Source organism: Oryctolagus cuniculus, chromosome 9 (genome assembly GCF_964237555.1).
Source record: "Oryctolagus cuniculus chromosome 9, mOryCun1.1, whole genome shotgun sequence".
Lineage (NCBI taxonomy): Eukaryota > Metazoa > Chordata > Mammalia > Lagomorpha > Leporidae > Oryctolagus > Oryctolagus cuniculus.
Window position 1 is genome coordinate 28,683,365 of NC_091440.1, and position 72,089 is coordinate 28,755,453.

Consider the following 72,089-nt stretch of genomic DNA (forward strand, 5'->3'; position numbering starts at 1 on the left):
AGATTCTGTCCCGGTTGCCCCTCTTTCAGGCCAGCTCTCTGCTGTGGCCAGGGAGTGCAGTGGAGGATGGTCCAAGTCCTTGGGCCCTGCACCCCATGGGAGACCAGAAGAAGCACCTGGCTCCTGCCATCAGATCAGCTCGGTGCGCCAGCCCGCGGCGGACATTGGAGGGTGAACCAGCAGCAAAAGGAAGACCTTTCTCTCTGTCTCTCTCTCTCACTGTACTCTGCCTGTCAAAAAAAGAAAATAATGTAATTGCAATGCTTCTGGCCATAGTCTAGAAATAAACTGTAGCCCTGATGCAAATATTAGCCATTCTCATTATCATCTGAACTGTTCTTTGTCTCTAGTTCCTGAGGTTATCCTTCATGAGATGTAAACCAATTGAAAAAGTTCACTTGCGCTCAAATACATAGAATAGAACTCTTTAAGAAGAATTAATGCCTGAAACACTCCCCTAAGGCATGAGAAGAGTTTAGATTGCATTTAAATCCCCATGCTTTTTTTTTTTTCCCACCCAAAATTTTCTGAGATACACAGTTAGACTTTTGGATTTTACTTTCTAGATTTTTTCTTAAATACATTTATTATAAAAATAATTATTTTAAGAATTATTGTAGCTCATTACAGAAGTTGCATATTCAGCAAACTATCTTTATACTTCACATGATATTTTTTAGTGGATATATTCATACAGGTCATATAACCTTAGTATTTTCTTCATGGGTTTAAGTTGTCCATCTGGGCCCTAAACCTAATGACCACACTTCTTTTCTAAGGATATGGAGATAATAAACTATTTGAAGAGGGTAGATGTAGAAAAATTTTACAATATGTCTAAATAGAAAAATATTGAATGCCAAATTTTTAATTTAATGCATTTGGTGCTTTGAGAAGAAAGATAACTTGGGTTTGGGAAGAAAGTTTAAAGGAAGGGAGAAAAGAATGACATCTGATCCACAATCACTGATTGCCTAACTGGTTTCTTTAAATCAACTTAAATATAACCTTTGAGTCTCTTCACAGTAATTCATTATTATATAAGTTGAAAAATAAAACAAGTAATCAATTAAGGTAAAAGTATGATTTTCGATGATTTTCATCAATATTTTCTTTCTAAAGAGACACCATTTTTCTGTGTTTCCCTTAGAATCTGGCTTATCACTATGAGTCACAAACACCATACAAGGCTTCCTTCCTTCCTCAGAGGGCTTCAGGGGCCAGGATGCCTAAGAGCTGATTCGTGTAACTTGCAAAGAAACAGAAACTCCTTCCATTCAGTTTCACTCCTCCAGCAAGTCTGCAGCTCTCAACTGCATAGCATTTCTTTAGTGAAATGTTATCAAATTGATTAAGCCCTTTGCCCTCTCTCTACATGTGGTAATGGGTCAAATTAAATATGAAAAGAATTGCTTCTGATGTATAATGAGCTGTCTGAAAATGTTCTCTCTCTCTCTCTCTCTCTCTCACACACACACACACACACATACTGAGCAGACCCTTCCTCCCCACTGCTCCTTCACCAAATGGTGCCACGGGAGGACGACAACATAACATTTGATTAAATGAAATATTAAATATACATTTGAATTTCTCTCCATCCAAGAATTCACTTGTGGATTCTGAAAAAAAAATATGTCTAGACCTTCCCTACCCTTAGGATTACCTCCCACCTCAGATTTTGTCCCCAAATTTTCACTTTTCATCTTCTCAAAATGTATGTAACCTTGAATATCTGATCATTTGTGCGAATTATTAGCAGGTTTGTAACAGCTGTCCAACTTTCCTAATACCTAATTAAATGAGAAAGTGGTGTAAATATATCATCTCTGCTTCGACTGAAGAAAGGGCCAGACAACAATTTATTAAAAAAAAAAAAAAAAAAAGTCTTGAAAATTCCAAACCCTGAAATGATCCACTGAATTTTTGGAAGGTAATGCTGGAAAACGTGTCGACTCTGATAAGAAAAGTAGGTAAAACATCCTGCAGTGAAGCAGTATTCTGACGTCTTCCCCCTCCCAGAAGCCTGTAGATCGTGATTCTTGGAGGCCCCAAGTTTGAAGAACCTGGAGATTCCCTGGCAGGGAAAAGCCTGAGCAGGGTGCCTCCCCTCATCAATGACCCAGCGAGCGTCTTCGAGAAGAGCCGCCCGCTACCTGCAAGACAGCCTTCGCGGGGCTCTTTAGAGACGCGAGATGTCTATCTCCTCTCAAAATGCAACTGGTTATTTACTTACCCTTATTTAAAATTGGTCCTAGCTTACGTGGAAACTTTGTGGGGTGTGTGTGAGGTGTGTGTAGTGTGTGTGTGTGTGTGTGTGTGTGTGTGTGCGCGCGCGCGCCTGCATGCTAGTGGGTTTTTAAGAGCGCTCACTACTGGGATTTTTCCCCCCTGCCCCCTCCCTCCTTTTCCGGTTCTCAGAGAAAGCTCTTGGGTCTGGAATCAAAGACGTAAGCATGCATTGTGTTTTCATCCTGCAGACTTAAATAACGTTCAAGAAACACGACCGAATTGACTAAAATTCTGTAACAAGTGTAAAAAAAAGTATATGCCTAAATTATATACTTTTCCACGGATAATTCATGCCCAATTATATTATGTAATATATATGTTCCGAGTCACCACTTTCCACATGCCAAAAAAAAAAAAATCAAACATCAAATAGCATAAAACACTGTACCGCAGAGAAGGAAGAAATGCATTTAAAGCACCGACGAAAATGGCGTGCTGTATAATTACCTCAAATTGCTGTTCGCTTGACACCCTGACACTAATTTTATTCAAGCCACTGGGAAATAAATGTTTTAAAAGCGCTGCTTTCCAAAAGCAGGAGCGAGTGGGGGCTGTGAGGTCGTTAGGGAAAGGGTAAAGTTTCCAACACGCACCAAATATTAAATAATCCATTTAAAACAGGAGTCTATGTAGATCGACAGCCTTTATTGCCCACGTTTTTAACGCTTGCCCTGTACGTGGATTGATTTTTTTTTCCTTCAGCATTCCCTCACCAGATGGATTTTTGCTACTGCAGATCAGCAGAGGGTGTCAGATCTTTCTGAGTGCACCAGGCTGGAACGCAGAGCTTCTTAGCAACTCTCTTCTCTGCCCCCTCCCCATTCTCGCGCTCTCTGCCTCGCTCAGACAACTCGCCCCCTTGCCTCCTCCCCCCTCCGCGTAAATCTGAAAGAGCAGAAGAAAGAGAAGGAGAACTAGAAAAGAAGAGCTAGTGAGCGAGAGTGAGAGCATAGGAAAAAAAAAGACTCAAGAGGACCGAAGGGGAGGAAGGAGAAGGATGGACAGCCACAACATGCAGCGATTGCGGAAATTTTCGAGCGCCATTGGCTGGGCAGCGTGAGTCCTCCGGTCGGGCGTGATTTCAGCACCGGGGGGACTGGACAGCACCTCGGGGGGACTTCTGGACAGCCCGCATCCGCAGCCAGAACTCCACCAGCAGCCTCCACATCAGAAGCCGCCGAAAACCCTGCTTTGTATCAGAGAGGCAAGGTCAGTCCGAAGCACAGCCATGCACAGGCAGTGCGCCTGTACTACGCTGCAAACCCTCTGCTTGTTTCTCTAACATGCACTTGCTTCTGATTACTAGCATTGTTTCTTTCCTGGTTAGCGAGGACTACCAGACAAGAGTCTGAAAGGGTGTATTTTTAATTTGTATGTACGTATTTAACTTAGTTTGGTTATTTCAAGGGGATTGAGGGGGAGTGGGGGTTATTACTTTTTTTTTCTTTTTCCCTTTTTTTCTCCTTTCTTTTTGCTTGCCTTGCACTACGTGCCTGGATAGTTTGTGAATATAATTATTGACTGGCGTCTGGGCTATTGCAGTGCGGGGGGGTTAGGGAGGAAGAAATCCACCCCCACCCCCCCAAACCCTTTGCTTCTCCTTCCCTGGGTTCGGACATTGGAGCACTAAATGAACTTGAATTGTGTCTGTGGCGAGCAGGATGGTTGCTGTTACTTTGTGATGAGATCGGGGATGAATTGCTCGCTTTAAAAATGCTGCTTTGGATTCTGTTGCTGGAGACGTCTCTTTGTTTTGCCGCTGGAAACGTTACAGGGGACGTTTGCAAAGAGAAGATCTGTTCCTGCAATGAGATAGAAGGGGACCTACACGTAGACTGTGAGAAAAAGGGCTTTACAAGTCTGCAGCGTTTCACCGCGCCGACTTCTCAGTTTTACCATTTATTTCTGCATGGCAATTCCCTCACTCGACTTTTCCCCAATGAGTTCGCTAACTTTTATAATGCGGTGAGTTTGCACATGGAAAACAATGGCTTGCACGAAATCGTGCCGGGGGCTTTCCTGGGTCTGCAGCTGGTGAAAAGGCTGCACATCAACAACAACAAGATCAAGTCTTTTCGAAAGCAGACTTTTCTGGGGCTGGACGATCTGGAATACCTCCAGGCTGATTTTAATTTATTACGGGATATAGACCCGGGGGCCTTCCAGGACTTGAACAAGCTGGAGGTACTCATTTTAAACGACAATCTCATCAGCACCCTACCTGCCAACGTGTTCCAGTATGTGCCCATCACCCACCTCGACCTCCGCGGAAACAGGCTGAAAACACTGCCCTACGAGGAGGTCTTGGAGCAAATCCCGGGCATTGCCGAGATCCTACTCGAGGATAACCCTTGGGACTGCACCTGCGATCTGCTCTCTCTGAAGGAATGGCTGGAGAACATTCCCAAAAATGCCCTGATCGGCCGAGTGGTCTGCGAAGCCCCCACCAGACTGCAGGGGAAAGACCTCAATGAAACCACCGAACAGGACTTGTGTCCTTTGAAAAACCGAGTGGATTCTAGTCTCCCGGCGCCCCCTGCCCAAGAGGAGACCTTCGCCCCTGGCCCCTTGCCAACTCCCTTCAAGACAAATGGGCAAGAGGATCATGCCACCCCAGGGTCTGCTCCGAACGGAGGCACAAAGATCCCAGGCAACTGGCAGATTAAAATTCGACCTACGGTAGTGACAGCGGCGGGGGGCGCCAAAAGCAAAGCCCCAGCCAACCGCCTGCCCTGCCCCGGGGGCTGCAGCTGCGACCACATCCCAGGGTCGGGTTTGAAGATGAACTGCAACAATCGGAACGTGAGCAGCTTGGCTGATTTGAAGCCCAAGCTCTCCAACGTGCAGGAGCTTTTTCTGCGAGACAATAAGATCCACAGCATCCGAAAATCTCACTTTGTGGATTACAAGAACCTCATCTTGTTGGACCTGGGCAACAATAACATCGCCACTGTAGAGAACAACACTTTCAAGAATCTCTTGGACCTCAGGTGGCTGTACATGGACAGCAACTACCTGGACACGCTGTCCCGGGAGAAATTCGCTGGACTGCAGAACCTGGAGTACCTGAACGTGGAGTACAACGCGATCCAGCTCATTCTCCCTGGCACTTTCAACGCCATGCCCAAACTGAGGATTCTCATTCTCAACAACAACTTGCTGAGGTCCCTACCCGTGGACGTGTTCGCTGGGGTCTCGCTGTCTAAGCTCAGCCTGCACAACAATTACTTCATGTACCTCCCGGTGGCAGGGGTGCTGGACCAGTTAACCTCCATCATCCAGATAGACCTCCACGGAAACCCCTGGGAGTGCTCCTGCACCATTGTGCCTTTCAAGCAATGGGCAGAACGCCTGGGCTCCGAAGTGCTGATGAGCGACCTCAAGTGTGAGACGCCGGTGAACTTCTTCAGGAAGGATTTCATGCTCCTCTCCAACGATGAGATCTGCCCGCAGCTGTACGCGAGGATCTCGCCCACGCTAACTTCGCACAGTAAAAACAGCACCGGGTTGGCGGAGACCGGGACGCACTCCAACTCCTACCTAGACACCAGCAGGGTGTCCATCTCCGTGTTGGTCCCGGGACTCCTGCTGGTTTTCGTCACCTCCGCCTTCACCGTGGTAGGCATGCTCGTGTTTATCCTGAGGAACCGAAAGCGGTCCAAGCGAAGGGATGCCAACTCCTCGGCGTCCGAAATCAACTCCCTACAGACAGTCTGTGACTCTTCCTACTGGCACAATGGGCCTTACAACGCCGATGGGGCCCACAGAGTGTACGACTGTGGCTCGCACTCGCTCTCAGACTGAGTCCCGGCCGGAAAAAGGGGAGGGCAGTGGGACACCGAAACAGGCACAGCCTCCTCCCCACCCCCCGCCGCACGCCTCCCAGAGGTCGGAGGGGCGTTGACCCAATTCCAGAGCGCCCCAAGCCCCACGGACAAAAGTCAATAAATAACCAGGAACTCGCCCAACCGAGAGGGTCTGACCCCTCCCCCAGCTCCCTTCTGCAAACAAAGAGCAGACTGTTGCGAGCTGGGAGAACACAGCTCCCTCGCTCTTTGCTCGGAGCCCACGTTGACAGAAAGCCCAGCGTGGGCCCTGCTGGAGGACTTGACGGTGGCCTCCCCCTGGGCTCAGAGGCCGTGGGAGGGGGGTGGCTACCGCAGTTCTACACACACACACACACACACACACACACACATATATATATATATATCCACATCTATATAGAGAAATAGAGATCTATTTTTCCCCTGTGGATTAGCCCCGTGATGGTTCCCTGTTGGCTACGCAGGGATGGGCAGTTGCACGAAGGCATGAATGTATTGTAAATAAATAACATTGACTTCTGACCAAGAAACAACAAAAAAAAGTGCTGCATGGCTCGCATGGAACCCACGCACTCCAGGGACTCTTCACGCCCCTGCGACTGGAGATGGCGTCTCATTCACAGCCCCTACCTTACCTGATAAGTCCCATCGTATCAAACTTTCTATAAACAAGATGCAGTATAATCAGAAAGTGCCATTTCGCCATTATTTGTGATCGGTAGGAAGTTCAGATCGTATGTTTACTGTGAAAAAAAATGTAAAGGTTTTATTTAAGACATTTGCATGGCTAGTCAACAGTCCATTTTATGAGTTCACAATGTATTTTGTTGAAGGAAATTTTTAGGGGTTGTTTTGGGTTCTTTTACTTTGATGGTGATGTTTTATTTTATTTTATTTTATTTTTTGAGGGGGAATATTTTTCTATACATATCCAATAATGCCTTCCATCTGAATGTAAAATAAGTACCCATGATTTATATTATAGTATCAGTGTAATTATTTAAAAACAGATTTTGAGGCAGTTAAGCATGACCAATTAATGTCACTCTAGTGCTTAGGCTGCGATTCTATGGTAGCAATTCTGTGCTGGTATAAATCTTACTTATAAAGTAGGAAAAAAGAACTGAGGAAGCACGTGAAACTTACTAATTCTATTTGAGGATTTTATAATGGCATATTTTTTCAGTATTAAAGTGAAAATGTTTTCAAATCTGGGTCCTTACATTTTTCCAGCTTCATATTTGCAACTGGTAAACTGGATTTGCGGTGGAAGGGATTTGGGGGAGGGGGAGGGGAACGCAGAGGGTGGATTGCTACTTGAGCTGCATTAAGGCTCTTTCTCTAATCGCCTTACTTAGCTTTTTACCCTTGTAGCTCCTCTTTTTCCACTCCCCCACCCGGCTCTGACTTTATCCGCTGTCCTTAAAGTAGGGTCTTCCACCAACACACTCCCCGCTCCCCAACCCCTTCTAATGCGGCAGTGAATCCCTTTATTAATACTGGAAATCCCCTGCCGCTGCTTTTGTTGGTGCGGCCCTCACTGCAGATATATTAAGCATGTTAAGAGAGATTTGATTTAATTGACTCTGCCTAGATCAGTCTCATTAAACAGAGTGGAGATTTCATTGGTCAGCACTCTTCAATGAAAGACAACCCTAATGACTGGTATTTGAGATGCTGCTGGCATTTCCAATTCAACATCTGCTGAAAAATGGTAGAACTAATTAGTGCCCACCCACCCTCCCCGCCCCAGCAACTGCACATGGAAATTTATTAAAACACCCTTCTTTATGGAAATCAATCATTATCCTAAACAAGTATTTCTCTCCCACCATCCGGATTTCTGGTTGGGGCTCAGTCGTTAACAAAAAAAGCAATGAACTGTTTGAATTTTATGAACCAGTGTTAACTCTGACCTGAGTCATATTCCTCTGGGGTTTTGAACCAAGACTCTTTGATTGTAGTTAGGTTGCAAAAAGCAAACAAAAATGTAATGGGGTCTATATTCTACCACATACACATCTTTCAGAAGTAGGTTGAGAAACTATAGACTACAGACATACATATGTATGATGTTAAAACAACTAATGAAAACCTTAGAAAACTCAGTAGATTGGCCATCTAGAACTCGTATTCTAAAGGGAAGTGATTCCCAAGAACAGTGATGTTCTGGAGGATGTATTACTTAACACTTTTAAAATAAAATCTTTATTATATACCACATTTATTTCAAAGGCCATTCATGATTTTCTTGCTTGATTATTTCATTTGGGGACTGTATTTCATGATGTAATATTGTACCCTATTCTCTGATAACTATTCTAGGTTATTGATTAATTTATTACACATGAAGGCTTGAATTATTTTCATGAAAAGTACAACCAGATTTTCAGCAAGCAAACAGTAGATTCATTTGTAACAGAAAATTTAGGTAAGAGAAGCCATATATCCAACAGTGTTGTGACCTTAAGAAGGAAAATGAAAATAGTACATGGAGAGACAATGTCTCTGGTGGAAGGTGACATTTGGTGAAAGATATTTAGTAAGACACAGAGTAATTGTTAAAGCTGGTATAGGTCAGGAAAACAGTCTTTGTCATAGGGGATGTGCACAAAAGCAAAAATTTTTCTTCATTCTAATTAAAAAGCAATTACAATAGAGGCCTTGTTAAGCATAAAATATTATTGTAAAAATGGTATCCTTAATAGTTTTTGAGTGATCAATGTGTGCCAGTATATGCTAAGTGTTTTATATAATTGTTTAGTTCATAGCCACATGGCAACTTAGTAACATATTTGGTATTTCCATTATATGAATCAGAAAATTGAAGCTGAGGAGGGTACACAATAACTCACATCATACATGGTGAATAGCGGAGAGGAAGCTAACCCAATTTTTTTATCCTCCAAGAACTCATTCTATGAATAATCATATGTTTTTAACTAATTAAAAGCTTAAGGGAGGCATCCATAAAAATACCAGTGTACATAACACAGCTGGATCTAGGATGTATTTTCTTAGTCAGGTATGTACTGGTAGCCCTTTATATGTCCAGTATCTTGCAACAAAAGAAATTCACCTTCAATTCAGTGAAGATAACTTTAGTGCTTTCTCCAAGAGTTTATAAAGGTACATAATGTATGAGAAAAAAAGTACTATATGAGTTTGTAAAACATAACATTCAAATTATTAAATGTAAACTATCCATATGTTGATTCTAAAATGATTAGGACTACAGGATTTTTTGAAAATAATAATAAATTTCTAAAATCCATGTAGAAAATATATCTAATGATAGCATATATAACAATATTTATTATTTAGAACAGCAATGATACTATATCTGTATCGTGATTATATCTACATAATATATATTTAGTGTATATTTGTTATTTTATACATACATAAAATATCTGTATGTATATATGCCTAGTTTGTAGAATACAAAATACTTACGGTCTCACCGTGTTATGTTATTTAGACGTGCTTACATGTTTTAACTTTCTTTACATAAAATATTCATGTAACTGTAGTTGGCATATGCATTAGTTGAGATAGCTTGTTTGCAGTTGACTCATTCTTCAGTTCATCAAAGAAAAAGAGAGTTGTGCCATTGGAAAAGCAGGGAAGAGCAAGATATCTTGTTTAATGACATTGCTCTAAAGAAAGTAGTAGCTTCTGTGTCTACTGCTGTGACTAAGAATATCTTAGAATTTAAGTTGTTGCCATAGAAATTTATTGTTTAACCATCTTTCTATGTTAGCCCAAAAGGAAACTGGAATAGCTAGTCTAGCATTAATGTAAGAAAATTATTTTCTCTTAAGTCAGTATTTACATTACATGTAATTAGAATTGAAAAGTATTTTAACATGTTAAAATTTCACTGGGATTCCAAAGATAGTTTGTTAATTTAGCTTTCTCAGTTGTTGAATGACTATTCTTCATATGTATGGAGAGGTGTATGGATTTAAAAGAATAAGCATGGAGGTATGGGTTTGTATGGAATATTAAATGTATGGATTTCTAATTCAGCATTTATGCTAATTTATAAATACTGTATTTATATGTTGCTCTAAGAAAAATTGAAATATAAAATTGCTAAATTCTTAATTTTAGCATGTATTATCTTTTAGTTCATTTAACCTCTTATCTGAATCTATTAAAAAGCAATATATTATTTATGTTTTTGAAAGGCAAGCACTGTGTGAACCATCGCATATTGTAGATGCATACTCAAATTTTTAAAGTTTGTGATTTGTTTTAATGTGGCCCTGAACCACAAAAAAGGGGCTAAATTAAAATATTTGGATCTGTATTGTGGCACAGAATGTTAAGCTTGTGCATCCTGGCATTCCATATTGGAGTGCTGGTTGGAGTTATGGCTGCTCTGCTTCCAATCCAACTCCCTAATAATGTGCCAAGAAGAGTAATAGATAATGGCCTAAGTGATTGGGCCCTGGACCACCCACATGGGAGACAAGAATGGAATTTTAGGCTCCTGGCTTAGGCTTGGCCCAGCCTTGGCCATTGTGGCCATTGGCGGAGTGAACCAGTAGGTGGATGATCTCTCTCTCTCTCTCTCTCTCTCCCTCTCTGTGTGTGTGTATGTATCCCTCTTCCCCCTCTATCTGTCTCTCTCCCCATCTACCACTTCTTCTCTGTCACATTGTCTTTGAAATAAATAAATATTTAGAAATAAATAAGTAGTTATTTTCATAGAATCCCCAAGCATTTTAATCAATAGTGATGAGAAATGTCATTTTAGAAACAACTGTATAGAACATGCAAGATTTTCTTCATGGTGTTGATATTTAAACACATGTCATTAAGTGACTCAAAAATACACAAACTACAGAAAAAACATGAAATATGAATCAATACTGACTCTGTTGTGATCTATCAAAGTTTGATTAGATTTCTAAAAAAAGTGAATAAAAAAGATAGTAACAGATTAAGGTATAAGAACTAAATTTTTTAAATGAAATGGACCACTGAAGAAATAATCTTTGAATATTAAAGCTCATGGTACCAATTTTGACTCAATTGACTATCAATTTAAGTTAATTGCATTAGATTTCAATTATGCAATTAATGACTGTTCCTCTATTTGCTAAACATATATTATGTTACACAATTGAAATATATTTATCATTATTTGTAATACTTGAATTTTATGCAAAGCAGTCTGGTGGAGAATTACCTAATAATTTGAAGAACTTGAATTTATTAGACTTATTAATAACACTTATTGGGAATTTGCTGCATGAAAAATAAAGTCCTCATTTCACAGGCACATGGGGACTGGTTCTGTATCACTGCAGATTCCAAAGTCCAAGGATGCTCAAGTTTTTTTTTTTTTTTTTTTTTTTTTTTTTTTTTGACAGGCAGAATGGACAGTGAGAGAGAGAGAGACAGAGAGAAAGGTCTTCCTTTTCCGTTGGTTCACCCCCAAATGTTCACTGTGGCCGGCGCACTGAGGCCTGCACACTGTGCTGATCAGAAGCCAGGAGCCAGGTGCTTCTCCTGGTCTCCCATGCGGGTGCAGGGCCCAAGCACTTGGGCCATCCTCCACTGCACTTCTGGGCCATAGCAGAGAGCTGGATTGGAAGAGGGGCAACTGGGACAGAATCTGGCACCCTGACCAGGACTAGAGCCCGGTGTGTAGGCGGCGCCGCAGGCGGAGGATTAGCCTATTGAGCCGCGGCGCCGGCCAACTGCTCAAGTTCCTTCTATAAAATGGACTAGTGCTCTTATTTTCATAGAACCTAAACCTGTTTTCCTATATTCCTTAAATCATCTCCAGATTATTCATAATACTTACTAAAATGAAAGTGATATGTAAACAGTCACTATGCTCTATTATTGAGGAAATAGTAACAAAAATAATGCAAACAATGTTGTTTTAAAATACTTTTGAGATCCCATTGGTTGGGTCCACAGATGTATTCTCGGTCCATTTGAAAGGTCCACTACATTATAAAAGGTCTCTTGAGAAAAAGAAAATACAGCAGTTCTAACTTCAAGTGGTCTGTAACCTACAAAGGTGAGATATATGTATATTACATGATTTTAATTATAAAATAATAGTGTATATTTGGTAGTGTTTATAGAATGCCACTAGAAGATTTTGTTCCTTTAAAAAACTCAGTCTTTTAGCCATTTGGACAAGTGCAATCATGACATCAGTTTTATGAATTATAATGCAAAGTTGACAGATTAAGATAGTCACAGAGTTTTAAATAAAAGATTTACTTTAATTTTCTTGTTAGTTTTATCTTCTTTTCTTTCTGTAAAATAGGAATAATGCCGGCAACATTACAATTTCATAAGTCTTCTTATTGATCATTCTAAAATGAATGATCAAACAAGTTTTGTGTATGATTAATAATTTTTCAATTTAGTTATTTTGAAAAGCAAGTATTAGTTTAGAAGATAGAATAAAATATCTTCAGAAATAAAAGATCATCAGAAGTTTAAAGGATAGAAGCAGCTGTCTCTGGGCACTTACCTTTGATTTGTGCCATTGCTGTGAAAAGAACTGTATTACAGAAGCCTCAATATAGTATATATACTTTTGTAATTTTACTATAAAGATAATAATTCCCTTGCTATTTCTTGTTTAGTAAAATTTTATATTCATTTGTTTAGTAGTAACATCTAGATGCATAAGTCCAAAGGCTTAATGAGAAGAGAGCAGTAAGTAAAGTCATCCATTTACTCACTTGGATGTCTTATTTCCTTTGCTTCTAACTCCATTTCTTACTTGGCAGAAGAATACAGGAAGGAAACATTCCCAGCTGCAGCATATCGATAGAAAAAGTCAATATATAGTGATAAATGAAAGTGCCTCAAACACAAATGATAAATGGCCACTCCACGGCACTATCAAAGATACAATATCTGCCTTCCAACAAAGGAGGACATGTGGAAATGGGCCACTATTACCATAAACAATAATGACTCTTACCAGATTCCATAACGTTTATTGTGCACTTTTCCTTTTTAAATCAATATCTTGCTTAACATTTCCAAGCTGCATACAAAATGAGAATGCACATTATAATCATAGTAATATGATTTGAATAATTTTATGTATACATACATAGAACTTATTGCCTGTTCCCTAAAATAATAGAATTGCAAAATAGAATTTAAAACTGTGCCATCGCCTATACATTATACTACAAACCACACATTTTTGGTAAAGGTATTTTTATTTATTAAGATAACTGTTTTATATAGTTAAATTATTGTATCTAAACTACTTTTCATGTGAGATATGAAATGGTACATACAATATAGCTACTAAAATTCATTTATGGGTTTTTTTTTGGTAAATTTTATAGATAATACGATTCAGCTATAAATCCAAATAACTGTAGGTCTTTGGAAATATTTAGGATCTGTGTTTTTTTTGGTATCTTATTCATCAAATTGTTGGGTATGGCTTTGTTACAACTGAGTCAGAAACTAGTGTTAGCGAACTTCTCAAAGTTCTTCAATAATGAATGTAAATCAGTTTAACTAGGTACCAGATGACTCCAAGGGACTGAAATCCTTAACACAGAGAATGATGGTGTTAATTCCTTTTGTTTACAGAATGACTGTCTCAATGGTTTTCACCATCTCAACATGTGCTTTTAATGGGAAAGATAACTCACAATATTTTTCTTGGTCAAAAAAAGTTTCATTTTTAATTTTTAACCAAAGCTTTGCTGGGGTAGCATTTGTCATTTTGACCATAACCATCAGTTCCAATAATCACATTTCATGTTGAAATAGTTATATATTCATACATAATAAACAGGATATTCCAGGTTAGTTTATATCTTGTAGTATAAATTATGAGAAACAAGTCCAGAAGCAAAGAAACTAACAGCTGGAAACAGCAACAATCCACATTTGAATTACATGGAATACCATATTAGTGTTACAATTTAAATTGTGTAACATTATATTTAGAAGAAAGTCAAATCTGAGCTCTTTTGATCATTATTTGTATGAGCATAACATCACTAATAGGCAGCCAAAAATACTTATATCAACAGCTTTATAAAATAGAGCATTTTTCAGCATTTTCATAAGAATGGCTAATATCATGCCTATTAAATTTCCATCACTGCAAGACTGATTATTCACTTAATGAGTAATTAAATATATAAACTTGAAACAGGCCTAGTTTGGTTTATAAATGATGTTACTTTAGATTGTAATATAATACACCAGTCTGATGTATTTGAAGAAGAGAAATTTCAATCCATATTTATGTTGTCTTTTAAATCGTGCTTGACACATTTTCACTACAACACTCACAAGAAAGAAGGTTCTTCAGTACTAATACAAGGGTCAGTGATACATGTACCACACAGCTAAAGGCATCTCAAGAATTTCACATAGCATTGTTTTCAGGCAGACACATCCTAACCATGCCAAATTCAGAAAATAAAAAAGGAAAGGAGACAAGGATAATGTTAGTAATTTTACCTTGATTGTTTCAATAAATATTTACTGATCACATACTGTATGTGAGACACTTATGCAGAGGTTCTAAAATTGCACAGAACAAACAGATTTCTGCTCATTTGAAGTTATACTTTGAAAGAAATTACAGAATGTGAAAAAACTAAACATGAATAATGAAGAGCTATGAATTAAATAAAATGAAGAAGGTAGTGCACAATTATAGAGAAACAGGTATTTGAAATGTGGAGCAAGAGAGATTCTGGGAAATGAATCACCCAGTTTAAAGCATTCTAACTTTTAAGTGAGTGTGAGATGGTTGAGGATTAGGAAGAAGGCCACAATGGCAAGGATCAGGCATGGGCAGGCTCAAAACTGGAGAAACTGAGTGAAGAAGCCAGATAGTGCTTCATAAACTATAGCAAAGAATTTAAATTTTTATTTCACATGTAACAAAGTTTTGAGGTGGTCACTGATATCATGTAGGCAGTATATCTAAAGAAAAATTTTGTCTTACTTACAAGGTAACTACAGAGAGAAAAAATAGTTTTGTCAGTTTATTTACTTATTTATTTTTGGCTTTATCAACCCATTTGATGGTGGTGTCTCTTATTGAGAAAAGAATGCTGGAGTGTACACGTTATAGATTATAGAGTTTAACATAATAAATCTGAGCTGTTTTTCATGTTCTGTTTAATTTGCTGAACATGGGAATATAGTTCTCTGGGAGAGCTTAAGAAATAAAACATAAACTTTGAATTCAATATATCCTTTTATGGATGGATGTATTTTATGGATTAAAAACTTGGTATTTGGATGAAGTATATGTTACCTTTAGGGCAAACTTATTGAAAATTGAATGTTAACATGTTAAACAAAATTGACATAGATGAGGTATGAAATATGTGTTATGTCTGTATTATCTGTAGTGTTCTTTCAAACCAGAAAGTTATAGTTAAAACCTAGTGAAATATTATTTTCTGAAAATCAATTAAAAACAGAATAAATGTATAACAATAATTTGAGGCAAGAAGGTACAATGTAAAGCTGAAACTGAAAGGTTTACACTGTTTTACTTAGCATATTTCTGAATTAGAATGAAGCAATTAATCTTATCCATTAAAACCAACAAAAGGCATATTTTTTCTAAGGAGAAAATATTTCTGGGAAAGGAAGGTTAACATTTACAATATATAATAAGACAATAATGAGTTTACAATATTTATTCAGTAAAGTAAAAGTTGGCATCTTCATTGGAAGTTTTTTGCAGCTTTTGTTTTTATTTGTTTTATCTTTGCTAGTAAACAATATTGTGGTCTATCTATTTACAACCCTACATCAAAATTTGGTATTTAATCCAACCATTGAGTAGACAGGGCAATTTTTTTTTAAATCACATTTTTTTTCATAGAACCATTTATCTGCACATACCATTCAGCTCACTGTCACTAATTGTCTCTAATCCTTAACAACTTAAGTATAATTGAGCTTAATCTTCTAAGTAAATTGTGATTACTGTTGCTTTTATCTTAGTACTGCTGTAATTCCAATATTAGTTTTTCGTATTGTACAAGGGTAGTTTTCCTGCTCATGAGGCTCTGAGTGCTTCTGTTATTTCTGCTGGGTATAATGTCACATTGTAAATACCCCAGTTATTTTTAAAAGGAAAGTTAAAAGCTGAATTAGAGCACTGATCTGGTTTACACAATATCCCTTAAGATGTTCTGGAGTTTTACGTTCTTGGGATCACTTAAAGGGGTCACAAAAATGAATATATAGTAAAAGGGTCTGGATTACATTCTTTACTAACTAGTTTTTTAGTCTTTTAGGCAAGGCTCTTAAATCTAATGAACTTCTAGTTTTCATATCTAAAGTGAGACTTTGGACTAGAACAAAGTTGTCAGAAAGCGTTTTTTTGTAAAGGGTCAGATAATAGCTATTTCAACTTTATGGGGTAAGATACAAAGTCTAGGACTTCAAACAGCCAGTAAGTATGAGAGCACTTCAAAAAGTTTGTTGGCAAAAAAAAAATTCAAAAAGTTTTTGTTGCAAGAATTTTTGAAATCAGTGCAAAAGTTTTTTCTAAATATGTGTTATCCATGAAGTTTTTGAAAACTACTTGAATATATGTATTTCTGTATTTTGTTTATTATACATAAGAGCTCAAATTGATGTATAAACATTTTATTGACAAATTTCCTAATTATATTGACATTGAAATTTGAATTTCATATAATTTTTATGTGACAAAATATTATTTTGGTAATTTTTCAAGCATTTCAAAACATAAGCATTCTCAGCTTAGAAGAGCATAAACTAAGGAGCAGAACTGAGCTGATCTGAGGGTAGGTAGATGCCAGTGCTTGCCATGGATCAACCCTAAGCTACTCTAATTTAACTCAAATTTAACTTTTATTGCATATTCCTTAAAGTATCTCCAAAATATTTTGCTTCTGAAAATCAAATAGAATCTTAAAAATTAAGTGGGGTATTTCTATAAGTCTTTTCCACTCAGTTTACAGACTTTTAGCAAATTATGCAGATTAATTTTACCAAAATATAATTATTATAAATATAAACAAAATAGACCAGGAATAAAATAATGCTTATGAAGAAAGTGATAATGATTAACCATGCTTGATCAAGAGTTATTATAGTGATTGAGTCCCATTCTCATTATCTAGACTGTATCAATTCTATTCCTGGTTCTGGAAATGATCAATTTTGTGAACATGATCAAGTTAGTAACTTTATGGCATTTTAATTTTCTTACCTACAAAGGCTAAATAAAAATAATATTACCTGCCTCATAGCCATGCCTTGTGTATGTAATATGAACATGAATATGAACCTTTAATGAATGAGGTGATACAATTTAAATACTCAAAAGAGGTTGTGATACATTCTTAACTTTCAGAAAGCATTAGCTATTTGCAGTGAATATCTATTATATAAATTATTTCATATTATTCTCAAAACTATATTTTAGACAATTTTTAAAAATCACATTCCACAGATAAAGAATCTGAAGATCAGAAAGCAACTGGCTGAGAGTACAATGTTAGATGGCAGAAACAAGATTCAAAGCCAGATCTGAGGGACTTAAAAACAAATGTATTTTAACCACATAACTGAGTATTTGAGGAAAGTTTTTGAGTGTGTCTCCAGCTCAACATTCTGTGACTTTTTAAAATGACATCCACATCATCCTTCTCTGGGATTACAGGAAAGCTATCTTGTCATGTTTCTCTATCCCATAACCACCTTGAAGTAAATTAAGTGATTTTTAAAAAAGCATTAATACAAATAAGTTCACAGTCCCCAGCTAGTTCTATATATTGAACAGTAACAAACATTCTAAAATTTCATTTTTCTTCCTCATGTGCCTGTACCAAATAGGCTTCTTTTAAATCTCTCCATGGTGGTTGATTTCAGGTAATATACAGAAGGAAATGATTTAAGAAAAAAAATAAGCTCATGCAATATATCACTATTATGAAAAATGGATTCTAAGAATGTGATACTTACATTTTATAATAGCACCAAAGACTCTTGTATCAAAGAACTTTTAAACCTCGCATTCCAGTGGTGATGTTGGACAGGAACGATGTATCTGAGTGCCTTACATTACATGTAACTAAAAAAGTAAGGAGTCAATTCACCTTTTTTTGTTTTAGATCAAAAGATATTTAAAAATTTCTTTTACTAAACATTTCATAAATTTTACTCATCTGAAAATTGTACATATTTACAGGGTATGATATGATATTTTAGTATACATACATATAGTAGAAAATTAATCAATCTTGAATAACATAGCTGTCATCAGACTATATATACTTTTTATAGTAAGAAATCTTTTTTAAAAGATTTATTTATTTATTTGAAAGTCAGAGTTACAAATGGAGAGAGAGAGCTTCCATCTTCTGGTTCACTCCTCAGATGGCTTCAAAGACCAGGGCTGGGTCAGGTTGAAGCCAGGAGTCTGGAACTTCCTCCAAGTTTCCCAAGTGGATGGTAGGGGCCCAAATACTTCTTCTGTTGCTTTTTTGAGGCCATTAGCAGGGAGCTAGATTGGAAGTAGAGCAGCTGGGTCCCAACTCAGCACTCATATGCAATGCTGGTGTTTCAGGCGACAGGTTAACCTACTATGCTAGAGCACCAGGCCCCAAGAAATCTGAAAAATCTATTCTCTTCCATGAACTCAGAACACAACAGTGGAGCATTTTTTTTGTTGTTGTTGTTCTTTGTAGTATACACTTAGAAGTGTAATTTAGACTTGCGTTTGTATAACACATTTATCTCAAACCAAATCATTTGTAGAATTAAAGCATCTATTGTATTGACAGAGTCCTCAATGAGTTTTCTTTTCCTGACAATTACCTATTGTTGCATTCATATTATTACTGCAATTATGCTCACTTCGGTAGCACATATATTATTACTGCAATCATATTAATATTTCATGTCATTTTGATTTTCCTTATTGAAGGTGAAGTGTGCAAAATTGTCAAAAAAAATTTTTAGAATAGATAGTATTCTTTGTTTAGAATGGATAGTATGACATGCCCTCTCATGGCTTACTTCTTGAAAGCTGCAGTTACGGAGAGGGAGATGCACAGGCAGAGAGAGAAGCCTTCTGTCCACTGGTTCACTCCCCAAATGATGGCAATGGATAGAACTGGGCCAGTGCAAAGCCAGGAGTCGGGTTCTTCTTTCAGGTCACCCATCTGGGTGCAGAGGTCCAAGAACTTGGGCCATCCTCTGCTGCTTCTTCAAGTGCATTAGTGGGGAGCTGGATCAGAAGTGGAGCAGCTGGGTCACGAATCATCACGCATATGGGATGCCGGTGCAGCCAGCAGCAGCTCAACCACCTATGCCACAGTGTCAACTCTCCATGGCAAGCTTCTAATACCATATGTGTTGACTCTGCAATGTATAGAACTACTGCCCATGATTCCAAAGGTTTAAAAGATATCAAAAACTGTGGCTCCACAGAAAGACAAATACTTCATGTTTGCATTTATATATGGAACTTTAAAAATTGATCTCATGAAAATAGAATTGTGTTTACTAGAGACTTGGAGAAGGCATGGGTGAAAAGGATGGAGAAAAGATGGTTAATTTGCACAGAGGTACTGTTGGATTGGGCAATAAATTTTGTGCTCAATAGCACAGCAGGGTAACTACAGTTAATAATATTTCACTTTGTATTTCTTTTTTTAACTTTTATTTAGTAAATATAATTTTTCAAAGTACAGTTTATGGATTACAATGGCTTTCCCCACAATAACTTCCCTCTCACCTGTACCCCTCACATCTCCCACTCCCTCTCCGATTCCATTCACATCAAGATTCATCTTCAATTATCTTTATATACAAAAGATCTATTTAGTATATATTAAGTAATAATTTCATCGGTTTGCACCCAAACACAACATAAAGTGTAAAATACTGTTTGAGTACTAGTTATAGCATTAATTCACATTGGACAACACATTAAGGACAGAGATCCCACATAAGGAGTAAGAACACAGTGACTCCTGTTGTTGACTTAATAATTTGACACTCTTGTTTATGGCATCAGTAATCTCCCTAGGCTCTAGTCATGAGTTGCCAAGGCTATGGAAGCCTCTTGAGTTTGCTGACTTGGATCTTATTTAGACAAGGTCACAGTCAAAGTGGAAGTTCTCTCCTCCCTTCAGAGAAATGTACCTCCTTCTTTGATAGACCATTCTTTCTACTGGGATCTCACTTGCAGAGATCTTTCATTTAGGTCCTCTTTTTTATTTTTTCCAGAGTATCTTGGCTTACCATGCCTAAAATACTCTCATGGGCTCTTCAGCCAGATCTGAGTGCCTTAAGGGCTGATTCTGATGTCCGAGTGCTGTTTAGGAGATCTGCCATTCTACAAGTCTGCTGTGTATCCCACTTCCCATGTTGGATCATTCTCTCCCTTTTTGATTCCAACAGTTAGTATTCGCAGACACTAGTCTTGTTTGTGTGATCCCTTTGACTCTTAGACCTCTGTAATCAACACACATTTATTCTTAGGTGTTTAAATTTTAACTGAAAAGTAATCCCTGTTAAATATAAGAGTGGGAATAATAGAGGGAGGAGATGTACAATTTGGGACATGCTCAATCGGACTTGCCCCAAATGTGGAGTAGAAATGTGCCAGGGGATTCCAATACAATCCCATCAAGATTGCATGTACCAATGTCATCTCACTAGTTCAAGTGATCAATTTCAATTCACAATTGATCACACTGATAGGTCTAAGAGTCAAAGGTCACTTTGTATTTCAAAAAACCTAGTAGAGTGGATTTAGAATGTTTCCAACACAGAGATATGATGTGTTTGATACGATATATATGTGCTTACCTTTATCTGATCTTTATATATTGTAAATATGCATTAAAATATCACAATATGCCTACAAATGTGTATAATTATTATGACAATTATTTTTTAACTAAAAATACAAAAATTGTGTACTACAAATAGTAATTCTTGATTTTAGAACTTGGAGAAAGACTGTAACTGAAGGGAGAATCCTTACACTAGGACCTGACAAATTCCAAGAAATGCTCTGAACTTGTGAGAAATTTATTATATGTTTCTTATGCTTATTGGCCTTACAACCCTTTACTCTCCCGTCAACCATACTATATTTAGTTATTGATGTTCTGAGATGATTATTTAGAATTACAGCCAATAAAATATCATTTAAATACCTAATATAGGTGAAAGGCAAAATGACAATAAAATAAACTGACATTGTAGGACTGAATTCATTAAATTCTAGAAAACACATCAAGGATCAATTGCTTCTGAAAAGAAGACTAATGATCAAAGTGAAATAATAATAAAATAAAAAGAAACCACAGCATTTGTTTTCTGGAGCTTTCAGGCATTTCTAAGTCCAGTGATTTGCCATTTGCCATGAAGAAATTGGCCTTTCTTCAATTGTGCCATCTGTTGTAGCACAGGATCATATCACTACTTTATGACCAAGCAGTTTAAGATAGCTCATTTCAGGAAATATAGAACCCTCCATTGGACATATTTTCTTCATTAATCCTGTCCTGGAAGAATCACATACTTTGTCCAATTTCATAGGAAAAAAAATTGGCTCAAATGCTGTGCATTTTAGAATAGTGAACAATTAACATTTACCTCCTTTCCCCTTCTCTGTAATGAGCTGTCTTTTCCACACATGAGCATCATAAGCTTACTAAATAAAATCTTACTAATTATAAACTGATTTTCCTACTCAACTTTGCAAGCAAGTTTATTCACTCTAATTTAGTGTCTTAAAAACTGGCTGATTTTCAATCTGAACTTATTTAGAAACATACTTAATGAAACAAAAGGTCAATTTATTCTTATTTACTACTGCTTTTTTAAATCAATAAGCAATTCCTGCATGTCAAAGAATTCACTTCTCGCTTCATTTAAAATAACTTACACTTTCTTATGCTCTCAGTGATAAATAGGTATTTCTGAATATTTAAATATCTGGACACTTCAAATTCATTTCAAAGATTAAGTTCTCCCTGAGCAAGTCTCATGTCTTATACATCCTTTATGCTCTATGCTTATTTAGAGAATAATAGATGATCAATGTTACTGGACTGAATGAACATTTATAAAAATATTTATGCTTTAAATATAGGTTAAAATGGCATGGAAATCATTGTTTTCAGAACCCACATTCTTTCTGAATCTAATACTTTATAACCTACAAAGCATGTTGTAAGTTACTGTTTCCATTCATTGGTCTACTATAAAAACAAAGGTGATTAGATTTCAAAGAAGGCTTACAACTTTGTGTTTTTGATGTCAATAATATTTTATATGTAGAAAAATATGTATATATATATAATATTAGATGTACATAAAAGCAAATAATTCAGCATGCTTCAATTCACCAAGACATGGGACCATAAAGAAATATTTCAAAAAAGCCTACTGGACTCTATCCAGAAACATTTCTTCAGCCACATCACTACACACCTTACAGTCTATGAGTAAGGACAGTAGTAACAAAATCTCAGGGCAAACGGACTCAGGAAAGATAGAATGGTACAAAGCAACACTGCACATATAGGCCTATATTGTAAAATGGAGAAACATTGTATTTTTTTTCTAATTTGCAATCTAAGTATGAGAAGGAAAATTGTACATTTTCATACTTTGTTGAATGAATGAAGTAAGAACTTATAGATTTACTACTACTTATTAAAAGTCAGGATTAGTACAAATGTTTTACTCATAAAATTTGCCAATACATATGATAAAATGTTAAAATAAGGGTCAAGAATAGTTGCAGGTAAGACTTTAGTTTCTTAGATGATTTTGAAACTTAAACTTTCTTTTAAAATATTTACTTAGAATTATTAGTTCATATTAAACACAATTAAATTTTGTTCTAAATTACATAAGCCTAATGGGAATTAGTTATTCAGCATTGAATTACTCTTCTTGATAATATTTTGTAATACTTATGTTGTAAAAATAACTGTCTTCTTATTCATAATTATTAATTATAATTTTTAAATTACACAGTTTAATGTTTTAAAAAAATAATTTGTAAAATTACTTAAGGCATAAAATACTTTGCTCCATTTCTATATGTGTTTCCCAGAGCAGGATGCAAGAGAATCTTCCCTCACTACACTAAGAAAAGCTTGACATTATAATTCTACTGATTATGAGGAGAAAAAAATGAATGTCTGTTGTTTAGATACAGAAGACACATTTTAAATTGGATTATTTGATTCTATGAGACTATAGATGATTTGAATCACATTATTTTAGCATGTAACATTATGGCATGCATATTTCATCATTAGTCTATATTAATGAAAGTACAACTCTTTCTAAAGATTATTTATTCTGTTGGTTTAGTTTAGTTAGTGAAATGCATGTTTGAGCTATATTTTCACTTAGATAAGGCATAGTTTAGTTTTGAATTTGGAATAATAATTATTATAAATTTGCATACATAGTATTTATTATGTCTTCTCATGTTTATTATTCACAATGAACCTGAGGCCTAGAAGACTGATTCAGAACATGGCTCTATATTCTGTCATATTAAGAGTAGTTGTATAATTAATCACAAATCATCTTTTAAGGAAATCCTAAACTTGTTATCTTTAAACTCAAAGAAACAGATGAGCAACTCCCAATATGTCTATGCTTCAGTTCATACTGAACCCAACCTTGAGAATGAAGAAATTATTATCTAAAGATAGGCAGTGTCAAATTGAAGACACTTATTATGGTACTCTAAAAATGTGCACAGGGTTAAAATCTATCACCCTGAGACATTAGTCAGGAAACCTGCAGCTAATGGGAACCCTCAGTTTGACTAATTGTTGGCATTAAGAAAGGAATTTCAAGGTCTATTAAGAAGGAAAATGAAAACTCAAGCACATATGTGGTTTAGAGCGCATAGTGAAGTCTGCCAAGGACATGGACAAAAGGTGACGAACAAAAACAAAAGAAAAAGTTGCAAAGATGTTTTTTAGAAGGTCAAGTGCTACAAGAGGGACAGAAAATAGCCAGGGAAGACCATGAGAGCAGCTTGATCTACGGTTGCAGAGGATTATTCCAAAGAACGATATGTGTCTTTTCTGATCCCTTAGGAAAACACACTGATGTTATTTTGTATTTAAAAATCGAATGTTGGGGCTAATGCTGTGGCATGACAGGTTAAGCCACTTCCTGAATGCCAGTATCCTATACAGCCATGGGTTTTGAGTCTCGGCTGGTCCACTTCCCATCTGGGAAAATAGCGGAAGATGGCCCAAGTCCTTGGGCCCCTGCACCCACTTGGGAGATGAGATAAAATCTTGTGGCTCTTGGCCTCTAACTTCTTGGGCTCTCGCCCAGCCTCTGCCTATTGTGGCCATTTCAGGAGCAAAACAGCAGATGGAAGATCTCTTTTTCCATCCATCCCCCTGCCTCTGTAACTCAGCTTTTCAAATAGATAAAATAAATATTTAAAAAATTGATTGTATTCTCAGAATAGAAAAAAACTGTGTATTCCATTAAGCAGGAAATAGTATTGATATCGTTATTTTTATATTGTATTTCATTAAAGGCATTCCTAACCGTCAATTATATACAGTTATACAGATATAACTTAAAAAATTCTGTGAGACTCCAGACCTTTTGATTGTAAATAGATACAATTTTTAAAACTTATTTATTTATTTTGAGAGGCAGAGACACTGGCCAAAATGAGGGAGATCTACCATCTCCAGGATCTTTCTCCAGATGTTCAAGAATTGGAACTCAATTCAGGTGTTCCATGTGGGTATCAGGAACACCACTCCTTGAACCATCACCTGCTGCTTCTCAGGATCTGCATTACCAGGAACCTGGAATCAAGAGCAAAGCCATGCTTAAATCCAGGAACTCTGAAATAGGTTGCAGTTATCCTAATACCATCTTAATCCCTCCACAAAACACCTGCCACCGATAGAAAATTTTGTGCCCATGTATTAGTGAACTAGACCGATGAGGAGAATTTCTAGGGTGATGATGGATATTAAATTAGGATACTAAAATAGCAACTTTTTTTTCTATTACTCAATTTAAATCTTTATAAACTCAGAATATGTTCTAATATTAAATTGGTTATTAAATATAATAATATAACAATTTAACATTTGAGGTCACAAAACAAAATAAAATATGGGTACTATGTTTTTTTTCATTTTCAATTCTCTTTATATACAGAAGATCAGTTTAGCATACATTAAGTAAAGATTTCAACAGTTTGCTCCCACACAGAAACATAAAGTGAAAAATAATAGATGATTTTTTTTAAATGATGATGAAATCAGATCAGACCTATTGTCATGTTTAATCCCAGCGAGAGTCAAGTTGGGAATTGATAATTTCTTCTTCTTTTTTTTTTTTAACAGAAGATCAGTTTAGTATACATTAAGTAAAGATTTCAACAGTTTGCACCCCCATAGAATCACAAAGTGAAATATACTGTTTGAGTACTTGTTATAGCATTAAGCCTCAATGTACAGCACATTAAGGACAGAGATCCTACATGAGGAGTAAGTGCACAGTGACTCCTGTTGTTGACTTTACCAATTGACACTCCTGTTTATGGCATCAGTAATCTCCCTATGCACCAGTCATGATTTTCCAAGGCTATGGAAGCCCCTTGAGTTCTCTGACTCTTATCTTGTTTAGACAAGGTCATAGTCAAAGTGGAGGTTCTCTCCTCCCTTCAGAGAAAGGTACCTCCTTCTTTGAAGACCTGTTCTTTCCACTGGGATCTCACTCACAGAGATCTTTCATTTAGGTTTTTTTTTTTTTTTTTTTTTTTTTTTTTTTTTTTTTCCCAGAGTGTTTTGGCTTTCCATGCCTGAAATACTCTCATGGGCTTTTCAGCCCAATCGGAATGCCTTTAGGGCTGATTCTGAGGCCAGAGTGCTGTTTAGGACATCCGCCATTCTATGAGTCTGCTGAGTATCTCGCTTCAAAATATGGGTACTATTTTGTAAATAGCATACATGGTTGATCAATAGAATTATTGAGAAACCAATATGCACAGACCACTATTTTGATAGTCACTGATATTTATAGACATTTAGTTCCAATTACAAGCAAATGAATATAATCTTTGCATAAAAAAGCACACTTGTAGCACTTTTATGTAGAGTTGAAAACACAGATAAATCCCTAAACACTCCCATGTTTGTTGTATAAGCAATACTAACTAACATTTGTGCTGAAACTTGCCAAAATGGGCCAAGGCATAGGAAAGAGGCCTATCACTTCTGTACATCATAGCTGTGTTTTATTAAATTGGCTTCATGATCTGCAATGATTCCTTCTTCTCCCAAATGCTGAAAGATACTTCTGTTAACAAGCATTTACTTAGCAAAAGGCAATGTGCTAGGTGGTGGACACAATATGATGAATCAGACAATTCAGACTCCCAAGGAATTCACATTCCAAGGCATTTCTTGTCAAAATGTCACTGTTGGGTGACCTGTGTGAAAATCCTCAGGGGTTGCTGTTTAAAGTGCAGATCCCTGTGCACTGTCTGAAACTTACTGATTCATATCTGATTTTCTGGAAAAGCCTATTTAAAAAACAACATCCTGCATTTTCTGTGGTATTCTAAGGTTTACTTGGAATATTGCTGAGCAATAGGCTCAATAGCAGAATTTTATTTTTATAATAATGAGTAATGTGGCAATAGATATACTCAAGGAATTACAAGCCTTGGGGAGAGACATGTGACCTGGAACAAACATCTAAGGCTGAAATTCATAGGAGGCTTTCTAACAGTGTATGTGCTATTTGAAATGGGGAATATCATAGTTGTTTTCTAGGCAACAGTTAATGTATAAACCATGGGAAGGAGATTAGCAAGAGACTGGTATCTGAAAGGAAATGCAAGAATTTGATTAGTTGAAGAGTAAATGATACCAGAAAGGGTATCTAGAACACGATTAAGCACCCACTCATTAACAGAGTTGAATGCTATGTTAAGGAAATTGGCTTGTCTTCTGCGTTTCAGTGGTATTGATATCCAAATGCAAATAGCATTAATTATTAATGAAACAAGTCCAGAGAGGGAGACAACACAGTATTTTTACCACTTACGCTTCTCTGCCCCATTGAGTCGTTGCCATGGGGAACTGAGACATAGAATTACCAGATCGGCCAGTCTTTCAAAAACGACTCAAAATTTTGTGTACTCATTAGAATCAAGTTCAGCTGCAAACAGGATATCATAAAGTAATAGTATTTAAGCATGAATGAAAATTTTAAAGAATTTCTATCTTTATTTTTCTCTCCCTTTCAACCACCTTCTCTCCTCCTTTCTTCCTTTCTCTCTCTCTCTCTCTCTCTCTCTTTTTCTTTCTTTCTCTCTCTCTCTCTCTCTCTCCCTCCCTCCCTCCCTTCCTTCCTTCTTCCTTCTTCCTTCTTTCTCTTTCTTTCATATGAAATTTTTTATCACTCACAGATTATTATGAGAATGCAGTCCTAGGCTGGAATATCTGTTCTGCTCCACCAAAATCATAGGAAGCCAGATTGTGTCTAGCTTAATCCTCCACCATCCCTGGGGTATAGTTCTCATTGTCAAGGCTCAATGTATCCAAACATCAGAGGAGCTGACCAGTACAGGGGAGAAGAGTATTGACATTTATATCAAGTTACTAGGCTCTCCATTGGATTCTACTTTATATATGCACACTTAGATTTGAGGTCGACAGTGGAATGGATTTTGTATTCTGTGTCACCATTTTTTGTAAAGATTTTATTATTATGGGTAACATACATAATGGATATTTTGGTTGACTAGTAGCATTTTGTATGACATTCCATTATACATGTAGCATTAAGTATCTATCTGTTTTATCAACTAACCTATTGCTTTGCATGATTAATATTATGATCATCAGAAAATAAAAATAGCTGAGTTATAGAGAGCTTTTTAGCTAATACTTTATATAGGAATATTTGGTTTGAGGAATCATCTTATGCTATTTAAGCACAGGGTAATCTGTTCAATATCTAAACAGGGGATATGCCCATCAATTTGTTGATTGTTTGGATTTGATGATTACATTGTAGGATAAAAGGAGAGAAATAATGAAAAATAGACTCCCGAGTTTCCAAGTCAATTTATTTGGCAGCTTAAGAGGTCACCAATTTGGACAAAATAATGCCTAAAGAATCACTGGTTTGTGGGAGAAGATGAGACATTTTTGTTCACGCTAAGTGATAACTCTGGTGGAATATTGTGGCTATTTTATCTTGAGACTGGCAGTAGGGGAGAGGTTTGGATTATAAATATAGACTCAGTAGTTAAAGCATATTGCAAGTAAAACTATTATCATAGATGAAATGATTCAGTCTATACAGAAGTAAATGTAAACTGAAAAGGGCAGTGACAATAGGCCTGGTAAAACTGTTCAAGGGCAGATGATCAGAATCATCATTAAAGTAAATTAGTAGAGTTGAAGGAAGTTAGATTATTAGTGCAGCAGATGTGCTATAGATGAATGTCCACTTCATTTGTTAACTAACAGTATGTCAAGTGTATTGACAAGTAAATGCAAAGTTGGAAGTGTGCATAAGTGGTTAATATAAAAAGTATTTTTGTGAAAATTGGATAAGTAAATACTGGAACAACTAGGTAGAAAATGAAGTCAAAGAAAAGTTGTTCAGTTTTAAGGGTAAATAACAAGTTGTTAAGGAAGAACAAGAAACACTATGAAGACTTTGAAGCTTCTTCAGTTAATGTAATGATTTCTTGAGCAAAGAAAAAAGGAACTATCCAAAGAATGGAAATTCTCTTTAAAGGAAGAAAATGTAAGGGTGATGCGAATGTGTGTAAGCTTTAGTTTTGGGAGTAGGAATTTGGAGAAGATTTTTCCTAACTAATACAATGTTCATAATTAACTTGTTTCTGTGAATAAAAGTGCAAAGCACAGATGGAAAGAATTCACTGAGAGATCTCAGGCTCCAGTTGAGTGAGGAAACAATGGTTTTGCAATGGTGCCAATTAGCAGAGGGATGTGTACATGTGTGTGTATGTGTGTTAGGCTGTGCCTTGAGAGCTAAATGAAGACACACACAAGATTGTGACCCAAATATGGGTTTGCTGATCAACCCAAATATTGGTTGAATCATAGTGATGCAGATGATCCAGATGATCTCAATATAGCACTATTCAGTGGCTAAATGGCTTATTACAAACTAGAGACAAAAGGATAGAAGAATAATTGTCATAGACAGGAATAGTCAAAATAATTAATTAAAGTCTGTTCTCCAGGAATTTGACAAACACGTTTGGAAGAAATGCATTTTTGGAGAAACTGAATGAGCTAAAGGTTTTAGTTAAAATGGTGGTGCTACGAATTAGATTTCTGAGCCGGAGTGCTCCTGGAACTAGAAGTCCTGGCTGAACTGAAGTAAAGGTGAAGGTCATAGGTATTTTTTATTCCTACAGGCATTTCACTGGTAGTTTGTTAGTTGCTACCCGAATGATTCCATGACCTTATATACATATATTATGCATATTATACAGATCAGGTTTTAGATTTTGGCATATAAACTATTTGTTGCTATATACTAAATGGTTATCTAAATTTCTTAAATTCTATTATCAGAATGGTAAAATAGAAATTACAAAGCTAATTTACCTTTTAAAGAATTCTTTGATGAGTAATAAAAAAAATCAAATTTCCTTGTCAGAATGTCATGGCAACTCATAGAGAACATTAGGAGTAGAAAGAGAAAGAGGGGTCTATTCTCCCTTTGGCCAATTGTAGAACACTGAATAGGTTGCTTCATACAGCCACTTTCATCTCAGGGATTAGTATGCAGGTCAACCTACAATCACTAAGACATGCAGAAGTTGTTGATGTTGACAGTGGTTTCACTTAGAGGTCACAGTCCTCTTTCTCAAGTTCCCCATCAACCAGAATTTGAAAAAACTTGAGAGAAATTACAAATAGTTTCTCACAGCAATTGGAAAATGTAAGAAAAAAGAGAGGAATATAAAATTATTTTGTTCTTTAAGGACCCTGTTTCTTCTATATTAAATGAAACAAATACATTGGCAATGCTTTCAAAAAAAAAAAAACAGTTTTCAAGAAACTTAGTATATTGTTTGCACATTTAAGCAACCATCTGTATACATTGCAATATTAAGCCTAATTTATTATACTTCTAAAGAAGAAATGAATAGCATAAAATCAGAATTTAAGGGTATCCCCAAAACATGTCGATGTAGTAAACTTCTTATCTTAAATGAGTATTTAAAATACTGGTATATGAATCAATAGTGGAAACTTATTTCTATCGTGACCTAGTTTTGATAAAGGCATGAAAAATTAGGAGTGTGACTGATGTCAGAAGTTTTAGATCACAAAGTAAGATAAAAAACCAAAACAAAAAATTACCAAATCAGCTATGTCCTGAGGATATCTGGGTGTCACTAATATATAAGGAAAATGAGCATGATTTTAAATGAGAGAGCTTGAAAAATAGTAAGCAGCTATGAAGGAGAAGAATGTGCAATTATACTCCAAAGACTGCTGAGTTATTTTTCTAAGATAATGCTTTCAACTCTGAAAAATATAACAAAATCAACTTTACAAATAATTTTCTTTGCCATCAACAATTTTCTAGACCAACTAGAATTTTTCTTTCAGTTGTTCAATATTTTTGTGGAACACATTATATTTCCTTGCAGGCCACATATTACAAAAATTAAAATATGCATAATATTTAATATATTGTTTTGTAGAATTCCATTATAACTATACATTTGGAAGATAACTTATGTATCACTTTAGATCAATTCCCTCATATTTAGATTTTAAACTAAAAAATTGTTTGCAAACCCCAAAAGCAGGATTCTTACATTGCTTCTAGTTTGATAGGCTCATTATAAGCTGAGTTTGTTTCTCTGAAGTGTAGGTGAAAAACAAGGGAGATGGAAGGATGAACAAAGGAATGTTCACTGGCCTCAAATTGTGATTTACAATTAAAGTCATTCATTGGTTTAGTTAAAAATATTTTGTATGCTGCTCATGTGGGGATAATAAGTTGTGAGGTAACATTTTTCATCTTAGTAGAACAAAGAAGAGTCTTCAGTGTTACTTAATAGGTATTGAAAATGCAAGATACAGTAGCAGTTACTTCTCAGAAAGGTAGAAGAAAATTTGTGTGTAACTGCAACTGATGTTTCAGTTCTTGGGAAATGATGGTTACAGGGGCAGAAGACCAGGATTTATATTATTTTTTTCCTTCTTATTCTCTCCCTCTACGTCAGCTGGTCCCAGAAGTCTACTCTGGTGGTGTTCAAGTGCTTCCAAACAGTCAGCCATGACTGGCTTTACCCTTGGTGGTTCCTGTTATTTTAGCATTCCAGTTTGATTTCTCATGTGCCAGGGTTAATTGCATTCATCCTTCTCAAGTTATTTCATTAAATTACTTATTGTCCCCCTAATAACAAAATAAACTCCACTACATTTTAGTGGTGCTCTGAATGATTTTGCAGATAGTAATATTTTAACACTCAAGTGACACATATCATGTGATGGCAAAAATTTTCAACTAGTCAATGTGAATATAATAAAACTTATTTTCCTGATTACAATAGATGTTTCCATTTACCAAAATCTGTCAAAAGAAAATTCAGATGTTTCAGTTTAATTTATTGAGTACTAATATTAAATTAGTAGCTGTTAATATATGAGTCAAGTAATCAAAAATTTAGATTGAACATAAAAGCTAAAAAAACATTTGTAGTAACAGTCATAATTACAATGACTGAATGTGTTATAAGGTTACTACAGAGAAAGTAGAAGAATTTCAAATATTGTAAAATAACCTGACCTACTTAAATTTTCATAGAGTGTGTTAGACAGAGATATGACAGAGAAGTCCTGACATCCAGAGAATTTCCTACTACTTTGAAATCATCAAAACTTTGTAAACCTGGAAAAAATAGTTTAATTCTGTATTTATAAAATTGTTATCTTTTATTTGAGAAACACACAAATGGTTTAAATAAAAATATATTGTTAGTAATTTCCTAAATAGATTAACATATGAATAATCCAGAAATGATTAAACACCAAAATCAATTTTGAGACTTCTTAAGGAAAAACCACTAAACTTGTTATTCAAAATGCCAATATGCCTCATATGAAACAGGTAATATGTTGTAACCTGTAGTTCTGCTCTAATAGTCATTTTTCAGCCTTCGTATGGTAACCATTGCTTGCTACACTAAAACAGCAAATAATATATTCAGCAACCTCATAAATTACAGCTATTATGATTATTGAAACCAATTTTAAAAATAAATACATACATATTTAGGTAATGATAATATATTCTCCAGAGTACTAAATTCCATACAGAATATTGTGATGCTGTTTTCAGACTTTCTTTCCAAAATTTTACTTACTTTTCAATATATATATATATATATATTGAAAAAATATATATGTATATATATACATATATACATATAATCAATATATATTGAAAATATTATACATATTGAAAATATATACATCACGGCCGGCGCCGTGGCTCACTAGGCTAATCCTCCTATTTGCGGCACCGGCTAGTGCCAGTTGGGGCACCGGATTCTGTCCCGGTTGCCCCTCTTCCAGGCCAGTTCTCTGCTGTGGCCAGGGAGTGCAGTGGAGGATGACCCAAGTGCTTGGGCCCTGCACCCCATGGGAGACCAGGAGAAGCACCTGGCTCCTGCTATCGGATCAGCGCAGTGTGCCGGCCGCAGGCGCCGGCCGCGGCGGCCATCGGAGGGTGAACCAATGGCAAAGGAAGACCTTTCTCTCTGTCTCTCTCTCTCACTGTCCACTCTGCCTGTCAAAAAAAAAAATATATATATATATATATACACACATCACATGTTTGACTCAGGTGTGTGTGTGTATGTGTATGTGTGTGTGTATGTGTGTGTGTTTGTGTCTCTGTGTTTTAGAAATGTTGCTGTTCCAGATAATTGATTTTTGATACTGACTTCTAGGTATTTCTATATGTTTGTTCCAAATCATTCAACTATTCTTGGTATTTGTGAAAATATATTTAAATATTTAAAAATGTCGCTTTGATGAAATAATATTATTATGTCTGTGATTTTTGGAAGGAATTCATTTATTAAAATAGTTTTTGATTTTATAATTTATAATTTCTGAAGTGATTAGTAATTCATAATGTTGTAGATTTAATTTTAATTACTCCACATTAAAATAAAATCTATTGTGAAGACAAATAAGGTTATATTTATGTTTCCACACAGTGACAACCAAGAATGGATTTTCATACTTAGGAATTGTGCTCCAGTATCATTTCGGAGAAAGAAAACACACATCTATTGCGGTGTAAAAAAAGTATACATAAAAAATCAATTGTAGGGTCAGCACTGTGGTGCAGTGAGTAAAGCATCGTCTATGGCATCAGCTGCTATGCTTTTGATCCAGCTCCCTGCTAATGTACATGGGAAAACAGTAGAAGATGGGCCAATGGCTTGGGCCCCTGCACACAAATGGGAACCTGAAAGAAATCCCTGGCTTCTGGCTTTGGATTGGTCTAGTTCTAGCCATTGAGGCCATTTTGGGGAGTGAACCAGGTTGGAATATCTTTCTCTCTCTGTGTGTGTCTCTCCCTCTTTCTCTCTGTAACTCTGCATGTTAAATAAAAATTGAAAAAAATCAATTGTATGGAAACCAACATTACTGACATATACAACAGAATAATCAAGATGTTCAAATGATATTCGAACATCTTGAATACATATCAAATGGAATTCACAGCTTGGGGAGAATGTAGGTGATCATCAGGCTGCTTTCTCATAGTTATATACATACATATACATATGTGTATATATATATATATGACTGTGTATGTGTATTGAATTTTAAAGTTTTTCATTTGAGGATAACTCTAATGCTATTAAATTCACAAATATGTTAATTTAAACATCCAATCTTATTTATAGAAAACATGCATTGTAAACACACAGATATCTATTCTCTCCACAAATCAGTGTCCATTCATTTCATGGTTTGGAAATGAGAGAATAGATTCACCCTAGCCCACAAGTCAGTGGTTGTTTCTATAGTTAACTTGAGCAAAATTCATAAGAAATAAAAATTAACAATGATCTTCTTTACTTGTTAACTGACAAGGAACCACCTCTCAAACTGCTTTGTGTTAAAGTTTCTGTACCAAAATGTAGAAAAGTTGAACTACACAAACATTGAAAAGTTCAAAATTTCTCATTTTTTTAGTCCTGATACCACTATCACATTTATAGGAAAATATGCCTGATGTAATACAAAACAAAAAAAGATAACTACAACAGATAGAAGACCTCAAGAATGTACATCTAGTTGCCACTATACTGCACTAATAAATAGCTGTACATTTTGTAAGCTGTGGCTGTCATACTCCTGAAGAAGAAGGGTTTTCTGCTTAAGTTGCAGTAACTTTTCTGGCTATGGATCATTGTTCCATCTGTGACAGATTTTTACAGTTCCTCAAATGCATTTGGGACGACCATCCCAAAGCAATCTGCAGCTGTCCTGACAACTGCTCCCTTGCTCTCCTGCTAAGAATGGTAGCCCTATTTTGCTGTTTTTAGAATAAGAGTTTACTATTGAAGACTGTTTTGAGTCAGATAATATAATCTGGTGAAGGTACTGGCTGCAGGCTATAGAAATATAGAAATATCATTATAATGATAATATTGTGAGAAAACAATCAATGAGAATGTGGGCTGGGTTTATGGCAGAAAATGAGCTTGACTACAGTACTTGACATAACTTAGTCACAGTGTGTGTGTGTGTGTATGTGTGTGTGTAGTATAGATAAGTTGAAGCAGACTAGGTAAAAGGAAATTGAGTGTTGGAAGGCATTATATACTTTGCCTGGGTATTATGTTTTTTTGCCTGGGTATATATATATATTTTTAAAGATTATTTTATTTGAAAGTCAGAGTTACACAGAGAGAGGAGGGGCAGAGAGAGAGAGAGAGAGAGAGAGGTCTTCCATCCGATGGTTCACTCCCCAGATGGCCACAATGGCCGGAGCTGCGCCGATCTGAAGCCAGGAGCCAGGAGCTTCTCCTAGGTCTCCCACGCTGGTGCAGGGGCCCCAGGACTTATTCCATCTGTACTGCTTTCTCAGGCCATAGCAGAGAGCTGGATCGGAAGTGGAGCAGCCGAGTCTTGAACCGGCGCCCATATGGGATGCTGGTGCTTCAGACCAGGGCGTTATACTGCTGCGCCACAGCACCGGCCCCAAGCTCTATGTTTTTATAAGTAGAAAACATGATGAAGTTAAAGTTTGCGAAAAATATTCTTAGCTGATAAAATAATTGGGATAAGGAGTGAAGAAGCAAAGCATTATAGATCTTAAAGTGAAAAGTGACTTGGTTTTGAACTGTGATTTTACTGGGATATAGAAAAAAATGGGAATATGTCTAGAAGAGAATATTAAGTTAATAAACCCTTTTGAAATGTCATTCCTGTATTCTGCCAGTGAGATTTAGTGTATACTGTTGACCTACTTTTTATTATATCAACAGAAAATTGCACCTGTTTCAGTTCTTTTGAAACAGGTGATACTGAGTTTTAATGCTGTCTTAGTACCACTAATTAATTCAATGCAAAATTGTCTTTTAAGATCATCAATATATATCACACTATTCCTAGCTCATCCTAGCCTGAGGGATTTTGAGAAACATGTGACTTTTAGTGCAGAAACTAAAATGAGTGTTTGTACAAAGTACCTAACACAAGGTTTCAAAATTGGTGATATTTGAATTGACTTTAGAAAGTGAATATTGTATATTTTCTTGACAATGTGGAAGATCAGCACTCCAAAATGTATGTTATGCTCTTTGCTTATTTTACTTAAATGTTAATGCCTTCTATATTTTTCCTCAAATCTCTGAGTTGACCGCTCAGTTCAGACCCAATTGACCTCTTTTCTTTATTTACTTTTAGATTCACTTATAGCTAACACTCTGTACGCTAAAATGACCACCTTAGTTCCCGCCTCTGTTTTGAAGGGATCTTAGTAATATGGTGCCATGTTTCCCAAATCAAAAAAGAAAGCACACAGTTTAGTTCTTATTAGTAAGAGAATATAGCATAATACCTGACATCAGAAACGCCACAAATAAATCTACAGATAAGGCTGCACTTCTAAAGGGACTTGCAAATTAGGATTTGAAATAATCAAATGGAAATCTTAGAGGAAATAATTAATTTAATAAGGATGTGGAGTACTTTATTTTAGGCCAGTGAATGCTCAATGCACAGTTCTTCGAACACTTAGACTAAATGTAATATGGAAAATTATTTGAATTTTTCCCCAAGGTTTATAACTCATTCAATTAATAGAATCACAGATTTCTTATCTTATGTTTCCCATAAATGGACTCCTTCAGTGTTTATTGTAATTTGCCTTATATCCTCTTATGAGCATATTATGATGCTGCTCAGTCTCAATCTCAGAGTTAAGTAGGAAATAGCAGTAAATACACAGATCCATGAGTTTACTGAAGCTATAATTTTCTAGGTCATACACTTGTGATCTAAAAGAGTGATTTGTTAGTAACAAGCTTTTACATTTATAGACTACATTTCCTTAGCCACTTCTTGGAACTGAATAATTCTAACTTAATTGTCCTCTCTAAATCAGATTTACTATAGTTATTTCCTTTGCAGCATCTCAAGAATAACCATATTATTCTCCAAGGGAATATCTAATGGAGTCTCTTAGCTTGGATGTTTCCTTCAGGGCCTCACTTGAAGAGATCATCAGAAAAAATAGCATTAGCCCCTCTTGAAATGTCTTCATGATAGCAGTTCTCAAAGACTAAGATGAACCTGAAACACAAAGGTAGAAAAGAGTCAAACCCAGTTGTTTGTAAGGTTTCGTACTTACATAATTTTCTGTTTGGATTTCTCAATTGGTTGAAATATGTCTCACATGTAGATGTGTTATAGATATTTTTATTTCCTTACTCAGTGACAGAGTGACTGGATACTAGGATATGCATGATAAGGTATGTTATCTCTTATTTTCGAGATTTATGTATTTATTTGAAAGTCAAAGTTACAGAGAGGAAGAGAGGAAAGAGATCTTTCATTTGCTGGTTCACTCCCCAAATAGCTACATCGCCTGGGGCTGAGTCAGGCTGAAGCCAGTCGCCAAGAGCTTCCTCTGGGTCTCCCCAACAGGTGCAGGGACCCAAGCACTAAGGCTATCTTCTGCTGCTTTCCTCAGGCTATTAGCAGGGAGCAGATCAGAAGTGGAGCAGCCAGACATGAACCGGTGCCAATATGGGATGCTGGCACTACTGGCAGAGGCTTTACCTGCTATGTCACAATGCCAGACCCTAATTTCCAGATACTTTTAAAAATAGCACAATTATTTCTCTTACTGTCTTGACCCTATATCTCAAATATCACACTGCTCTATTTCCTTGTTCCTCTTGAAAACAGAATCCCTTGTGAGTTTTGTTACCTATTCTTTTATCACTTTTCCTTCTTTTGTTCTCTCTTTAAGCCCTACCATCAGCTTTTATGTTTGCCATCCCTCTAAAATTGATCTTTAAAAATTTTATTTTCATTTTATTAGAAAGAGGGACAGAGACAGATATAGAGAAATATCTTCCATCTGCTGTTTCACTTGCAAATGCATGTTAAGAGCCAGGCTGGGCCAGGCTAGAGCCAGAAGTCCAGAACTCCTTGTTGGTCTCCAATGTGGATGGCAGAGACCCAAGTACTTGTGCCATCATCTCCATCTTCCTAATGTGTGGATCAGAAGCAAAATAAAGAGAACTTAAATTAGGCATTCAGAGTTGGGATATGAGCATCCCAAGCAGGTACATAACTGAGGCCCTACTCCAGTCCCTAAATGTGATCTTTTAAATGTTTCCTATGATCATTATATTAGAAATTTTATTTGCCAATTATCAGTTCTATCTTACTTGAATTTAAGATTTAAAAAAAAAAAACCATTTTTATCTTTTTCAAATATTTTTTTTTGCTTGTCTTCCAAAACTCCAAGGCTTTCTTTTTAATTTTTTTTGGAGGTAGCATATTTTCAATTTACATTATAATCAATGGCTTAATGCTCCACTAAAGAGTTCAACAAACGAAAATGGTGAAAGATCATAGCTCAGCAGAACCACAAGTAAGGGCCATAAAAAACAATCAGATGAAACTATGCCAACTTCACCCGTATACAATAAACTTCAAGATACTCACAGATCTTTGAAACTGTGTTAGTATGTAAAAGACTTTGTCATGCACTTCCCCATTCACAGTCTAGTCTCTTCCCATCTCTTTGTTCATTCTTCTTGAAGTTCCTAAACTCTTCACCTTTGAGCACTCCCAGAACTTACTTCTTGTCCTTTTTCTTTCTTTTCTCACTGTCTTGGTGCTCTCATCTGATCTTAAACAAATAGTATCTGCACTGTTAATTTTGCCAACTTGTATCTCTTTGTAGAACACAGCATTCACATGTGGCTCTGGGAGTTCATATGTACAAGATATCTACAGCCGGCACCGCGGCTCACTAGGCTAATCCTCTGCTTGCGGCGCCGGCACACCAGGTTCTAGTCCCGGTCGGGGCGCCGGATTCTGTCCCAGTTGCCCCTCTTCCAGGTCAGTTCTCTGCTGTGGCCCGCGAGTGCAGTGGAGGATGGCCCAAGTGCTTGGGCCCTGTACCCCATGGGAGACCAGGAGAAGCACCTGGCTCCTGGCTTCGGATCAGCGCGGTGCGCCAGCCGCAGTGCGCTGGCCGCAGCGGCCATTGGAGGGTGAACCAATGGCAAAGGAAGACCTTTCTCACTGTCTCTCTCTCTCACTGTCCACTCTGCCTGTTAAAAAAAAAAAAAAAAAAGATAGTAAGTGTCTCAGTGCTCAGTGTACTATGTACACAATTCACTTTTTCATACTTCCCTTCAAATCTTTCTATGTTCTTGGGATGCTTTCAGCATTGTAGAAATTGAAAACTCAGATTATTCAGTCTAAATTTTTTATGCCATTTTTGTCTCCTTTCTTTCTCTCCCAGTCCATACATTAGCAAATTTTCTTGTACTAATTATAAAAAAAAGTCTGGAATCTGACCCATCCTCTCAACTCCAGTACTATTTCCCTGAGAAATTCCTTTGTGTTCATTTGCATTATTGCAATACTTCCTAACAGGTCTACTGCATCTATGTTTCCTTTCATTCCACTGCTTCTGTTCACACGGTCTTCACACATCCATCTTTAGCTTATGGGAGCTTTGGAAATACAATTTAGATGCCTCTGCTGCTCTGCTTGACCCGTTTAATCATTTTCCATCTCATTTGAGAAAAGGCACAGTTTTTATCTGGGGCCCACAGGACATTACATGATCTGTATTCTAACCTTCTCTGACCTCTTCGCCCACTCCTGAATCCACATCCACATCTTACTCTATTACTGCAGAGCTGGAGTTCCTGCTCTGTCATAAAGGTGTGAGGTATGCGCAGATTTTGCCTTAGGACTTTCAGGCTTCCTTCCCCCTGTGCAGAGTTATCTATCACCAAATGTCCACATGGCTGGCTCTGGCACAGCCTCAAATTCTCTGCAAAAATAAACATCTTTTCAGGAAGGTCTGCCCATGATTTCTGCATTTAAAATTGTGTTTGCCAACTCCAAGCTACTCTATCTTGCTGGATCTTTTAATTAATTTTATGCTGTAGTGCTTATCACCATGCTAATATTTCAAAAAATATATTCATCTTAAAAAATACCTTCACTAGATATAATGTCAGCTTTATGAGGAATTTTTTCAACTTTGTTTTTGTATCTGGGGTACATGCAAAGATATAGGGCATGTAGTAAAAACTTAATGAATAATTCTAAAACTTATTTTTTTTATTGACTTAGATACTATCCATAAGTCTTTGAAGCATTAAGAATAAGTCATCAAGGGAAAATTGCATCTATTCAATTCATTTAAAAATATTTTGGATACTTCAGACACGCCAAGGCTATTTTCAGGCATAGTAATAAAAGAGAATCAAATATATGATCCTTGTTCTAGGATTACCCTTCTTATTGGAATTAAATAACATTAACACACAAGCAAATTCACTATACTAGAAGTGAAAATAATAGGCAATGGTAGTTCAGGGAGAAGCCATGATGAAGATGGCATGAAAATAAGAGTGGACTCTGTGTATCTATTCAAATTCTTTAATATCACTCTGTCCCAGGTCTTCAAATGCTAAAAACATAAAACTTCCCTTATGGTTCTTTTTGACAGCTGTGGAAATGCATATAAACCTACCTGCTATGGTATGATCTAGGGTCACCACACAATTAAAACTGATCTGACTGTATGATAGAACATATAACACCTCAGTATTCATGTCTCTAATGGTTGTAACTGCAATGGTGTGTAAGCATGAAATTTAAATGTTGGGGGGTAATAAACAGTCCAAAAATAATATGCAAAGAGAGCTAATGAAATTTTTTTAAAAAGGCAATCTATTAAAATTACTTATTCTAGAGACATACTTTGTGGGGAGCAGTTTAATCGACTGCGAGGGATACCTACATTCCATGTTGGCTTACCAATTCATTTCCTAGCTGGTCTTCTGATACAGTTTCTTGTTAGTGCATTCTTAGTGACATAGAATGAAGGCTCAGATGTGTGTGTTCCTCTTACCTACCTGAGAGACCAAGATGGAGTTCCAGGATCCTGGCTTCAGCTCACCCTTGCCCTGTTGTGGACATTTAGGGAGTGAGTCAGCAGATAGAAGATTTCCCTATCACTCTCTGTCTCTCTGTCTCTGCCCCCTACCCCCGCCTTTTAATTAGATTAAAATAAATAATTAAAATTTTTCATAGTAGTAGTATATATAATCAATCAGAAATCAGAAAATGGAAGAACAGATGCTCATATTTCTCATGGAGATTGATTCTAACAAAATATAGACATATGGGATATGTATTATGGTTTTAGCAACTGCTGGACTTTCAAAATGTTTGCATAGTTGTTGGAAAGAAGAAACAGAGATCAGAAATGACCCAGGGCTTTGATCCTGAGTGCAGACATCAAAAAAGACAAATATATGGAATATGAACCAGCTGTGGGGTGATTGGTGAGGAGGCACAATGAATATAATAGGAATATAATTGTAAGTTTAAAAGTTAACTAGGACAAAAAAAAAAAAAAAAAAGAAAGAAATTATCAATTCCCAACTTGACTCTCACTGGGATTAAACATGACAATAGGTCTGATCTGATTTCATCATCATTTAAAAAAAATCATCTATTATTTTTCACTTTATGTTTTTGTGTGGGAGCAAACTGTTGAAATACTTACTTAAGGTATACTAAGCTGATCTTCTGTATATTAAGATAATCAAAAATGAATCTTGATGTGAATGGAAGGGGAGAGGGAGTGGGAAAGGGGAGGGTTGTGGGTGGGAGGGACGGTATGGGGGGGAAGCCATTGTAACACATGAGTCGTACTTTGGAAATTTATATTCATTAAATAAAAGATTAAAAAAAAAAAGTTAACTAGGACTGTAGGCTATTTTTTCATGTAGCATACTGAAAGAAGATTGGAGGTCACACATAGGTATTTAGGGGTGTATTGCAAGATAGGAAGTCAAGAATTTAAAGGATGAGTGTGATTTACCAATAGTAAATACAGAATGATTATAGAATGATTAAGACGGGCAGACAGATAATAGTGGGGGAAATTAATGATTCTGCAGGAATAAATTTAAAGATAGAGAAATGTATCCAGATGGATAAGTGATTTTTTTTTTCCTTAGAGGTAGGAAGGAAGAAAGAGGAAAAGAGAAGGGAAAAGTGATAAAGAAAAGAAAAGGAGAGCTTTAAAGGTTACACATAGCATAGGAATTAAATAGAAAGGGAAGACTCATGTTGAAATCCGTGAATATCGTGATGATGAGAAGATGTCTGCAGTGAATAAGGGATCAGGAAAAGATTGGGAGCTTGAAGAAACTGTGTAGAATTAAAGAATGCTGTTAGAGGAAGTGATTAATGTGGAGTATTGAGAGTTTAGGACAAGCTAGGTGAAGCTGCAAGCAAGTTATTTAATACATGTTTTTTGTGGTTGTCAGTCAGCTGAGTTTGACTATTTGGAAGCACGAAGACATAGAGTGAGATGGGCTTTAGAACACTGGATTGGCAAGGATGGAAATGAATGTTTTTCAGAGTGGTGAGGTTATTGGGGAGGAATGAGTCTAGATATTTAAAGCAGTGGGAAATAATTGGATAATGAAGAGAGACCATCACTGGATTTACTGGTATTACAACTTTTCTTTGACATAAAAATAACCATGGAATTGTCTCTTTCACTTACTTCTCTGACTTCTGAAAAAGGCAAGCACTTCATCTCAAAAAAGAGATGTACTCTCTTAATTAAAAAGAAGCAAGGAAAATTAATGTCAATGTTTCTTATGACTGATTAGGACCATTTTGGGAAAATAGATGTATTAGAAGATGATTTAACTATCAAGTTGCATAGCTTTGTAGAAGCTTACATGAAATAAAAAAACCCCAGAAAATTAGAATTACATAAAAGGGAAGTGATCAGTTTTAATTAATCATGGCCTTTAGAGATGTCATTGTTTTAAGAAATTATAGTTTACATTATTTTTATTCTTCATTAAGATAGAATATTCTATTTTATAATACATTTGTATTTCATTTTACATTTTCAGATTCTTGTGGTAATCATATAAATCACATCACCATGTGTCTGTGTATCTATACAGACATGTAACACATGACATTTTTATCAGTGACATACAGCATACAGAATGATTGCATAAGATTAGATAACTTCACAAAATTTTATTCCTCTCAGCTTGTAGAAATACACTATATGATGCTTGTAGTGACAAAATCATCTAATGAAACCTTTCTCAGAATGTATCTCCATTCTCAATCAATACATGACCATCTCTCTCTCTCTCTGTATATATATACACACACACACATACATGCACATATACATATACACATTTATGAATGTTCATAAGTATGGTATATATAAAATTTAATATATTTTTCACCTTATATTTTCATTTAATTTTATAACTACATAAGTATATTATATTATATAATTACTATATATATTATATATACTATATATACTACATAATTACTACATATACTAAATAACTACATACTACATAACTACATAATGGAGCAGCCGAGACTCGAACTGGGACCCATATGGGATGCCGGCACTGCAGGCTGGGGTTTTAACCCAATGTGCCACAGCGCTGGCCCCGAAGAATGTCTTTTTATAATTGAGATTTTTAGGTATATGTGATGAGTACGTTGACTTATATTCTAGAAATTTAATTCATTGGTCAAAACATACACAAAATTTTAAAGTGATATGTCCTGATTAGGGTGAAAGAAATGTGAATTTAGACTCTTGAAGGAAAGATATCCTGCTTACCTCAAACAAATATTTCTCTCATTTTCTCTACAAAGGAGCTGTACAAACAAAATCTACACTCAGAAATTATTGGCATTTTATTCAAATTTGTCCTTCATAGAGTTTGTTAAGCAGATCCTATATTAAGGAAGTCCCTGAAAGATGTAGAGCAATTCATCAAGCACAGAGAAAATAATAACTTACATAATTACATATGTACTTCCCATGCAGTATCCAAATGGCTGTGAATTCTTTAGCAGCTTTTAAAAATCATTTTTAAAAATTCCTATTTCAGGGGCAGAGTGATAAAGAGCACTTCTGTCTACTGATTTACTCCCCAAATGCCTTCAACGGCTGGGACTTCATCAGGGCAAATGCAATCCACATTTCCCACGTGAGTGGCAGGAACCCAATTACTGCTGCTATCCCTGCTGCTTCCCAGGGCGTGTATTGGCAGAAAGCTGGAGTCAGAAGCCAAAGCTGGAAATCAAACCAAGGTACCCTCCCATGTGGGATGCAGGTGAATTAAGCACAAGCTAAATGCCTGCTCCCTCTTTAGCAGCTTTTACTGATGATAGCCAATAAACATTTCTGAACTATTTCTTTGGGATGTAGTGCTTTGCCAGCAAGCTATGTATTCTCCCCCTGATACCTTGGATGAATACTTTAGTAAGAAATATAAAGTCATAACTACCTTAACATCCATTTTGCACTCAGATAGAAAAAGAAGAGGGGAAACAGAAGCAGACTATTCTATATTAGGTTAAAAATCAAGGCATTATCACAGTGCATTAAATGGTATCTCTGTCTTTAAAGAGTTCATGGAATGTTTTTGTAATTTGATTCATTCATAAGGAGTGACTTTGGAATAGGAGAGTTCAAGTTTATGACTTTCATGGAACGTAATCACCTCTGCCCTCAAGGTTGCCTTTTTCCTGTAAATTGTTAAGTACTACATGTTGTGCATGTGTAAGGGTACAGCCAATTACATTAATGATGTATATTAAGAAGTTTCTTTCTTCTTACAAGTTTAATTTTTCTCCTAATCTGAAAAATAAATTGAAACAAGGGCAGGCTACACAATTGGAAGAGCAGCTATCTACATCACTGGCATCCTTTATGGGCACAGGTTCAGGTCCTGGCTGCTACACTTCTGACCCATCTCCTTGTTGATGTCTTGGGAAAAGTAACTGGGCCCCTGCTACCCATGTGAGAGGACCAGAAGAATCTCCTGGCTCCTGGCTTCATTCTGGCCCAGCTCCAGCTCTTGGGGCCATTTGGGGAGTAAACTGGTGAATAGAAGATATTGAAGATATTTATGTCTCTCTCTCTCTCTCCTGCTCTCACTCTCCCATTCACGCTCTCGCTCTCTCTCCTCTGTAGTTCTGACTTTCAAATAGTTAAATCATTTTTTAAAACAAATTGAGGCAGGTCCATAGACATTAAAAGTAATGTGGTTCCTTGGCACAGCGCCTACCATGCATAATAGGGAGATTTCCTGTGTTTTAGAAAATGTTGTAAACCAACAGTGTTTTTTGAATCCCTCTTGCAAATAATTTAATACCTCTAGATGTTAAAAATGATGAGAGTCTGTTGAAGCTAATAATGTTGTTACCATTGTTTTGATCTACTGGTATAATTTTTTCCTAGCTTGTTTTTTGGTTTTAATTTGATGTTTTCATACTAGAATGATACATACATAAAAAAGGATTTTGAAGTCACCTGAGTTTGCAAGATAGATATACTTTCAAGACACAAACAAAAACCTTAAACTTTCTTATTATTCTTTTCTCTGTTTTTGGCAAATGACAACATTTTTCAGTTGTATTTTAAAGGATTTCACACATACGGAAATCATTGTTTGAGTCTATAAAATGTGCTCTCTGGGCCACTTGATTTCCAGTTACACTCAGGATGTTGTTCACAGTAGAAATTCCTAACATCAAATTAGAATTTCTGATTTTGGAGCCCAGGAAGTTCATTTTAATGATATCTTAAAAAAGATTCTATAGACTTAGCATGTGAGACTCAGCTGTCCCAATGATTTATAAAATCTCTTGAAAGTTTGAGGCATCATGATAATAAGGGGAAAGAAATGAAGGCTGCCTTCCTCCTGGGCCTGTTGGGTCATTCACTGCATTGATGGTGCACTGTTGCCACAGGACTCTTGTAAGAGTTCAGGAAACTTCTCGGTTGTTTGATTCAATTGCAGGGAATGGCATTGGAATAGGGAAGACCAGAGAGCATACTTCTAGTTTATTTGTGTTACTTGTGCTAATAGATGTATTTTTAAAAATAGTATCTTTCATATAAGATCAGATATTGGGAAGGCCCAACTCTTTATTAAAGAGAGTTTTTTCCCTGTATCTAAAATGGATATGATCTTAATAGTATAATGTATGTATGTAGAAAATCTGGAAAATACAGTCAAAAAAGATAAACCCCACATTGAAGGAAATTATAAGAACACTAATTGAGAGTGAGGTAGTGGTTAGTATGAATACTAGATATGAAGGTTTTTAAAGAAATGGGAAAGACAAGTATATAAAAATATAAAATTAAGGAATACATTAGAAAATAAAGCAGCTCTATAAATTTCAAACAAGTTAATAGAAAGTTATGAATCAGCCTTATTATTGAATTAGATGTATAGTTTGTGCAAAAAATAAGGAATCTTGGATTACCTTGGTTTACATATTACTATAAAAAATTTCAAAATAAAACTGAGAAGATAATTCATGACTGTTGCCAACCCCATCCACAAAAGACAATGAATTCCCTACAATTCTACCAAGGTGCTAATATTTTCAAAAATGGGCAAGAAAGAAAGAGGGCATTTTAGGAATAAAAGTGGTAAATATTAGAAAGATAACTATGAACAAGTCATTCTAAGGTTCAGTTCTCTGAGAGGCTATAATCCATGCTCATTGCAAAGGGAAGACAATTTTGTAACCCTGCTATTTATTAAATGTCAGTCCATCTCCTATCAGAAAGATGTATTATTAGTTCTGCCACCATGGCCCTAGGGATTCCAGTCCTTGAACCTAGTGAGTTTAGTAAACAGGGCTATTTCAGTGCAAGTACCTAGGACTCATCCTTGACACTTAATTCAAAGTTAGGTATTTAAATCATCCCAACGTGTGGTAGGCTGTCCAACATGCTTTCTTATTAAGAACCACATCTTAGACTGTGCAAAATGTCTTACATCCATTTTACCCTAGCTGCCATCAAGACTGCCTTGTCACTCAAAAACAAAACTTAAGACCATCACGTTATTTTAAGAAATGGAATAGGAACATTTCAGATGCTAGTTCTTTGAAAAGAAAATGGTGTAGGGCCTGGCACTGTGGCATAGCTGGTAAAGCTGCTGCCTACAGTGCCAGTATTCCATGTGGGCACTTGTTCAGGACCCAGCTGCTCCTCTTCTGATCCAGCTCTCTGCTATGGCCTGGGAAAGCAGTAGAAGATGGCCCAAGTCCTCGGGCCCTTGCACCCACAAGAGAGATTCAGAGGAAGCTCCTGGTTTCTGGCTTTGGATCAGCACAGCTCCAGCTGTTGCGGTTATCTGGGGGATGAATTAGTGGGTGGAAGACCTCTCTCTCTCTCTCTCTCTCTCTGCTTCTGCCTCTCTGTAACTCTGACTTTCAAATAAATAAATGAAAATTTAAAAAATAAAAAGAAAATGGTGTAGAATTTCATGAATTAAGAGAGTAAGCAATCAAGTCAGGCTTGTCAAATGTAGCAGAAAGCTAACATTTATTTTCAGTTAGATTCAACTGTAAAGACATTTGATTTCATAACTATGTTTTCCCAACAGAAAAACAGAATGGGATTCATGATTTTCAGAAAAATGTTAGCCTACAACAATTTTTATGGCTATGGAAAATAGTCCAGTCATAGATATTCAGGACAGATATTCAGTCAAGTTTCTTGAACGATTCATCATCATTTCCTAGGAGCAGTATTTGACATTCATTGAAGAAGTGGAGTCATCAATAATACAGCAAGGAATGCTGCTATTTCATCTGCATAGAGATGATACTCACTTTAATGGCTCTGCCTTGGGTAGGGTCTGGCTTGTGGTTGGATAGTGACACAACAGCATCAAAACTGTTGAAGCATTCAAAAACTGCAAAGTAAACAAATTAATGCTTTGAGGAGAAACTGAAACGTAATGTTCAGTGATTTTGCAGTTTTACAATGCATGAAAATTCCTAAAGCAAACTTAGGGATCTGACACAAAGTAGAGTTAGTCTGCATTTTAGTGCAATGGGAAAGAATATTAGCAAAAAGACATATAAGAACAATTGCTGCTGCATTCCAGAGATTTTTGCATGTCGCTTTTTAAAAATTTCATTCAGATATTAAGTATGCTTTAAAAGTAAATAAACAATACTGATACTTACTAAATGCAAGCATAAGACATAGCCTCTGCTAAGGTACAGCTCATAGGGCAAATTAACAAATTAGAAACAATTACATACAATTAGAGAGAACAAACTGAGTATGCTTCAGTGTTACTTTTTAGACAATAAAATCTACTAGCCCGTAGATTCATTACTGAAGGGAGTGAAGTACATTTCTACAATCACTTAAAGTTTACCACACATACAAGAAAAGATTGGAAGAAATATGCAAAATGATGCAGAGAATGGTTCTCATCTTTTTCAATATGCTGCACTCTTGACATACCTTTTTCATCCTTCAATCAAAATTAAGTACGTGGAAATACTTTTTATTTTCCACATACACATAAAGTACTTCAACTGATTCTTTGGTTAAGACATATAGTATAATAGATTAGATACCAATATACTATGTTTTACCTCTTCCTTTTTAAAAATATATCATTTTTATAAGCCAACATAGATTAATCTAAAGAATTGCTTAAATTTTGTATTAGTCTTATTCTTTTGAACCTCATCATCATCAAGTTAACTCATCAGCAAAAAATGACCAGCAAGGGGATTTTTCTTAAACATTGGAAATCAGAAATTTTCCTTAGGCAGTACTCCTACCTACAATTGGTAGTTGTTTAAATGTAGTTCTATGTGGTTGCCACAAGAGAGATTCTCATATTGAATAGTTAAGACAGGGTCATGATACTTCTAAAATTGTACATTATGATAATGTGACCTATAAAGTTTGAGAAGTTGTATAGATATTGAGATGTTTCAAGAACTTGGGAATGGAGCCAATGTTATGGTTCAATGTGCTAAGCTGCTGCCTGCAACCCCAGCATCCCTTATGAGCACTGGCTTGAGGACCATCTGCTCTGTTTCTAAACCAGCAGATTGGGAAGGCAGCAAAGGATGCCCCTGCCACCCTCATGGGGGACCCAGTGGCCTGGCTCAGCCCCAGTTGTTGTTCCATTTGGGGCATGAACCAATGGATGGAAGATGCTCCTTCTCTCTGCCTGCATTTGAAATAAAAAATAAATCTTTTTAAAATAATAATTACTCCTGAAATAGAATTTTAAAAATAAAAGAACTTTGGACTATATATGATGTGGTTGGTCCACAAAGATGTGTAATAATTTAGAAAAATAAGTAGCTTGCAATGCTTTAAAGTGTGTGTAAGTAAGTATGTATATATGACATATTTGAAAGGCAGAGAGACAGGAAGACACAAAGTGAGCTGTATCTTCCTTCTGATGATTCATTCCCCAAAATGCAATGGCTGAGGCTGGGCCAGGCAGAAGGCAGGACACATGAACTTCAACCGGGTCTCCCACATGTGTTGCAGGAACCCAAATAATTGGGCCATCATATGCTGCCTCTCAGGCATATTAGTAAGAACCTGAACTGGAACTGGATATGATGATCTCTCCCAGGCCTTCACATATGGGATGTAGGTTTCTCAAGTAGTGGCTTAACCCCTTGTACCACAATGCCTTTCCCTATGACCCTTTACATAAGATGTACCTAGAAGGCAATAATCAAGTTGATAGAAATATATCCAAGAGTATGATTAGCATTGAATTGTTATTAAGCCTTACTGATGAAAAAATAATTTGGAGAAATGAAAGACTTCTATAATTTTCAACTTCTAGTTTTAGAGAGTTTACCATAATCTGTACCCACATTATTTTTTTTCAGTGATATTTCTGTTAATGATTAAATTTATTTTATATGTCTGTATTCGAGGTTAAGTAACATATATTTTGTCATGTAATTTTCCCAACAATGCTATAAACTATTACTTCTCCAGTTTATAAATAAGGTGGTTGAGACTTAGCAATAATAATTGCACAATTAGAAGATGGTAGAGCTAAGATCAGAACCCAAACTTCCCATTCTTGTTGTTTTTTCCTTCTCAGCATAGTAGGTACAATTTTTGATCTGATTACATCAGACCTTGGCTAGTTAACATGCATAGAAAATTGGAGAACTCTCCCTTGTCTTTTGAACTTGTACCTATTATTGAAAGATACACAATTTGGCACCATTCCTACTGTTTCATTTCAAATGTCCACTTTACTTTCATCCACATCTTAGATTTTTGTAACAGTGAAACACTTTGACCTGTTCTCTTTTGGAAATACTTTATCTTAGTACAAGCACAGCACATTATTTGTAATTTAACCCTACTTTGAAATATTATTATTTCAAATAGTGCATTTGTATGAAGGAGAACATATTTAGTCAAAGGTAGGGGTCCTATATACAAATAAGATATACTGAAATATTACTACATCAAGAGTTCTATAAAAATTATAAAATAATGAGATGCTCATCATCTCCCGAAGACAAAATTAGGATCCACACCTTAGAAATCTTGGCAAAATGGAAAAATGGATGCAACTGGAGGCCATTATACTTAGTGAAATTATCCAGTCTCAAAAAGACAAACACCATTATGTTTTCCCTGATCTGTGGTAATTAATAGAGTATCTAAAATGTAATGTATAGGAGTGAAATTGACATTTTCAGATTCAATGACTGTCTACAACTCTAGTGTCTATTATTGAAGAACAGTATTTTTTTTCCCCCTTCCTACTGTTTGTTGAACCCTTTACTTACTGTAAGGTTAACCTTATGAGTATAAAGCAAACTGAAAATAGATCTTTGTAAAAATTATGAGTTGGAAACAGGTGAGGGAGGAAAAGAATGCACAGAAGCATGGGTGGGAGGGAGGGTATGGTGGGCAGAATCACTATGCTCCTAAATCTGTATATATGAAATGCACAAAATTTGTATAACTTAAATAAAATTTAAAAAAACAGAAAAGAAAAAATCTTGGCAAAATGAAACACAATATTGTGTAAATTGTGGATAATCCAACATATCATGCGTAAATTATACTGTCATTTCATCATTGTAGCCTTGATGATGGGGCTACAATGAATTTTCTCATTATAAATACTCATCTCCCTCTTTTTCTTTATAATACTATTGTCATAATTCTATAAATAAAATGGGTTAATTTGCATAGAACAAAAATTTTATGTGAAATGTATCATGCTACATGATACATAACAGGCAGTCATACAACAATTACATATAAATCAGTGATCATACAGATAAAGAATTAAAAAGTCATTTGCCCTAAATCCTAATTCCAATCCCTCTGCATATTTGAACACGTGACTTCTGTAACACTCTTCATTGTTGTCAATGTCACAAATAATATTTCATTTGATTTGATGGAAGTATACAAAAATCTTTGCTTTATATACATTTTAGGTTATATTGAAAGTGTCCAATGAGTGTTTGAAATTGTTTTGGTTCCACAGTCTTAGGGCAAGTGGCAATAATTTTATTTTTTCATAATGTCTTAAAAGGAATATGCATATAAATTTCAATTTTAACATTTTTTATATTAGTGCATTACTTGGAATTTTGCTTTTAACCATTTTACATCTTCTTTTCCTTAGAAATATTTACCATAATTCTATAGTATAAAACATGTTCTTAGTGTTCAACTTGATAAATTGATTAAATTTTAAGTCATTTGTTTAATCTACCTGACTTCTTTTTTATAGATTAGAACGAGGTAGTAGCAATGACTATCGTCATGATTAGGATATTTAGAATCTAGATGCAGAGCCCATTGACCTGGATTAGCAAAAATATACTGCTGGGGCCTATAAAAATTTTGTATTTGCAATTTTGGTTTTGTTTTTGGTTCCTTATATGACATTTACAGCACTTCTGTCCTACCTGTGTTTTCACTTTTTTTTTTGTTTGACTTACTGTGGTCCAAAAACATGAAATGGAAAATTCTAGAGAAAAACAATTCATAAATTTTATGGTATGCACCATTCTAAGTAACAGGTTGAAATATCACGCATCCAACCCTGTCCTACCGAAGACAGAAATCATTTCATTGTCCAGTGTATGCACACTGCATAAGGTGTATGGCAGTCACTAGACACAGAGTAGCCATTTTGGTTTTCATATTAGCTGTCATCGTATCTTAATGCTTGTGTTCAAGCAAGTCTTTTTTTTTTTTTTTTTTTTTTTTTTTTTTTTTTTTTTGACAGGCAGAGTGGACAGTGAGAGAGAGAGAGACAGAGAGAAAGGTTTTCCTTTGCTGTTGGTTCACCCTCCAATGGCGGGCGTGGCCAGCGCTCTGCAGCCGGCGCACCCTGCTGATCCGATGGCAGGGGCCAGGTACTTGTCCTGGTCTCCCATGGGGTGCAGGGCCCAAGTACTTTGGCCATCCTCCACTGCACTCCCTGGCCACAGCAGAGAGTCAAGCAACTCTTATTTTACTTAATGATAGCCTAAAATTAAAGAGTCAAGATGCTGCCAATTCAGATACTGCAAAGAAAATTATAAAGTGCCTTCCTTTGGTATAATTTCCCAACATCACAAGAAGAATGAATATAGTGAGATATTTTGGAAAAGCGAACACATTCACATAACTTTATTACAGTATATTGTTATAATTACTCTGTTTCCTATGTTATTATTTTTAATCTTTTACTACGGCTAATGTATAAACTAAACTTTGTCATCGGTATGTATGGATGGGAAAACAACATGATGTATATGTGATTCCATATCATCCATGATGTTAGGCACCTACTATGGGTCTTGGAACATATTCTTCCTATTAAAGAGAGGACAAATGCGTGAGAATTAATGGTAAAACTAGTCTTCAAGCAGTACTTTATACTTTTTGTGTCTGTGTGGGTGCAAACTGTTGAAATCTTTACTTAGTATAGAGTTGATCTTCTCTATGTAAAGATAATTAAAAATGAATCTTAATGAAGAATGGGATGGGGGAGGGAGTAGGAGATGAGATGGTTTGTGGGTGGGAGGGAGGTTATGGGGGAAAAACCACTATAATCCATAATCTATAGTGCTCTAATCATAATCTAATTTACTAATTAAGTAGAACTAAAGGAATCTGTGATCTTTTCTTTTAGCAGCTGTCCAGTACTGGTTAAGGCTTAACCCGTATTTCATTCAGGATATCTATTCCTGAGCCAAATAGAAAACCATTTGCTCTGTGTTTAGGAAAACATCAAATGAACTTCACTTGAATTATTAAAAGAGAATATTGTGTTTGTGTCCCTTCTCTCTCTCATTTTTCTTAATTACTATTTTGTTTATGTTTTCTTCAGGCTCCAACTCAACCAGCAACTTTCTGTGTTTCTGCCTATGGGCATCTTCCAAACATTTGAGAAATTAGAGAATAGAGTTCCTTCAACTCACTTTCTTCTCTGCCTGTACATTGCAACCTAAAAAAAATTTAAGATTTATTTATTTATTTGAAAGACAGAGGCGGGGGGGGGGAGAGAGGGAGAGGGGAAGAGAGGGAGAGAGGGAGAGAGGGAGAGAGGGAGAGAGGGAGAGAGGGAGAGAGGGAGAGAGGGAGAGAGGGAGAGAGGGAGAGAGGAAGAGAGGTCTTCTTTTTGCTGATTCACTCCTCAAATGGTCACAACAGCCAGGGCTGGGCTAGGCAGAAGCCAGGACCTTCTTCCAGGTCTCCTATGTGGGTGCAGGGGCCCAAGCACTTGGGCCATTTTGTGTTGTTTTCCCAGGTGCATTGCAGGGTGCTGGATCGAAAGAGGAACAGCACCCATATGGGATGCCAGCACTGCAGAAAGTGGCTTCACCTGCTTCACTCCAGTGCTGGCCCCCTACATTGCAATACTTATTTTCTTTCTTCTGTGATTATAGCAAGAGATTTCCTAGGTTTACTTTTTTTTTCCCCCAAACCATCTTTACTTATGTTTCAGTTCCATCCCATAATGCCTTATCTGAGAGTTTAATTCTTTGTTTAATATTACTAATATAGTATGTGTTATCTCTAACTTAAAATCTAATTACCAATAATTTCTATATAATAATTTATTATACTTGTTTATTATATATATTTATTATTATTATATATATTATATTGAAAATTGCATCAATAGTTTAAAAAGTTACTTTTTAAAGGAAAAGTTGATGTGTTTGTTTTTTCTAAGACCTGATTCCATCATAAACATGAAACAACAGAATGAGCTACTTTCAGAGGATAAAATCCTGAGTGCGGGTTCTTTGAAGAGCAAATGATATCATCATGCAGCAAATACCTTCTTCACTCCAAACCCTAAGAAGAGAGCTACAGTTTCCCCAAGATATGTCAAATCAGAATCAACAAGATGACCACATTGCTAATATAGAATTGAATACAATTCAGAAAAGATATCTAAATGTAACCAACAGTAGCTTAGCACTAATTTATAAGGGTCGTTTTTGATATTTACTTACCAAATAAAAAAAAATTTAGGGATTTTATTTATTTGAGGGGCAGAGTTACAGACAGAGGGAGAGACAGAGAGAAAGGTCTTCCATCCACTGGATCACTCCCCAAATGGCCACACAACCCGAGGTGAGCTGATCCAAAGCGAGTCAGCGGCTTCTTCCAGATCTGCTGCATGGGTACAGGGCCCAACTACTTTGGCCATTCTCTCTGCCTTCCCAGGCCATAAGCAGGGAAGAAGAGCAGTTGGGGCATGAACGAATGCCCATATCGGATGCTGGTGCTGAAGACAGAGGCTTAGTCTACTACGCTACAGCACTTGCCCCAAAGTAAAAATCTCTAATCAGAGAATTGTGTATGTGTGTGTATTCTCTGTAGAAAATTTGAATAATTAAGTAATGACCAAAAATGGTTTTCCTCTTTTTGTGTTAATTTTATTTTACCTCTTCAGAAAAGCTTTGGCCTAGGAATTTTTTATTTGTGGCAGCACATATTGAAGCATATGAAGCCAAGAGAAATAAGAAAGCAAAAATCAATGAGATGTGGTAGATTCATTATTTGCATTTATATCACCCATAAAGAAATGTTGGAGACTATGAACATATACTTAATAGGGGAAATCTTGAATTAATGTTCTGTTTCTAAGGCAAAGTTAAAAGGTTTATTTTAATAATGAAGATGAGAAGATAGAAAAACGATGAGCCTTAAATATAGTTATGCAGTTCTAAGTCTATTTAAAAGGTCAAGACACAACATAATTAACTGAGGAGAAAGTTTATATTTATGCTTTATACAACTTTTAAGCCAAAATTAACCATTGCATCCATCTCAGTTCTAAGCTGTATTCTAATGTACAAATGATAGCTTATTCACTAGACTTATCTAGAATTTTCTGGGACAAAGAATAAAATTATATCCATCTAAGGAAATAATTGAATTGTTAAAGTGGAGAATTTGTCTTTTCAATTAAATTCTGTTCACAAATGTACTGATCTGGATATCAGAATTTTTTTCAAGGAAGAATATTTGCTATTTAAATAGACAAGCTTTAAGATACATGCATTATTGCTTCTCTTTTTCACATTTCTAAACTCTGACACCATCCATGTACCATATCAAAGAAATAAGTCAATAATTTTATCTTGAACATTGGCAAATTCTGTATGCCAGATTGGGATTTTAAACTCTAGGTAGAAACTATTGACTCACTGAATAGGTGATGTTAATTGTAAAATTGATGTCCTCTTGTTTTCCAGTTTTGTGTCAATCAGTGTAAGGGTTTGATTGTGTTACGTGTGTACATCCAAATACATGAACAAGAGAGAGAGAGAAGAAAAGGAGAAAGATAAAATGAGGGAGACACAAACAAATGTCCCCAGTACCCAAATGTCCAATTAAAAAGCAATATGAGGCCATTATAAAGTAAGAATATGACTTACTTTTTTCATTTGGAAACAAATCGAAAGTTTATAAGAGTATGATGTATGAGTTTTATGATGGTTATACCTGAAATTGCAAGTGAACTCCAAGAGATTATTATAATAACCAGAGGGTATTGGTAATGTATTTCAATTTTTCTTTCTTTTTTAAGAATGCAGCAAAAATGAGAACTGAAATATAAATAGATTAATGAGGAAAATATTCTATCAATGTGAAAAATCCAACTAATGATATAAAAATGAATGTTTTATCACTAATTTTCTGTTATCTGAGCATAACCAACTCTAATTCTGAAGATTATGCGCCCTGAGGTCCATCAGTTCTTCTGCCTTTCATACCTATTTGGCTTACTGCCAGTAGAATAATGTATGGCTGTTAGTGACATTTATTTTTAAATGTTCTCTGCTTGTACTCTTCTACAGTCTGATGACTCAAACTTGAGGAAGATAGGAAGATCAAATTACACTGCTCATTTTTGTCTGCGTGAAGTCTTGATCTCTTAGCATAACATTTCAAATTAAAAAGGTGATTTTTTTTATAACCAGGGAAGGTAAGAATAAAGACAATAGCTCCCGAGGCACAAATTTATCATAACATGTGCTGTATTATACTCAAATTTGCTAATTATTTTTCCCTCAAAAACTGTAAACTGCTTTAAAGAATAAGCTTTTCTCTTTTATTCCCAAAGACAAAAGCATTTAATAATGTCTTATACATAAAAATATCCCTAATAGATATTAGTTGAAATGAACAGACTAAGTAAAATAGATCACAGAACAAAACAAGGATAAGCCTGTATATGAAAAGAACAAGGAATTATTGATTCCAAAGTTTTGTTTTCCATTTTAATTCCTAGAATCTTTGGATGTTACCAAATCTCTCACTAGAAACTAAAATGTGTATTAAACCTAATATGTAAACTAAAATCAAAATATTTTCAGCTATAGCACTAATGTTTCTTTTATTCCATTTTTATACAATTATAGCATTTTAATTATCACTTTCAGCCAGGATACTTATTTCTTAGGAACTCTAAATAATGTAACCTAGGGGCATGTGTAGAAGCATACATATATAAATATCTATATATAAGTGAATATGTATTTGCACAATATATACACGTGTTTGTCCATGTATTTTGTATATAGATACATGTCATATAAACACAGACATACACAAAATGTTCAAAATGCAAATATCCATTATATATTTTTGTTATACAAATATTGAAGCAATACTGTCTTTTGGGTCTGAAATGTCAGAGTTGACCAAACTGACATATTTCTTTCTTTATAGATTTATTCTGTAAACAAAACAAAACATATCCAAGCCTTCTAATTTTGATCTGAATCAGAGCACATAAGACATAGATCCTATAAATACAATAAAATTAAACATTGTGTGTGTGTGTGTGTGTGTATATGTGATTTTTTTTTTTTTTTGAGTTCAGAAACGTAGTAAATCTAAAACCTCACGTATCACTTGTGGTGACATGATTTCATTTTAACGTAATTGCATCTTTCTAAGTTAAATATACAAGGAATTAAGACAATTTCTTTAAAAATCTACTCCTCTAACAAAACCTGTGATGTGTTGGTGCAGACTTGAAGAGAGATTGAATACTGAGTAGCATTTATGTTTTTAAAGAATTAACTGTCAATATCTTATTTAGTAGAAAGTAAGTATTAAAAATAAGGTACTTAAGACTTTAATTTTTATGAAGGATTAAATTTCTAATTTTTCCCTGGAACATGGAATATTTTCTATCAAGAAAATGTTAGCTGATCACTTAACACTGTTTCTAATTAACCCAATGAAACAGAAGCTCTATTTTACTTCCTCTGCTCTGGGTTTTTGTTATTTACATTGACAGTGAAAAAACAGTATTGCTTCCTTTGATATGGAATACTTACTAAGAAGTCTTTGCAGGTATTCTACAGTATTAAAGCTATGTTTCATAGTAATATAATGATTTTTAAAGGCTGAATTGCTATTTTTTTCTATTGCAACAAATAGTCACAAAACATTTTGCAGTGTTCTGGCAGGAGCACAAGGCTGTGACTTATGAATATGCTAATGAAACTGCACCCAAAACTGGCAAAAATTCAGGACTCACACACAATTATGGCTCTGGCAGTACTTAGTGTTATGATACCAAGCCTGACAAGGAGTATTTAGGTTAATTAATACAAGGTTTAGCTTTTTACATTTGGAAAGTGCAACGCTTCTAACATTACAACAATTCAGGATTAAGATATTTTACTTGTAGCAATGATTTTCTCACTAACATTGTTGAAACACTTGATATATTTTTAGCTGTTTGTAACACTTTATGCCACCAAGTCCTGGACAGGTTATTTTTCTCTGAAAAACTTGTTGCATAAATAATGCCTGGAATGATTTTATTCCTTGTTTCAAAGCAACATTAGATGCCAGAAGCTGTTTCCTCAAATATTTTCAGAAAATATTTCTATTATTTTATCTCATGTCTAGGAAATCACTTTCAAGAACTGAAAGCAGCTCAACCTTCACAATAGTGCTTTCCTCCAATAATATCACAAGGTTTTAGATTTTCAGTTTCTATATGGAAAAAAGGTCTTGAAAATCTTAATGACTGATTCAATGTTAGAAGTTTCTTCCGAATGTAAAAGCATATAAATATTCACACATTTACCACAAAATGTCACACCTCTTTCCCAACCCTCTCTCTTTAGATATATTTATTTATTAGAAAGTCTGGGGACGGCGCCGTGGCGCACTACATTAATCCTCCGCCTTCGGCATATGGGTACTGGTTCTAGTCCCAGTTGTTCCTCTTCCAGTCCAGCTCTCTGCTGTGGCCTGGGAGGGCAGTGGAGGATGGGCCAAATGCTTGGGCCTCTGCACCCGCGTGGGAGACCAGGAAGAGACACCTGGCTCCTGGCTTTGGATCGGCGTAGCTCCAGCCATTGGGGCCATTTGGGGGGTGAACCATCAGATGGAAGACCTTTCGTGCTCTCTCTCTCTCTCTCTCTCTCTAACTCTGCCTGTCCAATAAATAAATAAAAAAATATTTAAAAGAAAAAAAAAAGAAAGTCTGAGCAACAGAGGTGTAGGTTGGGGGTGATAAGATACAGAGAAGGAGAGACAGAGAGGTCCCAACTGCTGGTTTTCTCCCCAAACACCCACAATAGCCAGATCTGTGTCAGACCAAAGCCAGGAGCCAGGAACTCATCCTGGTCTCCTACGTGGGTGGTAGAAGCCCAGATATTTGAGCTATCTTCCCAAATCTTAGCAAGTATGTTAGCAAGAAGCTGGATGAGAAGCAAAGCATCTGGGATTAGAGTTGGCATTCCAATTTGGATTGCTGGCATAAGGAAAAACTGAGACAAAATTACAGAGATCTGATTAGAGCCAAACCATGGTAAATTCAGCTTTATATTCCACCATGTAGACAAAGTTCCTTAGCAGGTTTTGTAGTTCCTCAGAGTTTCTTGTTTGTTTTGTTGTGTTAAACAGAAATTTGTCCATGGATCTACATAACTTTAATTTTATTTTCTGTCCATTTGGTTGTTCAAAAATCAGTCTTTGGGGTGGTGCCAGCCTCCCGTATGGGCGCCAGAGTCCTGGCTGCTCCCTGCTAATGCACCTGAGGAAGCAGCAAAGATGGCCCAAGTAGTTAGGGCCCTGTAACCACATGGGAGACCCAGGAGAAGCTGTTGGCTTCAGATCGGCCCAGCTGGCTGGTGCCGCCATTTTGGGAGTGAGTCAGCAGAAATAAGATTATCTTTCTTTCACTCCTCTCTGTAATTCCGCTTTCAAAAAAATAAATAAATTAAAAAAAAAATAAGTCCTCTCCAGACATAAAAGCAAACATACGAACATGATAGATACTTTAGATGAGACTTATGGTTCACTTTCACGCACTTAGTATCAGTAGTTCTCTATTTTCCTATTTCCATTCAAACATAACTGAGAACACCAGCCACTATTATCAGAAAGAAGGCTTCCCCAAACTGATTTTCATGGTATCATAAAAGTAGTCGGGGTGACACTCCTGGAATCTCAATGAAAATGTAGTTTGAAAGGCAATCCTGGTGTCACAATATTCTTTTCTTATTACTTCCTCATTCCTGCTCTACTGTCTTTGATACAGTGGATAATCAATAGAAACTCTTACACATGTGGATGATATATGTTGGGATTTATTATTTTTCTATGACTAGTCTGGAACATAATTAAAGAGGAAAGTCAAGGTCATATATGTAGGTGTGTATAAGGGAATGTGAATGTGTAACTTATTACGATGGAGCTTCTTATGGCAGGAAAATTTTTACTGATCACTGTTTTTGCGTGTTTTTCTTTTATTTTTAATCAATTATCAAGTTAATGTGATACTAATACAAACAGAATAGATTTCATGTAGTTCTTAGATATAATTTTAAGAATATAATGATATTTTTCTTCTTCCCTTTTCCCTCTCTCCGTTCCTTCCTCTGTATTTCCCTACCTCCCTCATTGCTTCTCCTTCTTTCTTTTTTTATTCTTGTCACTGTTTTTGTCATTCTTGTTGTATTTAATAAATGTATACTAGAAAATTGCATTCCTACTAAGATGTTAGTACAGACATTTAACAACCTTTCTTTGACTTTTCAAAGCCTTTAGTAGTACATTTATTACCTAAACGACTATTCCAGGATCTCTTCTAGAACCTTGCTGTGTAAGGAATTTGCTATTGGCTTCACATAGTAATTCGGGATATGTGTATTGGCAATTTTCTCAGATAATTTCACAGGTTTGAAAGTAACTCAGTCACGCTCGACAGTAATTACAATTCTGGAAGTCCTTATGATAATATATTCTGTCCTAGAGATAAGTTATATCTCGAATGCCGTTGAAAAGAGACAGTTGTTTAGTAACTACTGTGAATTGACTTGTCCCCCATAAAAATGCATGTTGAAGTCTTGAATGCTGATATGTGTGACTGTGACTTTATTTGGAAAAGGATGTTTGCAGATATAATTAATTCAAGATGAGATCATACTAGAGTAGGGTAGATCCTCAATCCACTATGTCTGATGTTGTAGAAGAGGGGAGAGAGAGCCATGGGGAGAATGTCAAGTGGATTCTATTTAAAGTTGCAGGTTCAAGCCAGGAAAAGATGAAGATTGACTGGCACAACCATGAACTAGGGAGAAACAAAATAAGGACCCTTTTCTGAAAAGACTCAAACTCCTAAAGACTGTACCCTGCTAAACCTTGATTCTGATTTACTGACTCCAGAATTGTGAAAGGATATATTTCTGTTGTTTTGAGCACTCAATTTCGCTACATTGTTACAGAGCCCTAGAGAATTAATACAAAACTAAGGCTAATTTCTGGCTAGTATTCAGTGATATGACCTATGCTATAATGTATAACTGATTTTGTTAAAATTCAGTATAACACTCAATGGCTGACATCCAAGTCATATTCTGATGACTCCCATTTTGTGAGCATGGGATCATAATAAGAAAATTAAGCTATTGATGAGTTTAGTTATGCACAAATGTGGAACATGATAGCTAAGGATCTTTCTGTTAGTATATTTAAAAGCAATGCAAAATATTTTGCTGAGAGTTAAAAATTGTAGCATAATATATTTCCTCTATTGACTAATAAATTATCAATCAAATATATTTGGTGATTTCTTCTACAAAGAATAAAAAAACTTTGAACTAGTTTACTTAGTACAGATACTACATTTAACCCTCAAAAGGTTGATTTCATTTCCCTCATTCTCATTGTGGACATCTTACGCTCAGAGTAAAAGTAGGTTCTATGTTGGAAATGGACACAAGGATAAAGATAAAGCCAGTTGTTTTTAAGTGTCTTAGATTCTTGGCCTATAGAATGTCAGTCCTGGTTTTTGCAGGCCCAGATTAGGGCCTCAGTTGGTGGGCTAAAAGGCTTGTTTTAGGAGCTTATAGATACGATAAAGAGGGCTGCGAAGACTACCAGGTCCCACTTCTTAGTACTTATTCTGAACCCAATAAAATTCATTACTTAGAATCTTCTTCAGGCAACTGGCAAGATATAGGATAACAAGGTTACAAAGTTGCATTGCACATATATTGCAGAATATTAGGGACTTGGCATGACATCGAGATGTTACCTTTTAACATCAAAATTAGAGCATAAAATGGTGATAGGTCTTAGCAAGTAAAGGATGCCTAAAGTAGGCATGCGCTGCAGTATGAGGATTTCCAGAAAGCCTCCTGGTTAACGTAATGGCCCCATTAAGCCTTAGATATATACGTGAAAATAGGGCAGCCAGAAAATGTGGGGAAAGCATTTTAGGTAAATGTACTAAAGAGTTTCAGGTGACAAGATCATGAAGGATTTGCATGGCAATCTGTGGAACATGGATTTATCCTGTGGGTGTCTGGAAACTGCTAATGCTTTTAAGCAGAGCACTATCATGTCTCTACTTCCTTTTCAGATAAAACATTTGACTGGTGATGTGGAACACAGATTTAAAGTGGAAAGCCTCTAGGCATTAGGAAAAGTTAAGAAGCTGTTGTAGTGACTCACAAAGGACACTGTAATCCTCTGATTCACTACAGTAGAAAAGGAAAGGGAAAGACAGATTTTTGAACAGTGAAAGTTTTAGATTCTAAAAATTAAGAGATACATATGTGGAAATATATTTATATACTGTGTGCATATATAAAATGTAGTTAATATTTTCTTCCTTAATATATAAAAGTAGACAGTTGATCCAGTAATTTCTGAATATTATAAAAGTAGCAAACTAAAAGCCATTCTAAGATCAGTTGCTAATTTTTGAAAAGAATGAGTTAAGAATAGAAATAGACATCACAAAATATTTCCAGCTTTAATATATAAAATAAATTTATCAGGAGTTATACAAATTAGTTTATATTTATAAGATAAGACATACTTAAATATGTGTAGAAAATAGTACTATACTATAGTTTTAATTCAGGAGAGATAATATTATAGGTATATTTTCCTTTTTTGGTGAATTTTGTACAAGTTTTTTGAAAGTTACTTGTTTTGATATTTTCTTTTATAAAATGCAGCCTATAAAGAAGAAATAAATATCTAAAGAACATAGAGTTGTAGGATTTTATGTAAATGATTTAGGAAATGATGGAAAATAAAGTCAAGATTTAGTCTGTCTCTATTTCTTAAATCTAAGAAACTAGAATTATTTTTAGTGTCTTCGATTAAATAGAAAAATGGCAAAGGGAGAGTATTTTTGCTTCAATTTAGGAAAGTGGAGGTATCATAATTTATTTATTTTTTTTTACTTTTTTTATTTAGTAAATATAAATTTCCAAAGTACAGTTTACGGATTATAATAGCTTCCCCCCACAATAATCTCCCTCCCACTTGCACCCCTCCCATCTCCTGCTCCCTCTCCCATTCCATTCACATCAAGATTCATTTTCAATTCTCTTTATATACAGAAGATTGATTTAGTATATATTCGTACAGATTTCATCAGTTTGCACCCACACAGAAACTCAAAGTGTAAAATACTGTTTCAGTACTAGTTATAGTGTTACTTCACATTGGACAACAGACTCATGACAGATCCCACATGAGGAGTAAGTACACAGTGACTCCTGTTGTTGACTTAACAAATTGACACTCTTGTTTATGGCGTCAGTAATCTCCCTAGGCTCTAGTCATGAGTTGCCAAGGCTATGGAAGCCTTTTGAGTTCGCCAACGTCGATCTTATTCCAACAGGGTCATAGTCAAAGTGGAAGTTCTCTCCTCCCTTCAGAGAAAGGTACCTCCTTCTTTGATGGCCCCATTCTTTCCACTGGGATCTCACTTGTGGAGATCTTTCATTTAGGTCCTCTTTTTTATTTTATTTTTTTTCAGAGTGTCTTGGCTTTCCATGCCTAAAATACTCTCATGGGCTCTTCAGCCAGATCCGCCATGCCTTAAGGGCTGATTCTGAGGCCAGAGTGCTATTTAGGACATCTGCCATTCTATGAGTCTGCTGTGTATCCCGCTTCTCATGATGGATCGTTCGCTCCCTTTTTGATTCTATCAGTTAGTATTAGCAGACACTAGTCTTGTTTGTGTGATCCCTTTGACTCTTAATCCTGTCATTATGATCAATTGTGAACTGAAATTGATCACTTGGACTAGTGAGATGGCATTGGTACATGCAATCTTGATGGGTTTGTATTGGAATCCCCTGGCACATTTCGAACTCCACCATTTGGGGCAAGTCCGATTGAGCATGTCCCAAATTGTACATCTCCTCCCTCTCTTATTCCCACTCTTATATTTAACAGGGATCACTTTTCAGTTAAAGTTTAAACATCTAGGAATAATTGTGTGTTAATTACAGAGTTCAACCAATAGTACTAGAACAAAACAAAGAAAAAATACTAAAATGGATGAAGTATTATATTGTACATCTACAGTCTGCTCAAGAGCTGATCAAGTCACTGTTTCTCATAGTGTCCATTTCACTTCAACAGGTTTCTCCTTTGGTGCTCAGTTAGTTGTCACCGATCAGGGAGAACATATGGTATTTGTCCCTTTGGGACTGGCTTAATTCACTCAGCATAATGTTTTCCAGATTCATCCATCTTGTTGCAGATGACTGGATTTCATTGTTTTTGACTACTGTATAGTATTCTATAGAGAATGTGTCCCATAATTACTTTATCCAGTGTACTGTTGATGGGCATTTGGGTTGGTTCCAGGTCTTAGCTATTGTGAATTGAGCTACAATAAACATTAAGGTGCAGACAGATTTTTTGTTTGCCAATTTAATTTCCTTTGGGTAAATTCCAAGGAGTGGGATGGCTGGGTTGTATGGTAGGGTTATATTCAGGTTTCTGAGGAATCTCCAGACTAACTTCCATAGTGGCCTTACCAGTTTGCGTTCCCACCAACAGTGGGTTAGTGTCCCTTTTTCCCCACATCCTCTCTAGCATCTATTGTTGGTAGATTTCTGAATGTGAGCCATTCTAACTGGGGTGAGGTGAAACCTCATTGTGGTTCTGATTTGCATTTCCCTGATTGCTAGTGATGTTGAACATTTTTTCATGTGTCTGTTGGCCATTTGGATTTCCTCTTTTGGAAAATGTCTATTAAGGTCCTTGGCCCATCTCTTAAGTGGTTTTTTTTTTTTTTTTTTTTTTTATGTTGTCGAGTTTCTTGATTTCATTGTAGATTCTGGTTATCAACCCTTTATCTGTTGTGTAGTTTGCAAATATTATTTCCCATTCTGTCGGTTGCTCTCTTCACTCTCCTGACTGTTTCTTTTGCAGTACAGAAACTTCTCAATTTGATGCAATCCCAGTAGTTAATTTTGGCTTTGACTGCCTGCACCTCCTGGGTCATTTCTAGGAAGTCTTTGTCAGTACCTATATCTTGCAAGGTTTCTCCAATGCTCTCTAATAATTTGATGGTGTCGGGTCATAGATTTAAGTCTTTAATCTATGTTGAGTGAGTTTTTGTGTAAGGTAAATGGTAGGGGTCTTGCTTCATGATTCTGCACGTGGAAATCCAATTTTCCCAGCACCATTTATTGAATAGACTGTCCTTACTCCAGGGATTGGTTTTAGATCCTTGATCAAATATAAGTTGGCTGTAGATGTTTTGATAGATTTCTGATGTTTCGATTCTGTTCCATTGGTCTATCCATCTGTTTCTGTATCAGTACCATGCTGTTTTGATAGCAACTGTCCTGTAGTATTTCCTGAAATCTGGTATTGTGATGCCTCTGGCTTTGTTTTTGTTGTACAAGATTGCTTTAGCTATTCGAGGTCTCTTGTGTCTCCATATGAATTTCAGCATCATTTTTTCCAGATCTGAGAAGAAGGTCTTTGGTATCTTGATTGGTATTGCATTGAATCTGTAAATTGCTTTTGGGAGAATGAACATTTAAAAAAAAAAAAAAAAAGAATGAACATTTTGATAATGTTGATTCTTCCAATCCATGACCATGGAAGATTTTTCCATTTTTTGGTATCCTCTTCTATTTCGTTCTTTAAGATTTTGTAATTTTCATTGTAGAGATCTTTAACGTCCTTGGTTAAGTTTATTCCAAGTAGTTTTGTTTTTGTAGCTATTTTGAATGGGATTGATCTTAGAAGTTCTTCCTCAGCTGTGGCATTGCCTGTGTACACAAAGGCTGTTGATTTTTTTTGCATTGATTTTATATCCTGCTACTTTGCCAACCTCTTCAATGAGTTCCAATAGTCTCTTAGTAGAGTTCTTTGGATCCCCTAAATAAAGAATCACATCATCATCATTAGGAAAGTGGAGGTATCATAATTTATTTTTTTTAAACTTAGTATTTTATAGATCTCTAACATAGGCAAGGTAAGATTTCTGAAGGTTGAACAAAATTGAAAGTAAAATTTAGATTAGGACTCAAATTCCTTTGATATGCAGCCAAAGTTATGTTTTCAATGTTTTTTTTTTTATTTCTACATTTAGTTTTAAGAGGCACAGAGGAAAGAAAGAAAGAGAGAGAGAAAGAGAGAGAGAATGCTCAAGAGCAAGAACAGGAACAAGTGTGAGAGAGATTGCCCAAACGTTGATTCACCCCCAATGGCTGAGCTGATCCTGGTGCTAAAGACAAGGGCCAAGATCTCAGTCTGGGTTCCCTTTGTAGTGTCAGTGCTCAATGACTTGGACCATAACCAGCTACCTCCTCCAGTGTAAATTAGCAGGAAGTTGGAATTGAGAATAGAGCTAAGACTCGAGCCTAGCCACTCCAATATTGTATGCCAACATCTTAACAGCTGGCCCAAATGCCCACTCTTAAAGTAGTTTAAAACATAAGTGGTTAAGATGGTTCCGAGTAGACAAAGTCACTCAAGGAGAAGATAAGCTGACAAAAGAAACCAGACCCTGGAAAAAACATTTTTGTATGTAAATAATAGAAGATGGAGCAAAGAATATATAAATCATCTAAATCAATGACTCTTTTGTTTCCCAAAAAATGAAACCTATAATCCAGATGAAATATTTCACCCAAAGTTGTTTGCTTAATTAGAGATAGGACTAACATTAGCAACCAGGGCAATTCTGCATATGTTCAATTCATTTGTTTCTCTTTCTGTATGATTTCAGAAGACTTGGACTTTCAATTTTATAGCATTTTGCCACTTAGAAAATCTCCATTTATGTGGTCTCCTTGAACTGCACAACAAGGGGTTGGTACAAAGGGCAAATGGTTGGTCCAATATTCCAGCAAATGCAAAGTTAAATAGCTTTTGCAAAGTTGAATGTTTACTAAGGGAAAAGCCAGAATTTAAATCAGGGTTTTCTACAGTCAGTTTTGATTCTCTTTCAGTATGATTGACCATGTCTGAAAAGGAACCTTCAACATACTGCTGTTTCAAGTGGGTTACTTCTATCATCCTAGTTGAAAGAATACAAGACTTGAGTTTTTTTTTTTTTCCTGATTAGGGTTCATTCTAGTAAAATGTCTTTTATTCTACTTGAAATTTATGAATATACCTTATTTTAGTCATAACATAGTTATTTATGATGACCTTTTTATTAGGTATTAAATAAAGCTAATATATACAAAATTTATTGGAAGGTGTCTATTGTGTTTATTTTTTACAATCAGAAATTTTATAATTGAAGGCATTGTAAAGAATGGTGCTCTGATGAAAATATGTTTAATTCTTTAATATGCTCTTCTTTTATCCTTTTATCTTTCAAAATTGCTCTTGAGAAGTTTGGCAAGTAATTTATCTATACTCTAGAGCCTAAATCTTTAAATTCTGCTTATTTAAGAGATGTTTTTAACCATTAATAGGCTAGTAATATTAACCTATTACGTGTCACACAGATTTTGTAGCTTCCTCGTGATTTTCAAGGGCTTAGTTCCTTAAAAAGTCAATTATTTGGGTCTTTACTTCTCTTCTTCATTAAACTTTCCAACTGCTGTGCAGTGGCACAACAGCGTTTTTGTTAGCTGCTTAGAGGAACTATTTGTCAATTGTTTTGCTTCAAGGACTGCCTCTTTGTTGATGTTCTTCCACAGACCTAAAAAGTGGTTCAACAAAGAGGAATACTAAAACAAAAAATATGTAATCTTAATTCATTGGATATTTTCTAAGAGAGCAAAAGTTTTCTAATTGTGCTATTTAAGAACACCTTTTACCTCATTGAGAAGTAAAGTTTAAAGTTTTAAAGTAAAGTTTAATCCTTTTTCATTGGCAACAGAAATAAAAACACACTTAGAAATATCATAAGAGTGGAAATGAGTAGCTTTGTAGGACTGAAACGACAGCATTAGGCATGAAGCAAAATACAATGTATATTTTCTATTGCAAAGACAAAAAGGGTACAGAGAATTTCTACTGTGATCTCTGATGATAACAGGTGAGAGATGGACTGCCATTAAATAGAATTTAAAACTTGAAAGTGTTTTAGATATCATCTAAACCAGGCTATTTTTATCGTAGGTGAGGAAATTGAAGCTCAGAGAAATGAAGTGATCACCCAGATTTTAGAGTAAGTGCTAATGGAGGTGCAGGGAGTAAATATGTTATGCTACTGTGGCATAAATCTTGGCACTATTACAAGACATTGACTTTGTCTTCTCCATAGATATTCATTTGTTCAGGAATGAGACATTTCCCTCATATGAACAGAGCTGTTTTGAAAATATTATTTGACTATATATAGAATTTTCAACCCATTTCTATATATGAAAGATGGAAAGGTATAAATTTCATTTCTACATTTTTCCTTTCAGTAATTTACAGTTTATAGATTCGTGATGCACCTGTTACTTAAGAATAATGTATAAGTAATATTGCTGCATTTGACCTTTTCTTATTAAATTTTGCCTTTTATTCTTCTGCACCTCTGAATGAATAATTTAATAAACATTAATTTGAAATAAGCTTAAATTCACTCTAAGCAGAGGCCAATAAACTATGTGCTTTGGACCAGATCTTGCCTGCTGCCTGTTTTAATAAAAATGATTTGTTGTAACTTTGTCAGGCTCATTGTTTACATATTGTCTCTAGCTGCTTCGGCAGCTATGATGGCAGGATTCAGTGCTTACAACAAGAACTGCATAGCACACAAAGCTTAATATATGTTCTATGTGATTGTTTATAGCAAAATAGTTTGCTGCATTAAATGAACATGCAAGAACTATTTTGCAATAAATTAGTACAACAGTAATAGAGGAATTGGATGTGATAGAGCATGATCAGATGGATAGAAATATTCAACTGCTAAAAAGGAAGTTTCCAAATGAGAGGAAATATTGATCTTTACGAATACTGGTGTGTTTTCTGCTATATGAAACATATAGTAAACCACTCGTTTTTTTGGTAATTTCTTCTCTTAATTTAATTTTATTCCTGGATTGGTTCTTTAGATGGTGCTGAAGATTTACAATGACTTACATGATCCAACATGTTAAGGGACACTAGGAAAAATACTCTTCAAAGAAGAAAAAAAGTTTTCTAACAGAACAAAACAGTTTATTGAAAACATAATTAACCTTGAGTTTCTGCATTCTTTGTGTATATGACAAATGTTTCCTGCTTTGTGCAAACATTCCTTTTTATATTCAGTGCTGAGACTGCTTTGCTTCCCTCAGGGTACCGATGCGATAATGGAGAGAAAGTGTGGGATGTCTTCCTTATGTTTCCACTCCAGTGTAGGCCTTCTCTGTGAGAAGGGGCCACCACATGTGGGGCAGAAACATATCATACAGGAATTTGCAAAATTTTTACGTATAGATATAAAATGTCTGTGAGATAAACAGATATTTTATCTCAAATTTTATGATGTGTTTTCAGAGAATCAAATACTCTAAATTGCTGTGACATACACTGTGGTTTTTTTTTTTTTTTGGCAGACTTATAGGGTGTTCATGTAGCAGGGTCTTATACCTTTCAATAAAAAAAGAAAAGACATTGTTCATTGACTATGAACACTAGATTCAGTTTGGAAATGTTACTCATTTACTGTCATTCAGGTCACTTGATACTCAATTCTGAAATTTAAAGGAAGTACAATGGAAGATTTACTTGGTGTTCATGTAGATGTAAAGGAATAGCAGTTGCAAATACTGGACAATGTTTTCAGAGTAGAATTTGGAGACTCAGGATTTCAGAGAAGTTGATATAAACAGGAGTAATAGCTGAGGGTTATTCTCAACTACTTAAAGAAAATTATATCCTTACACAAGTCTGTTTCTTGTTAAATTCTTCATAAAATTTCATTTGAAAATTCAAGTGTACCACAAAAAAAGCATGAATACCACCATCATAGATTACTGAGTAATAATATTCAATAAAATAAATGGCAGAAATATGGATTTATGTCATGAACAAATCTTAGTTATAATAGTTATATTGAACAGTCCGGAAGATTATGGTTTAGCAAAGACCTTAGTGACCCAATCACCTAAAAGGTAATGTAATGAGTAAGGAATAATTCATAATTTACAGTAAATGCAATAACAAGAATGGTGACAGCGTTATCCAAAAGACAAACAGAATTGAAGATCCTTTACATATGTGATGAGTTATAAATCAGCTATCTAATCCAACCTTTGCATTTACTAGATATTGATTTTTTTTAAATATGCATTTTTGTTTATTTGAAAGGCAGAGTTGGGGAGAGTGTGAGACAGAGGGAGAGGTCTTCCATTGGTTTGTTCACTACCTAAATGGCCACAATGAACAGCACTGGACCAGGCACAATCCAGGATCAAGAGCTTCTTCCGAGTCTCCCATGTGTGTGCAGGAGCCCAAGTACTGTGCCATTTTCTGCTGCTTTCCCAGGCACATTAGCAGGGAGCTGGATTAGAAGAGGTGTAGCCAGAATTCAAACTGGAGCCCATATGGGATGCCAGCGATACAGACGGCAACTTTTCCCTCTACGCCACAGTACCAGCCCCTAATAGATATTAACAGCTAAGGAATTCTCACAATTATTGACAGACCCAAAAGTTTTGCACAGATCCATGACCACGTTCATATGTTTTATACTGCGAAGAAAATTAGTTTCAGACTTCAAAAACTTAGCTTTGATGTTTAATAACTACGTAAGCTTGAGCCACTTAATTAATTCCAATGAGAATCAGTTTAATAATCTCTATCATGAGTAGTTCCTGTCTATACTATAGTGGTTTTATAAAACTGGCATGAAATATACTATGCATGATGTTCATGTAAATGAGTTACTATTACTAGTTTGTTTAAATGACATGCAATACCCAATATATGATTTATTTTACCTTTGAAGATAAGAACACATAGTTTGATTTAATACTAACATTGATGCTTTTACACCACAAATTAACATATCACAACATTTTATTTTTGTCATGAATGCAGAGGTTGTTTCACTTGTATGCCTCTATATTCACTATTATCTAGATTCTTTCTAAAACTTTATCTTCATGAATGCTTCTATACATGGAAATAATCATTCCATAACATCTTATTCCTTACTCTAATGTGCCTCCCACACCACCAGCAACCATTTCATCCCTTTTGACATGCTTTCTTTTATTGACACATGAATTGAGGTTTTGAATCTGCCACTGTTTTATTACATTTTTAAAAATAATAAATTCATGCTGGCGCCGCAGCTCACTAGGCTAATCCTCCGCTTTGCGGCGCCGGCACACCGGGTTCTAGTCCCAGTCGGGGCGCCGGATTCTGTCCCGGTTGCCCCTCTTCCAGGCCAGCTCTCTGCTGTGGCCATGGAGTGCAGTGGAGGATGGCCCAGGTGCTTGGGCCCTGCACCCCATGGGAGACCAGGATAAGTACCTGGCTCCTGCCATCGGATTAGCGCAGTGTGCCGGCCGTGGCGGCCATTGGAGGGTGAACCAACGGCAAAGGAAGACCTTTCTCTCTCTCTCTCACTGTCCACTCTGCCTGTCAAAAAAAATAATAATAAATTCATGATTTAACAGTCTAGCATTCAATGGAGTTTAGATTGCATTTTATCCTCAGGGGACAGAAACTTCTTGTTTCTCTTAAGCATTTGATAGAAGGGTACATTCGACCTAGTAGTCAAGACACATGCTTCCCGTATTGGAGTGCTTGGGTTGCATATTTGGCTTCGGTGTCTGGTTACAGCTTTCTGCCATTGCTGACCATGAGAAGCATCAGGTGATAACTTTAGTACTTGAGTCCCTGCCAACCACGTGGACACCTTGGACCGAGTTTCCAGCTGCCAGTTTTGGTTTGACACCATCCAGGCCTTTGCAGGCATTTGGGGAGTGAAATAGTGAATGAGAATCTTAGTGTCTTATATTCCTGACTGTTTGTCTGTCTCTGTCTCCCTGCCTCCTAGATAGATATGACAAGGATATAGAATTAGTCATA

The 72,089-nt window shown here is 35.9% G+C and overlaps 1 protein-coding gene across 1 annotated transcript; it reads left to right on the forward strand.

Moving 5' to 3' along the window:
• The first annotated feature begins 3,026 nt into the window (after positions 1–3,026).
• Positions 3,027–49,040, forward strand: SLITRK1 (SLIT and NTRK like family member 1). The gene has a single exon (XM_070048391.1). It carries the CDS (start codon positions 4,006–4,008, stop codon positions 6,094–6,096), a length of 2,091 nt encoding a protein of 696 aa, XP_069904492.1. The 5' UTR covers positions 3,027–4,005; the 3' UTR covers positions 6,097–49,040.
• The last annotated feature ends 23,049 nt before the right edge of the window (positions 49,041–72,089 follow it).

Bases quoted from the DNA above. Each gene is read 5' to 3' on its own strand.
- SLITRK1 (XM_070048391.1), top strand. From the start codon at position 4,006: ATGCTGCTTTGGATTCTGTTGCTGGAGACGTCTCTTTGTTTTGCCGCT.